This window comes from Nelumbo lutea, chromosome 4 (genome assembly GCF_056320005.1).
Source record: "Nelumbo lutea isolate HS-2025 chromosome 4, American lotus-T2T, whole genome shotgun sequence".
In the NCBI taxonomy this organism is placed as follows: domain Eukaryota; kingdom Viridiplantae; phylum Streptophyta; class Magnoliopsida; order Proteales; family Nelumbonaceae; genus Nelumbo; species Nelumbo lutea.
Window position 1 is genome coordinate 94024147 of NC_142687.1, and position 65039 is coordinate 94089185.

Sequence of the window (65039 nt, forward strand, 5' to 3'; positions counted from 1 at the left end):
GGGCGTCAGCAAAACCATTAGCTGATCTCCTTACCTACTTGAACCAAACACCCACCTCCTTTGTTATGCTAAGAATTTCCCTTATCAGCTGTCTATATTGCCAAATTCCCAGCTGCCCTGATTGCATCCACCCAATTACCAACTTGGAGTCTCCCTCTATCTCAATCTGCTGTAGCTCCAACTGTTTGGCCAGTTTTACACCTTGATGTAGTGCCAAGATTTCCGCTCTTAAGGAATGTCCAACTCCAATTGGACCTGAAAACAAAACCATTATCTTGCCTTCATTATTTTTGAGAACACCTCTTATACCAAATGGGCCTGGTTTACCTATAGAGCTTCCATCAAAGTTCAGTTTCACCCTTTGTTGTGCTGTTGGGGACCAAACTTCCTGTATTATAGCTTTGGAAGTAGTAGATGCCACAATACCCCAACTTCTATAAATGTCTTCAACTGAGAAACCCTTAAAATGATCATAGGATTTCAACCAATGGATAACCTTAGTAGTTATTCCTTCCACAACCTCTTCCTTGGAACTACTTCTGCCTTTAAAGATCCTATTGTTTCTTTCCTCCCACACTGACCACAATTCAGCAGCTCTAGTGGCTCTCCACATAATCCTTCCACGAACCGTTGGTTGCCTGTAAAAAGTTGGATCAAAGAGGTTCACCATGCTTGAGGAGGGAGTCCACCTGTAGCCAAAGAGAGAAGAGAACCAAGACCAAATAAAGAACACAAAGGGACATGAGATTAGTAAATGTGCTCTCTCATCATCCTGGCTTCACCTGGTTTGCTTTTCTATGCACTAACTAAAATAATGCTTTAATAACGAAAAAAAAAACTAAAATGATGCTTTGAAAGTGCTAGGTGTTTGATTGCTTTATGATGAGAAGGTTTTCATGACCCCAACTACTCACCTTTGCTCCTTTCAATGGCATTTGATGAATGATGGATTTGGGGAGATGAAGCTCCTTAGCATTAAAGTCAAATGGGGATAAACAAGCTTTCTCCATATTGGAGTCCATAGTGTCAATAAAAAGTCTTCTGTCTCTGGAACATGTGGCCGACTATTGTTCCTCTGGCTTCTTATCCAACACCTATGAAAATCCAAGGTTTCTTTGCTACCATGCTGTGTTCTTGTAGTTGTAAGAAATCTTAGTGAAAGGAAACCCATCAAAAAGAAAAAAAATCTTAGTGAAAGATATGTGATTTGCTCATTACTAAATATTGGAAAACAATTAACGGTTCAGTTCAAAATATATATTTTCCCTTAAATTTTTCTTTTATTCTTTCTTAAGATTTAGCCAATTTCATAGTTATATTTAGAATGCTTTAAACCAGTGAAAAATAATTGAACTATGGAGCAATTTTTTTGGCATATAGAGTCAAGCAAATCAAACCTTATAATTTATCCATACAATCCATGAATTGATACTCTATGATATGCATGGAATATTAATGAATCAGGAAGGTTTCAAGCCTAAATATGAAACTGGCATGGTTAGTCTTCAACTCATAACCATTCTGTGCACTAGGTTCACATGTATGATTGTAAAATCAATTTGTTCTGTTGGCTATAGTTACTGGTTTGTTGCTCTCAGAAGAGTTTCACCAATTAAACCAACTCATAACCATTCTGTGCACTAGGTTCACATGTATGATTGTAAAATCAATTTGTTCTGTTGGCTATAGTTGCTGGTTTGTTTCTCTCAGAAGAGTTTCACCAATTAAACCAACTTGGGATAATGGGTTTGAGTCAATTTCTGGTCTACAGCATTCTGCAACTTTGACCTCTGTGATCTTGGTACAGTCATTTCTTTTCGTAGAACTCAATAACAATTAGATTCTCAATATTTGTTTTATTATAAATTAGTTCATGAACTAAATTTATAACTTTTTTTTTTTGAAAAAAAGGTAAGGTAAATTTATTCATGATGAAGGAAACATACAATAAAAGGAAAACTCTTGATACAAAAATCCCCGAAGGGACTGATCAAAGCTCCCATAGATTGACAGTATTAAGCATCATAAACATGTTCTGGTTACAAAACACAGGGGTAACAGAAAGCCACGATGCAAGTTTGGCTACAATACATTGGATCAACACCTCTGGCTCTTTCCTCTCATTTCTGAATATTCTGTCAGTTCTCTCGGACTATATAGAGCTGACCACTGCAGCTGGGATGGCGTTCCAAATGTATTTTCCTTTCTTTGATAAACCCGGCAGGCACCAGCCATGTAGCAGACTCTTCAATGTACCTGGCATTACCCAATTAATACCAACAGCTTTGAAAAAATGAGACCAGATTTTCCAGACAATTGTGCAATGCATACAGAGATGCTCAATAGATTCTTCTTCAAGGCCACAGGTTCCACACCAAATATCATTTAAACTAAAACCTCTTTTTGCCAGATTGCTTTTTGTTAGGCATTTCCTTAATGCCGAGGCCAATATCAAGAAGTTGACTTTGGGTGGAACTTGGGGAATCCAGATCTGTTTATGAGGGAAATCAGTAGTTCTTCTAACATTCATTTTATCAACCAAAGATCTCACTGTGAATTTTCCATCAGCAGACCAAATCCAGACCCATTTTTCAGCTGAATGGGGATGGAAAGAAAATGTACTCAGGCGGTTCAGCAGATTTACAACCTCCTCAACTTCCCAATCAGGGAAATCCCTTCTGAATTTAGGTTTCCGTACCACTTTCCCATGGATAATTTCAAAAGAATCAGCCATACTTGCCTCTTTATCAACAGCTGCAGAGAAATGATGAGGAATTTTATCTTCCAAAGATGTCTCATCGAGCCATCTGTCCTTCCAAAACCGAATTCTTTCTCCAACACCTACTTTGAAGCATATTCCTTTTAGGACATGAGGAAGAGTCCTCATTATAGCTTTCCACTAGGAACATCCATAAGAAGGCAACTTGTTGTCAGTTATCCATTCCCCTGGCCGCAGACCATATTTAGATGCAATGAGCTTTCTCCTCCAACCATTTTCTTCTACTCCAAATCTCTAGATCCACTTTCCCAATAAAGCAGTATTGAAACTTTTTATTCTTCTCAAGCCTAAACCACCTGAAAACCTTGGACTGCTGATCTGATCCCAAGCAATCACATGTATATTTTTTTCATCTTCCCACCCTCTCCACAATAAGTCCCTTTGCAGCCTTTCTATTCTCTTAGCTATTGAACTAGGAATAGGGAAGAGAGACAGGTAGTAGGTAGGCAGATTTTCCAGAGTACTTTTGATCAATGTTACCCTTCCACCTTTTGATAGATGCTTTGCTTTCCACGAGGCAAGTTTCTTTTCTAGTCTTTCTAATACTGATTCCCAAATTGTTGAAGAAGAACATTTAACACCCAACGGAAGGCCACGATAGGTGGTGGGGAGCTTATCCATTTTACAACTGACATTTCGGCCCATGTGGCAAGATCCACCACATTTCCCACTGGAATCAGGGATGATTTTCCAAGATTCAATTAATAACCTGTTTTTTTTTTTTTGATAAATAATTTTAGACCTGTTACTTCTAACCAAGCAAAGATTCCCACAAGTCTCTATTTGGGGGAAAGAAGCATCTATGAAGCACAGTGTATCATCTGCGAAATGAAGCACATTGACCTATTCACCCCTTGGAGTTGTTTCAAAACCCTCCCAGAGGTCTGCCTGTGACGCCTGTCCTGCCCGATTGATGATGCATTGGGTTAGAACCTCTGTTACACATAGGAAGAGTAAAGGAGACAGGGGGTCTCCTTGGCGAATGCCTCTGGAGCTTTTAAAGAAGCCAGATGAGTTTCCATTAATTATAACAAAAAATTTTGGTGATGAGAAGCATGCCTTCTTCCAATTTCTCCATTTCTGACTGAAGTTCATCTTTTCCAAAATTAAATTTAGGCATCTCCAGTTAACATGATCATAAGCTTTTTCAAGGTCCACTTTACAAAGGATTCCTGGTTTTCCCGCCCTTATCATTGAGTCGATCACATAATTAGCAATAAGAGCACTGTCCAGGATTTGCCTTCCTCCAATAAAAGCACATTGATTATCTGAAATTACACTTCCTAACTGCTTATTTAATCTCTCGGCCCACACTTAAGCAAGGAGTTTGTAAAAGCTATTCAGCAGGCTTATCGGCCTAAAATCTTTGATATTTGTTGCTCCTTCTACTTTTGGGATTAAGGTAACGAATGTGGCGTTCAAGCTTCTAACCAAAGAGGCGGAAGCATGAAAATCTTGAAATGCCTTTAGAATATCGTTTTTGATAACAATCCAGCACTTCTTATAGAATAGATTGCTTAAGCCATCATGACCCGGAGATTTATGCAACTCTATTTTCTGAACTGCAGCCCAAATTTCTTCTTCTGAGAAAGGTTTAACCAGATCCTCCTTTTGTGATTCACTTGAAGATTTAAAATGCACACCTTTAGGCAGAGGACGGTTCTTCCACGGCTCCAAGAACAGAGATTTATAGAAGTTTGTAGTGATGGCCTGAATCTTAGTTGGTTGCTCCCCAATCCTACCATCACATTCCAGCCTGTCAATATTATTAATTCTGAAGCGTGCATTTGCCATCTTACCGTCTTATGAAAGAATTTGGGTTCTTATCTCCTGCCTTCAACCATTTCACTTTTGCCTTCTGATGCCAACTAATTTCATCTTTGTATGCTATTTTATCAAAGTTGATCCTCGCCTCCTCTCTATTTCTTCTCTCCTCTTTAGGTAGTTGTCTTTGTTCTTCTAATCTGTCCAGTTCCTTAATCAGCTCCAGGCACTTCAACTTCTTTTGCTTGGTTGGAGAAGCTTTACCTTTCTTCCAATTTCTTATGACAGACTTGATTGCCCCTAATTTCTTAGCCAGCACATAATAACTCGTGTCGTGCCCTCCACCTGGATATCATCCCATTTTTCTGCAATTAGAGTCTTCAGCTCCTCTTCAAGCCAGCTATTGTCAAGTCTGAACGGTGCAGGTTTCTTGATTTGTCTACCCACGGCCAACTGAATAGGGCTGGTCTGAAATTGGCTGCGGTAGAGCTTATTGCTTAATGCCTGGAAAACTATCTTCCCAATCAGCTGAAACCAAGAACCTATCCAGCTTCACCAGGATTGGGTCTTCCTGATTATTATACCAATTACCAAGTATACTTGAAGTTACCCCCAATTATCCATGGCAATATCGAATTACCCTCATCTCAACCATCTCCTCCCAGAAAAGATGTCTTTCCCTATTAGTGTTAGGGCTGTAGACGTTCATAACTTGGCAGCAAACACCCCCTTGCAATTCCAGGATTACTGTAACTGAGAATTCTCCCACTTTATGAGAGATCTTTGTAAACTTGAGGGGATCCCACATTGTAATAATTCCTCCAGCACTCCCCATTGCAGGCTTACCCACTCATCTCACTTGCCCCTCCCCCCATACTTGCACTAATTCTTTCAAATTTTGATTCTTGAATAAGCACCACCCCTGCTTTCCATCTTTTCAGGGCCTCACTCACCACCACTTTCCTTCGACATTACCCAGATAGAAGAATACTCTACTCATCTGTTTTTCTCCAATGTAGAAACGCTCTCCTCTCTCTGCTCACTTCTCTCTCTCTACTCTGATCACTCCCCTCCGGTTCCCTTTGGCATAGATCCTGAGTCCTTTTCCGAATGATTCAACGGGCTCTCCCCTCGCCCTTTGCAATCCTCCAACTTTGTTTTGCCCCTTCTTGCTTTAGGTGTCAATATCCTAGGCATTAACATTGACTCCAAAACGATCTCCTTCCTTGGAACAACTGCTGGTTCGTCTGGCAGAGTGTTGGGTTGAGTAACCCAGTTTGGTCCATCCAAAATGTACGGCCTATCCCTTTTTCCTTCGAGGCCCACCTCATGCGACATGCTTGCCATTTGACATGACACACCCGGGCTTGGGTTAGGAGCCCCGATCCGCCTGCCCATCTTATGAGATTTTTGGACATAAATGGAGCCTCGATCGGATAAGTTTTTAGCCTCATCTTCTGGGAAGGTTTTCCTTGGAGAAGGTGTTTTAGTGACATCTGGACCCTGGTTAGGCCCCACACCTAACTTTATTAAGCAATCTTTAATAAGATTCTTCAAAGCCAGCCTTGAGTCACCTTCATCAGTCCCCAGATTCAGAACATTAAAGGATTTCTGTTTTTGAGGCACCCGTTCCTTGTTGGAAGCCACATGGATGTCTGGCGATTATTGCAGGTCTTGGCATGTGCATTCCAACTGAGGTAGTTGTTGGTCAACCTTCTGAGTTGTATCTGATACAGTTCCCTGCAAGTCTTTCTTCCTTTCCTCCGGCCACATTCCATTCCCGGAGACCTCTTTAGCCAGTTTATTAATTTTCTCAATAATATCTATTTTATTTTCTTTTTGCAACAGCTTCTTTTAGGGGTTTCCTTGGGAGGAAGTTGGTTGGGGCATGGTGAAATTTCTTTCCAAAGAGGATTTTGCCCCTCTTTAAGTAGAATTGTTCTTTTTGTTTCCTTAAATGCAGTTAGTGGTTCTTTTTTTTTAGCATTCTATGAGTCCTTGGGTTTTATACAAGGAGTGAATCGGTGAATCCTCTTAAATAGATTTGTGGTGGGGAATTCCATGTCTCCGTCATATATATAATGAATCATAGCAACCTGAGAATTCCTATCAATAGCAAACAAAGCAATGGTAAGTCCATTTTATACACAAATAAATTACAAAACAAATAAAGATAAATAGGGAAAAAGAAGAATAAAAAGGCCTCTAGTGATCAACATAAGGACAAATGAGCTATGTTGATAATTTGGCATTATCATTTTAAAGAGGAGCTTCCGGATTATCGTGAGTACTGAATCCTTGTAAAAATTGATGGACGAAAGGTCCAAATGGAAATTCCACAGATTTTTTTGTGACCATAATGACAGTGGCTTATGAGTTATGGCAATACATTTAGAAGATGTGGTAGTACAAAGGACATCGATTTGGGTTATTCTTCATAGACAGCAAGACATTTCACAAGTTTGCATTAGTCAAGTTCTTTTCTAAAGTTTAGTCATGCCGCTGAATGTTGCTTGTATCGATGCCTCTTCCTCTCTCCCCTGACCCTCTTTACATTGAAGTTTCAAGAATTATCTTTTCTTCCTGACAAAATACATCTCATGTCACAGAAAACTTTGAGTTATGCTTATGATGTTGTGCTTTTGTTCTGATATTCTTGTTTATTGTGGAGTCTGATTGTCTATGATGTTGGTTATTGGTTAATGAAACATAAAGGTTTTCTTACATTGAAGTCTCCTATTTCTGGTTATGGTTACAGAAACCACGTTAGCCTTGCTTCGGCATCCAGATTGTTGCATCTCCGGTTATTCATCTGTAAGTTTAATATGACCTCATTGAACCTTGCTGTTGAGCACTACTTAATATGCTTGTTTATCCAGATATGGAAGATGGTTTTACTTTTCCTTTCTTTGGCATTGGTGTTTGAAAAATTTAATTTCAAAGAGAGAGGAACTTAGCTTGTGATAGGTCAGATTCTTTCTGTCAAATATTTCTAATTTCTTCAAGAAATTGGATCCTCAATCCTCAAATGACTTCCCAAGCTTCAAATATGGCACCCAGTAACACCGCTTAAAGTGGCATTTTTAGTGTGGACTTCGTGTCTAGAGAAACACCTAAAAGTAGATAGACTGTTGAGTAGGGGAATGGTAGGATAGTATCAAGTATAAACTGTACCCTCTTTTTGGCTGAGGTTGAGATGGCAAATCATCTATTTCTGCAATCCTATCTACAAACTAACTTATGGAAAGCAGCCCTAGATACCTTTGGATGGAGAGGTTGCTTTTCAGATTCTTTAACTTTTTTTCTTCAAGGATGGAACCTGGAAAGTTTAAGCAAGGAAAACAAAAGGCTGTATGGGGATTAACACCTTCCTGTATTTAAGAACAAATCAAATGCACAGGCAGGGCTGCAAAAAAGAATTAAAGGCATGTTATGTTTGTGGCTGTCTATCCCAAAGTTTCCAGGGAAATGTCCTGCAACAGATATTTTGACAAGGACATTTTTGTTTCATGTTGAAATTTGAAAATATTCTGACTCATACTTTATGTACAATCCCAGTGTACAGTGCTTGGTGTACATGGGCACTTGATGTAATCATTTTGCTTTATCTTTAATACAAACATTTACCTTTTGCAATAAAAAACTGAATTTTCAGTATCTAAATTACCATAGAATTCTTGTTTCTTTCTCTGTCTAGCTTGGAAAATAAGGAGCAATGAGATGTCGTATATGTCTGTAAAGCGAAGAAGCAAGGAGTTCCTAATTTAACTAAAGACCCTTGAATGTTTATAGTTTGTAGTGTTATTGACTTAGGTAATTCATACGTGTCTTGCCTTCTTACAAGATTATAGGAGGACCCTTAACCTTTTGGTTGGTAGCTTGACTTTTTAGTGATCATTTTTGTTTAGCCCAAACTTTTGTATTGGTTTTACCTTGCCCAACAAGATTATTGCAGTTTTTACCATAAAAGGTGCTGTGCAGAATCTAATGTTAGGCCTTTTTTAGTTTGCACTTGCATTCAAAATTTCTTTATTAGATCTTAAAAGCAATAAAAAGTATTTGTATCTTCCTTTGCAGGTGGATGTGAAGCGAAGCATGGAGGATGGGGAGAAACGGTTCAATCAACTTTCCATTGAAGAAAGGGGGAAATTTGATGAGGAGACCCTTGTTAATGTCAACAACATTAGAAGGCAAAGCACAACCACCCAGAGGGCCAATGGATTCAGCAACGAGTACATAGTGGTAAGATCATCTCTTACATGGCCGGTTCCCAGATTAATATTTTAGTTCTGGTAAATCAATGGGTTGTTGGATGATGAGAAACTGGTTTACTTATGATGATCGACTGCCAGTTTTTTTTTTGTTATTTTTGGTTACTTATTTTACATGCTTTTGTATTCTCTCTCTTTTATATATATTGGTATTTTTTTTGATGAATAATGATGTAATTAACTAACTAAACTGAAAAGAGTACAACATATCAGTCATTCCAGATATTGAGATGACCATGGCCCAAAAGAACTAGAGAGAAATAAAGAAAGGCCATCCCTCCAAACAGTAAGGGCTCCTCTCTGCTTTCCTAACCCATTCCACCTCCATGATCAGCTGGACCAGAAAAGAAGATCAAGGATGCTCCCATGATCCCATCAGCAATTCTGAAAACTTCTCCCATACCGGAAGGTCTGGGATTGCCTCTACTGCAACCATCAAAGTTGAGCTTAATCTGCATGTCTGTAGGGGGTTCTCAACTAGGTTGAACAGGCACTCTGGTAATGGAAGAGGTTGCTATCAGCCCCCAATTCTTAATAATATCGTCAGTGGAGAATGACCTTAAAAGGCTTAAAATCTTCACCCAATTATTTATATATATCATTTGTTTTGATGATTAGGTATATCACTATTGATCATATTTAATCTTTTGAAATTTTCTGCTTGATTTGGTCATCTGGATGTTTTTTGAGTGACATGACCAGGGTTAATACTTGTTTTATTACCTAAAATGCGAAATTTCTTTCATGGGTTTTGTATATAATAAATAATGTATTTACTATTTATCTTATTGTGGCAATTCTGAGTTACTTACTCAACATGTATATATAAGTCCATATGGGGGAGAGAAGTAGCTTTTGCCTTCTAGGGGATTGCTTTGGTTGCCATGTAACCTTTTGCAAGTTTATAGAGATCGTATTTAACTGGTTTGCTAATAGCCATAAGCACTCTTAAGGTAGAAGGATTTGATTATTTAGGTTCCAGTAATGGGAAATAATTAATGTGAAGCAAATGCTTTTTTTTTTTTTTTAATTTTCGATGGGGAAGCTTCAATTATGTGGCAATGTTTTAAAAGGCGTGGGAGGCGTATGCCTGGAGGCACGCCTCCAGGTGAGGCACCCCCAAAACGCCGAGGCATAGGCCAGAGGCGCTGACACCTCTAAGGCATACGCTTCTTATGCTTTTTCATGAGGTGTGCTAGAGGTGTATACCTCGTGTAAAAAGAACAAAAAAAAGAATAAAAAGAAAGGAAAGGAAAAGAAAGGGAAGGGAAAGAAAAAGAAAGAGAAGAAAAAAAACAGAGAAAAAGAAAAGGTAAGGAAGAAAAGATAAGGGAAAAGACACCCTTTCAACTGGTGCTGTGCATCTTCATTCTTCTTAATATAAAAGATTTTTATTAAAAATAGAAAAAAATGAGATCCTCCTTCCTCTTCTTCTTCTTCCCCATCCTCTTTCTTCCTCATCCCCCCCTCTTAAGGAGGTTTATACCTCGTGTTTGGGTGGCTTACGCCTCTTATGTTCTGAACTGTGCCTCATGCCTCTCTGTGGTAGAATGCCTCGCGTCAATGCCTCTGCGTTATAAAACATTGTTATTTAGTTAACTGTAACTTCTAAATTTGTTTGGATAAAGACAAATGATTTTGATCTGCATGAACAAAGTTGGTCTCTACTTTTTTTTGTGGTTTATGTGGATTATGGAAGCTAGAAAATGGTGGTAATTAGGCAAGGTGCCAACCAGCTAGTCGGTAAGGTCTCCTGCTGGTCATAGCAGTGGCTTGGGATTGAATCCCGCCTGCACCTGGGTTGGGGGCTGGGCTACTCCCTGTTGTGTAGCCCTTCAAAAGATATATATATATATATATATATATATATATATATATATATATATATATATATATATATATATAAGAAAATGGTGGTAATTAGCATTTTTATGAACTTGTTAAGATAAAAAAAGTGAAAAGGGAAGATTAAAATCTAAAAAGTTGAAAAGGGAAATTTAAAAACATTTACGCTCCTCTTTTGGTGCTGGGTTCATATTGACAAACAAGGATAAAAGTTAGTAATTTGGAATCTTGTCTCTTGTTTCCAAAACTTTGACTGGAAACTTTAGCTGTTTTCATTAAATGGATTGGAAGCATCTGACAGGGATGATTTAATGTGATGTTATGAGCATGATACCAACACAAGACAAGGGAAATACTCCTCTATCCCCCCCTCTACCAAAAGAACAAGGGAAAAGGAGGATCTAACTTAATTGCACCAGAAAGTAGCATGCTGTGAATCTCCCTTTCTTTGTTGATTTGGTAAGATCTTAACTTTGCAATTGAAATTGTTCCTTAATACACCTCTTTTCCTTTTCAGATTACAATCTTGGTTGCAGCTGAAGGAGTACACAAATTACCTGCCATCAATGGGAGTGCAGACTTAAAGGAGGCCTTACAAAAGCTGGGTTCTATCCCTTCCCGCAAAACTCTGGTAATATTATAATTAAATATGTAAATTATAAACATCATGCTTTTTCTAGGCCTTTTTCTGAAACTTATTTCGATTTCTATGCAGGCAGTTGAGGTATTATGGACTCCTCAGAACGAAAATGATACATTATCAGAGAGGGAACTGCTTGAAGATTATCCACTTTTGAGGCCCCTGTAACATTGAAGAACTGGTTTAAAAATATGAACTGATGTAGGATCTGACCGGTATATTTAGAAAGTAGATGTCTATAAAATTAGACAAATTATTTCCATACACGATTAATTACAGGACCAAGCTGTTGTACAGGATATCTAAAATTATCAAGGATGCATTCTATCAAAAAAAAAAAAAAAAACGAGGGCTAGTTTCTAGTGCCTCGCCACCTCAGTCTTTCCTCTGGAGATCAATCGTTAGTTGCAACCTTCAATCTTCTTGCTTGATATCCAATGCCAGTTACATATGCTACCTGCTTGCAGGAACGATATGACCACCCGGTACCAGCAGCTCAAGAATTAGCAATTTGCAGCTGCAGGAATTAATTAGCTTTTATAGAGAGGTCAGATCCAATGGTTTAGTGTAACACTATATGTCTTCTGTGGTTTTGTTGATTGTTGTCTTTGCAGGGTTGCAGCCTATTTGCAGTGTTAAAATCACTCTCACTAGAGCTATAAGAACTTAAGAAGTCTCGTTTCATTTCGCACCCTGTAAATTGATTAAAGTGTTCCTGAATTGTTGCTACACTGGAACATAGTAATGAGCGGATCACTTGAAGCTTGGCTGGTAATTATTTGCGGTTTCATATGGTAAGCAGGTAGGGAAACTTGGTTGGGCGGAAGTGGTAACACTGATTATTGTTTTAAGGTATCATGGTTCCAGTCTCTAATCTTCATTTTGGGTCTGGTTAGTAATCATATTGCATGTGGATTTAACCCCGTTTGAACATATTTATTCATGTAGTTATATGCAAGTTAAAAGTAATTATTCTTAAAAAATAGTTCATCTTAATGAAATATAGCGTGGACTCTGGTAAAATCCAAATCCATGAAGGTTTGAATCCAAGATCTGGGTGTTACTGGGTCCCATCTGAACCTGACCTGATTACAGCCATACCAAGATGTAGGTTTCCCCAAATTTGTGCCAGATTTTATTGTTTTTTTATCGAAGGCTCAGTTTGGAAAGAGTACGCAATTACGCATACAAATATGTGCGGTACATACAAATACATAAAAAATACAAAATTTTACCTTCTACATAGTTATTTGTATTCCTTTCAAATCGAGAATAATGTTTTGGGGTTGAATACAAATTGCTGTTTGCATTTCTAGTCGAAGTGAGTCTGAATGTATGATGTCATGACACATTTTTCATCAATTTGTATGGATAAATTGAAAACGTTTCAGTTAAAAGCAACAATTCTACCAAACACAAATTACACAACCTTAACAATCTTACAGAGCGTGCTTATAACCAAACGAAAATTCAAAATTGATGTGAATGATTAAAGAGTATTTGTCTTTTTTATTATTTATTTTTATATTATATAATAAAATAAGGTGTATAATTCACAGCCAAGGTTTTAAATTGCCACAGTCACCCTTTGTGATGAATATTTATTTATGGTTTCAGGTGATTTTTTTGATAAATTTTAATTATACTATTAATAATTCTAGTGGTGTATAGTACATTTGTTTATGTTACTTTTTAATAATATTCTGAAATTTCATGTGAAATAAATGATACAAATTCCAAATCCCAAGTAAAGTCATGAAATTTTGGCCTAAATAGATCTGCCTAGACTATGTCATGTATCATGTTAGTGGCTAAGAAAACCTAGTGGGAGTGCAATGGTCGGTTAGGGAGTGGGAGTGCGAGAGGAGATCCGACAGTGTTATCATCCAAGACCAGAGATCCATATTCTTGATAGATGGAGAAGGAAAGACTAAGAAGATGAACATCTTGAGAAAATCTGAATCGCTGCAAACCTAGCTACTTGTAAACTATACGGGAATATTTTGTCTAATAAACCACTCAATATCGAAGGGATTTTACAATAGATACACAGGATGTGGTGGTGGACTGCGGAGGATTATAAAGTCGAATTGGTAGGAGACGCCCTATGGATCAAGGAAGCTGAGAAGTGGTAGATGAGATGGCGCTAAGGAGAAGAGAAAGAAATAGGTTGGAAGGGAAGCAAAGTTTTTGTGTTTGGATGCGAGTGGATGTTAGTGAACCTCTAGCAAAGGGGGGCTTAGGGCCTATTGGATGGTGAAAAGGAGGAATGGTTTGCATTCAAATATGAAAACTCCCCATTTTTTGCTTTAGCTGTGGATGACTTAGACATAGTGAAAAATACAAAATAAAGAAGACTAGCAGAAAGAAGTACATGAAATATCACATCAACTAGGTATGAATCTAATGAAAGACTACAGATGACCCATTGGCTATTGTCCCTGGTTAATGGATGAGGAAGATAAGGATGAGGGTTGTTTCCTGAACAAAAAGAGGGTTGATGCCAAACTGGTGGAAAAGGAACCTACCCGGCAAGGATTACGTATGAAGCCAAATATTGAAAAATCTCAGTTGGTGGTGGCAAAGCATTCTGAGCTAAAAGAAGGAGAAAAGCTAGGAGGGGAGAACACTCTAGAGGAGAAGAAAAGCCATGTGATAATCGAAGGAAGCTGTAGCGAAACGAAGGAGGATGGAAGCACTAGAAGATTTGTTGGTGGTATCAACATCAAACTATCATCGGTGAAGGGCTGCCGATGACACTCGAGCTTTCTCTCCAATGGGCACTGTCTCCAAAGAGGGGTAAGCCTGACTGAAACAAATTAACATTACCTTTCCGGTGAAAGGGAACAAGCTTGACCAAGTACAAATAGAGTTTCATCACCAAAATAAGAAGCAACCGAGCTTGCGCTTGAAGAAATCCCTGAGTCTAGCAGTGCTGTGCTCAGCCCTGTGTTCCTTAAGCTAAATAAGGAAAAAGGCCATGCACCCAGCCGCCTATAAACAAAAATAGAAGAACTGTTAATATTGAGCCCAGATTTAAGCCACCTAGTTGGGTTGAACAAGTCTCCTCTTGGTTCGGAATAGAGTGTAGAGGAGGACCCAAACCTAGAAAGGACGGATGAGTTAAATTCGGAAAAAAAAGCCCATCGAAACTGCATGAGGATAAATTAAAGAAAAGGGTGAGACATGCAAATTTCTGGAGTGAAGCTAGAGAGGAACCAAGAAGTCTGGGAGAAGCTCCCTAAAAAAAGCTGTGTTTTGTCAAAGTGTTCAGGAAGGAAGCTTTGAGATTGTTCAATAGTGGCCTTGACACTCTAGTGGGGAGTGGAAAAGAAACTAGAGAACACCAATCGATCCTAATAGAGGTGCATACGCCTTGTGAAATTTTACTTGTAAATCTAGACTTTGTTAAATTTGATCAATTTAATCTTTGTCAAATCTGCAAAAATCACTTTAGCTCTTGCTATTTGTGTTATTGTTTATGCTCAAGAGTTAGTGATAAGGTGGATAATCTTTCTTTAAGGTTCCTCTATAAATTTAAGAAAAGGAAAAAAGGGAAAAAAAACCCTGGACTTTGTCTAAGAATCATTGCAGGAGGATTGGAGATCCCTCAAAGCCCAAATCCTTGAAGCACTGGTCAGGGTGGTCAAGCCAAACAAATTAAAAAAAAAAAACAAGTAATCGGCGAGATTATTCCTTCTTCATAGAAGGAAGAAGTTTTGGGTTTCCTCAAGAAAGTCGAATTTGAATGATTAAGAGGATTAAGAGTTTATATTTTATTGCGTTAACAAAGCACATATCCCTTCTGAATGACATAATCCCTTTGAGATCTCTTCTCAAAAAGATTAGTCTCTTCTTGAATCACAAAAAAAGACTGATCAGGATAGACAAAAAAGGAATACAAAGAGACCTAGGTTCCAATGATGATACAAACCAATTTGATTGATGGTAGTTGCAAACAAGGGCTTGTGGGAGTTGACCCAAGACAACTCCCTCTTGTGAGATGAAACTCTAGTGTTGGTAATGTTAATGTATGGGATCCTCCATGACAATTCGAGCAGTGAAAAAAACCCTGTGGTTGGAAAGACCAAATATTTTGTTTTGTAATGAAACAAAGTGCTCCTTGGTTAAATGTCCGAAGAAGTTAAAGAATCTAGCTCAGTTGGATTGTTGGGGTGTGGATGCCATTTGTCTATTAGGTGGTTGAACTCCTTTTTCGGGAAAAAAGATCTTCATCTTAAAATAGAGCATGCAAATAAGAATGTGATCCATACAAGAATAGTTGGGAATGATGGTTTAATCTAGTGGTGCTCCTTTATTTATGGAGATGCTCAGAAAAGAAGGCCTATCTTTTATGAGAAGCTTTCAAATCTTGCAAATCATGTAAATGGCCCATGGTGCTATGTGGGAGATTTCAATATGGATTTCAATTTTGATGAAAAAGAAGGGGGGAAGAGATATAAATGGAGCTATATCAAACAAACAAGGGATCTGCTTATAAATTAGGGGTTAATGGAAATCCCTTTCTATGGTCCTAGGTTCACCTAGAATAGTAAGAGGGATGGAACGAAAAACATTAAAGTCAAATTAGATAAGGGACTTTGCAATTTGGAATGACAAGAATCTTTCAAAAAATGCCAAAGTTTGTTCCTTAGAAGTACATTGCTCAGACCATATTCCCATTTGCCTAGACATAAATCCAAAGAGTAAAAGGAGAAGAAGATCCTTCAGATTTGAGGAAAAGTGGTTAACACATGAAATGTGTGAAAATGTAATCAATGAGTCCTTGGGGAGAGTGGGCTAAGCAGAAATTCTCTCTCTAGTAAATGTTCTTCTCTAATTGTTACTCTCAAGAAATGGAACAAAGAGGTTTTTGGTAAGGTTCATGAGGAAAAACTCAAATTAAAGGAAGCTCTGAGTATTGAACCGGGAAAAAAAGGCTAAAGAGGAAGGGAATCATGTGGGCTAAAAAATCTAAGATTAATTGAATGAAGGAGGGGGATAGAAATACTAGTATATGACAACCATAAGAAAAAGAGCAAGAAATGGAATACAAAAAAATTAGAAATGAAGTTGGTACTTGGGTTTAAGGGAATGTGAAGATTGAACAATTCTTTATCAAGCATTTTAACGATATTTTCTCTTCCTTAGACCATTCTCATTTTGATAATGCTTTTAGAGAAATAGTTCTAGTGATAAATTAGAAGGAAAACTTAGAAATCCAAAAACCAGTTTCAGAAGAGAAAATTAAATTAGTCCTTTTTCAAATGCCCCTAGAAAATCCCCAGGTCTAGATGGATTCTCAAACTTTTTCTTCCAAAAATTTTGGGAAATGATTGATGAAGACCTTTGTAGAGAGGTAACAAATTTCTTTCACAATGAAATTTTAAGGCTATGTTTGGTTTGAAGGAAAATGTAGGGAAAGAAATGGAAATATAGGGAAATCTATACAATGTTTGTAAAGGTTTCCTTACATTTCCCTTCCTTTCCCTACTTTTTCCATCAAACCAAATACAACCTAAGGGAAAAGCTAAATCACACATTTATAGCCTTAATTCCCAAGGTTAAAAATCCAGAATCTGCATCAAACTTTAGACCTATAAGCCTTTGCAACGCATAATATAAAATAATAGAAAAAATCATGGGTAATAGACTATAGCTAATTCTACAAAGAATTATTTCCCCTAATTAGAGTGCCTTTCTTTCAAGAAGGCAAATAACTGATACCATTCTTCTAGCCCATGAAGTGATACATTTTGTGAAACATACAAAGGGAAATAAGGGTGTAATGGCAATTAAATTGGACATGAACAAAGCTTATGATAGGATGGAATGGCCCTTTCTACAAGTTGTTCTCAAGAAGATGGGGTTTGGACCCATATGGGTGGGGCTGGGTAATGAAATGTGTAATCACGGTTTTGTATCAGATTCTCCTTAATGATTCTCCCTTAAGAAAGTTCTACCCCCAAAGAGGGCTCAAACAAGGGGTTCCCTTGTCTCCTTACCTATTCCTTATTTGTTCTGATGTAGTTTTTTATTATTGAATGAGCAAGTCTAAAATTCTTCTCGTAGGTCTAAAGGTGTGCAAGCAAGATCTAGTGGTTTTTCACCTTTTTCTTTTTCTTTTTTGCATATGATAGCTTCATATTCACATCTTCCAACCTTAAGGAAGGAGGGAAGTTGTTGGAAGCAATCTCTATTTATGAAGAAGCTTATGGGCAAAAGGTGAATTATGATAAATTAGAGATTTTTTTAGCTTAAATGTGCATGAAAAGTTTAAGAAGATAATCTCCAAAGACCTCAACTTCAAAAAAAGTGGGCAATCCTTCCATCTATCTAGGGACTTACCCTTTGATAGGTAGAAAGAAATGTCAACTGTTTAATCACCTAAAAGAAATAGTGGCTTCTAAATCTACAGGGTGGAAAGAGGCACTTCTATCCTAAGCATGCAAAGAGGTTATGATAAAATTAGTCCTTACTATTATTCCATGTTATTGCATGTATAGTTTCTTGATTCCAAAAAACGTTTGTTAGGACTTGTCCAAACTTTAGAGGGGATTTTGGTGGACGGAAAGTAAGGGGAGAAAGAAAATAAGTTGGGTATCTGGGACATCATTTGTAGGAACAGACTAAATGGTGGGTTGGGATTCGGGGATCATCATCTATTTAATTTAGCCCTCATAGCCAAACACGCTTGGAGATTGTGTTACGACTCTTAATGTCTTTGGCCAAAGGTAATGAAAGCAAAATACTTTCCAAACATGCACTTCCTAAGAGTTGAGGAAAAAACAAACCAGTCTTGAGGTTGGACATGCATCATGAGAGGGAGAGAAATCCTTCAAAAAGCCTTGCAGTGGAAGGTTGGGTCCGGGTGCCAAGTAATGATATGGTCTGACCCTCGGATTCTTGAGTTGGAATCTTTAAGACCAAGATCGAGTTAGAACCAATCTGCTTCTAATCTCATAAACAGTGAAACTGGATCTTGGAATGGGTAAAATGGAATTGGTTGCTTGAACAGTTCTCGAGCCGGATGGTCCGACTGTCCGAGTCAAGGTGGTTCAAAAACAGTGGGTAGAACTATTCAAGACCAAACATTCAATGGATCTACCACTTACCTTTAGGCCCCGTTCGCTTTTCAGTAAGTTACTTACCCAGGTAAATGCAGCTACCTGGGTAAGTTTTTCCTGGGAAACATTTACCCAGGTAAGTGCATTTATCCATGTTCTTTTATTTCTCATATAAATAAGGCAATGACCATTTTAGCCATAAAAATCAATTATTAAAAATGGCATTTTTGTCCCATTAAAGTGTTGGCAACTTCCCCCTAGGTGGGAAAGTTATTTACCCACCTAAAAGATGGGTATCACCCAGGAAAATAAACTTTCCCTGGTCCCCACATAAATCTTAAAAAAAGAAACATGGGATTCTTGGTCAATGGGAACCAAAATCCCATTGACCAACTTTCCCCCTCTCAAATTCTGAAAAAAGAACACCCCCTTAGTGTTAGTAGCAAAACTTGAATTGTTAAGAAACAATGGTGGTACTCTAAAAGAAAGAAAAATAAAAGCCAACACAACTTTTAACTGCTCCATCTTTCTTTGAAAGAGAGACAAAACCCACAGCCTCTTTAATTGTAAAAGGGCATGTCGAAATATGTAGTTCATTACACACTTGCCAAGAAAAACAAGGGAATAAAAGGAGTGGATGCATGTATTCTTATTTGAGGAATTGATTTGGGAGGAGTTGAAGCAGTTTTGTAGATAAACATGGAACTTATTAGAGCTAAGATGGAGAGCTAAACATGTACTCTAATAAAGTTTCTCCCTTCAAAAAGATCCACCCCTAATGATAGAGCCGATCCAAACCAAACATTCCTCATTGCATGAACAATTGAAAAAACAATGTTCCATGTCTTCAGCCCGTTCGTTACACTTACACACCAAGCATTATCAAACTTCACACTTCGCTTGGAGAGCTCCGCTAATAAGGGAATGGCTCGTGTAAGGCTCTACCAAAGGAAACACTATAGTTCTGTAAGCAGAGGCCCATGTGAACAAATCTGATGAGTTTAGGGTCCACACAAGTCGATCCCTGGCTCCGACAATCTGAGACTCTAATGGAATCATGTATATGGTGGTCATGGTGTGAGGGTCAAAGAGGCGGTTTAGTTCATCAGTTTTCCAACTACCTGAACTAACATTAATGAGGGAGTCCACCATGGTTTGAGAGTCTAACTCCACCACTTGTTGTAGTTCTACGAGATGAGGTAGCCAAGGTTCATGGAGGATTCTCACCTCACTTCCATCCCCAATTAGAAAATGGACTCTTAAGCATAGCAAACCTTTGCAACTAGCCATGTTACACCAAATCCAAAAATGAGAACTCCAGGCATGTTCCCCCCTCTTTCACTCTTGACCTCAACATCTGTTTACCTCCTAACTTCAATGCCTACTTACCTCAAAGTTTGTTTACCTCTTAACTCCTTCCAAGCTTGCAACAATGCTTTCAACCTATAATATCTACAGGCTTGTGTGACTGCTCTCATAATATTAAAGTACTTTGTAACTTCTTCCTCCCCGTTACAAAATAGCTTCTTGTTCCTTTCTTTTGACGGTTAGTCCCTGTTCCTTTCTTAACTAGATTCCCTGTTTCTTTTTCTAGTTAGATTCCTTTGCACCGTCCAACTTTATCTTCCCCATACCACTTCTCCTTCCTAGGTCCCCATAGTGTATCTATTGGGAAGTAGCTACCTCTTATCTTCTCTCGTGAATATCGAATATCCACTCGGCCAGGATGACTTAAAAAGGTAAAGAGATCATCTACACCATTGATTCCATGCATGCAACGGAGGGTTTCGAGACACTCCTCTCACATGCAGTTAATATGGGTAGAGAAGATCAATCGCCCAACTTTGAACCAATCGAGCAAGCTATTAATGTAATAGCACTTACCTTAAAAGGACGCATTTTCCCGCGTCAACAAGTTAGTGAAGATGCCCTCGCCAATCATGTTAGTGTTCAATGGAAAGTTATAGCTCCTGTAACTATTCACTTTATTGAAGGAGGATGTCTCGGGTTTTCTTTTTCTGATCAAAATAATAGAAGAACAACACTAGAAGAAGGTCCATGATTTTATTGTTCTATCTGGATTCTTCTCGATGAGTGGAGAGATTCATGCATAGGTATGACAGAAAAGGTCTGGATTCAAAGGGTATGGATGCAAATACATATGATACCCAGAGGCATAGTAGAGGACATTAGAGTTTGATCTCTAGCGCAAGCAGCAGGCTCCATTATTCCCAACCAGGAGAAAATTCCAACAAGTCGTTTAACTTGAGGTTTGTATGTTCGGAAAAAAAATATTATTGATCTTTACAAACCTCTCTGTACTAGTCGCTTCATCTTTTATCAAGGAAAGCCGGTTTGGCTTCGATTTTGCTACGAGCAACTTCCCAGAGTTTGTGCCAACTACGGTCTCATAGGACACATTTGGTCAAACTACAAGAGATTGATCCCTTCCATTACCAGCTATAGACAAATGCTTGAAGAGAGAACCATCAATAATCCCGGAGAATGGTTGAGAACAGAGTTTCGTCCTGAAAAATCCTTCAACATTCCAGTTTCCAATCCCACCAAAACAAAGCCAAATTCTTACAAGGTTCGTCATAGTGAACATGAGTCTGATGAAGACTCGGAGGATGGTTCAGGTGTTCGGAAAAGGAGATGCATCAATACTTCTTACAATCTACTAGCAGTTGTCTCCGACAACTTGCCCACTTCCATGCATGTTGATCCTGCCGAGTACCTTCTCCCCGAATTGCCCCTACACAAACACGTGGCCTCCATGCAACTTTAGGGAACTTACATGCAAATTCAAGCCACGCCAAATGGCAAGGAGATCCGAAACCAAAGTTAACAGCCCACTACTTCACTAAAATTGGGGGCTTAGGCACAATAAACCTCCTCAGTGGAAAGAGAAAACATGGCTGGTTGATGAGCTATTACATGGATATTCCTTTCAATACCCTCTTGGCAGTGTGAAATGGGCAGGTGGCAGAATTTTTCACTGGACAAGTGGTCTCCCCAGAATATCTTCTAACAAAAACCACATTGCTTATTCCCTCCATATTCGTGCTCTTACCTAACCCAACAAGCTCACCCATTCCAACCATTGATATTCCAAGTCACCTTCACATTCACGAGCCTTTTTCTAACCTTGAATATGAGGCAGCTACTATCCCAGTCGACCACCGCTTGGAGGATTGCTACCAAACTGTGGATTACAACAATTTGTTTCTCCCCATCTCAGACCCATAACAACTTCAGGTACATTCTACTGTTCTTGTTATATATTATTTTCTTGGTTTAACAGAGTTATCCATTTTTATTTTTTCTGCATCGGTTTTTTTCATACTACTCATCATGAAAATGCTAGCCTGAAACATAAGGGGAACCAATGACAACAAGAAAATAAGAGAGTTATCCAAATTATGTAAAAAAGAAAAACCTGATATTTTATTTCTTTCTGAGACCAAACTCTCATCCTCCAAAAGTTCATCACTAGTGAAGAAATTAGGCTTCACAAACCATGCATTCTAGGAATCTTCTGGACAATCCGAAGGTCTACTTCACAAATCATGCATTCTAGGAATCTTCTGGACAATTCGGAGGTCTACTCTATTGCTGCTCATGCCCCTTAGACATTAAGTCCTCCTAACACAATCTCATTTGATCCACCTACAAATACACAACCTCCCCCCAAATTACTCTTAGCAGTTAATCCTCTTCTATGGCCACCCTGTTCGGCACATGCGTAAACCATTGTAGAGTTACCTAACTCAACTACAAGAAAACACCAATTTGCCTTGGGTACTTCTAGGAGATTTAAATGACATTTACCAGTAGGAGGACCATAAAGCTTTCAGGAACACTAGTCCCACACTTTCTAAGGCCCTACAAAGCTTCATCAATACCTACAATCTGATTGACTTGGATTTTATTGGTCCACCATTTACATGGACTAGTGGTCAACACGGTAATGCTAAAGTTCTGGAAAGACTCTGATGGATCTTGCACATCTAGTCGGGAAACCATAACTCTCAACTTCAAGAATGTAGTATTAAACACAGGGGAATAGCCATAAACCTTTAAGCTCAACATGTTAAGTGATGTCCCATTACCCATGTTATCCACCTCACAAAAAGAAGCACTGCACCTTCCCCCAACTTTAGACGAGCTGTCCATGGTATTAAAGGGGATGGACCCTCACAAAGCATTGGGTCTGGATGGTTTCACAACCTTTTCTTATCAACATTTCTGTGAAGTGTTTAGTCATGATATCCTCTCCATGCTTCAAAATTTCTTCAACTCCGAACACTTACCCAAAGAAATTAACAATACAAATCTAGTTTTTATCCCCAAAAATAATAAACCAGAGGACACCTCCAGCTATCATCCAATCATCTTGTGCAATGTTCTCTACAAGATCATATCAAAATGGATGGTGCACCAACTCCAATCCATTCTACAAGAGTTGATATCCCCTTTCCAATTGGGTTTCCTTATAGTCAAAGAGATCCTTCGCAAACTGAGAACCCAAAAAAGAGGAAATGGCTATATTGCTCTTAAACTAGATATGTCAAAGGCATTTGATAGGATGGGATGGTTCTACCTGTACCATGTGCTAAGTAAAATGGACTTTCCATCGAAGTGGTACAACATGATTCATCAATGCATCTCCACAGCCATGTTCTCAATCCAAATTGCAAGTGAAACCTATGATCATTTTCACTTAAACTGCGAGTTACAACAAGGTGACCCGATCTCCCCATACCTTTTTATCATTGTTATGGAATTATTCTCACAACTACTGCTTCAAGCTTTTAAGGTCAAATTGAAGGTGTCAAACTGTATACAAGTGGAACTCCCATCACTCATCTACTATTTGCTGATAATTGCATTCTCTTCTGCCAAGCCGACATGTCACAAGTTAGAGCACTAGTAAACATTATTAAATTGTTTGAATCCTTGTTTGGCCAGCAAGTCAATTGTGCGAAATCAAGCATATTCTTTAGTAAAAATGTCCCCTACCAGCATAGGAAATTTCTCTCTCATATTCTCAAAGTTAACAAGCCTCTCACAGGAACAAAGTATTTGGGCTCTCTAGTAGGAGTGGACACTTGCCTTCAGGCTTCCCGCAAAGATGTCACTAACTGGGTATCTTCTAAGGTGAATACATGGAGCTTTAAACTTATATCACAAGTGGGTAGAACAACCCTTATCAAATCGGTTTTGCAGTTAATCCTTACATATGCAATGTCAACCACTATCTTCCCAAGTTCAGTTAGCTCAAAATTGGATAAAGTAGCTCGAACATTCTGGTGGACCAACCCAAGTCGCCCCACTCAACATACCATTTCCTAAGAGAAGCTCTATCATCCAAAAACTCTGGGAGGGTTGGGATTTAGAACAAGTGACGATATGAACAGAGCCATGTTTGGTAAACAAATAGGGCGTCTACTCAATAAGGATTATGGAGCAAATTGATAAAGGAGAGATACTTCCCTACTATATCACTATTTACAGCGAAAAAAGGACACAAGAGTTCATGTTGGTGGCAACAAGCTCACCGTCTGTCTAAAATCTTGAAGTCTAATCTGCTCTGGCCAATAAATGATGGCTCAAATATTTCAACAATAGTTGATCCTTGGATCCCATCCATACCTGGTTATATCCCACATACAACTACCCCACCGAGTAGAAACAACAACTTGGACATCAAAGTAGAAGAATTATTAAATTTTGACTGTAGTTGGAACCTTACAAAGCTCCATGGAATTTTTTATGAATTTATCATTGCTCATATCCAATCCATCACACCTCAGCCCAACTTACTGGAAAATCTACTCACTTCGAAACATAACACTTGCGGAATTTATTTAGTAAAGTCAACTTATCACTTCTTTAGCCGTGCAAAATGCTCAAGTTCAAGTACACACTTCAATTGGAGTATGCTATGGAAACTTAGAGTGCCCTATTGGTTTCAACTATTTCTTTGGAAACTAATATGGGAGGGGTTACTCACGAAAGATAAATGCCACAAATGGCTTAACCTTTCATATAAGCTATGTAGCTTCTACAAGGAGTAAAAAGAAACAACTTTTCATTTATTCTTTCAATGCCCATTCGCAAGAACTGTTTGGTGTGGTTCACGGATTGGTTTAAATCCAGCATCATTTACACCCCAACCAATACATATCATCCTATCAACTTGGTACGAGACAGTGCGAACCCATTTCGGCAAAGATCAAGCTCAGTCAAGCCAAAGCAAATTCTGCTTGCTCAGTTATTTCATATGGAAAGCATGCAACAAGATGCTTTTTGAAAATATCATCTCAGATCCATTACCAGTCATGCATATAGCTTCCCAACACTGCTTTCAAGAATCAGTGCCCTTCACAAGATCTCAACTTCATCCCCCAATCCCATTGCACTCACTTACTCCCACTTTGCATATTGATGGATCATTTAATCCAGTTATAGGGAATGCAGGACAAGGATTCATCATCAAACACCTCAATGCCAAGTTACATATTGCAAAGGGAGGTCCATGCTGGGCCATCATAAGTTATGATGCCGAAATATGAGCGCTCTTAATGGGCCTCCAAGCAACAGTATCCAGTGGCATTAGGCAACGTTTTGTATTTTCTGATAGCTCCAACTTGGTGGATCTTGTAAATGCAAATCGACAAGCTAAGCAATGGGTTGAACAACTACATCACAGCAGGCTAAGGCACCTCATTGCAGTCTTTTCGTTTATACATTTTGTACATATTAATAGACAACATCACCAAACTGCCCACCTTTTTGCTTATATGTCTTGCATGGGGCAGCTATGTATACACTATAAATCTAGATGATCTTCGCATGTAATATTTTCAATGATCAAATGAAGAAGGTCTCATCTTTTTGACGAAAAAAAGGCATGTGAATTCCAATAATTAATATTTCTCTTAAGATACTTCCCTCTCAAAAGCAAATCAGATTTCCTGCTCACCTCTTCCTCATCTCCTCACCACTAACCCATTTAAATCAGGCCACTTGTCCCTATCCATCTCTCAATACATTTAACCTATCCAACCTCCCAATAAAGGTCCAACGGAGGTTAATCCTTCGTTAATTATTAGTTTTTTAAAATTAAATTATTTTTTATGCTTTAATCTTTTGGGAACATAGATCTCTACTTTTTAGTTACCCATGACACAAGACATTCTTCTTCCCTGTTGGAAATCAATATACCAAATCCGACGAATAAAGCTTAACAGGGGCCCCATTGTGAAAACAATCACCATGTATAGAGTTGTCAACTTTGTTGTCATGAATATAGTTGCTCTGTATAGAGTTGTTGGCTCTGTTGCCGTGAAATTGTCATTGTGGAAACAAGACTCTACCCCATCGTGAAAATAGTCGTTGCATCCATAGATGTTGACTCTGTTGTCGTGAAAACAAAGTCTCAGCCCCATCTTGAAAACAATCACCATGTACAGAGTTATTGACTATATGGCCTTGAAAGCATCCATCATGATAATAGGGGCTCTGCCTCATTGTGAAAATAGCCTTTGCGTATAGATCTCTATTGCCGTGAAAATGGCCATTGTTAAAACAATCACTGTATGCAGAGTTGCATATCCACAACAACTTTCACAGCAACAGAGCCAGCAACTCTATACACAACAACTGTATTCACAATAACAAAGTCAATAGCTCTATACACGGTTGATATTTTCACAATGGAATGAGCGTCATTTCTGCATCTTATATCTACAGAACTGACTTGGGGTTAATTAATTGTAGATCATATTAGCCAGCCATGAGTATCATGGAAAGCAGAGAAAAAGAAATGTCTTTTCTTTTGAAGCTGGCAGCCATGAGGAAGTAATGCAAACTCTAGTTCTCTCATGCAAACTGCAAACTGCAATGTCTTGTAAATGAGTAAATCAAAGTTTTCTTCTATGAATTATTCTTATTAATCCTTTTTTAGTGGAAACTGACAAACTACAATGCGAGAAGAATCAACGGTTTCACTCTTTTTCATATATAATAGTATTGTTTATTGATTGAAGAAATCAAATATGAGAATCAGGAACTTTGTTGTTATTTTTTTGTTGGATGCTCTGTCTTGTAAGTGTTAATTAGTAGAGATGAGAGGGAATTTATTTATGGAATTAAACGTGTGGTCCATCCTACTAGGCGGCTTCGTCGTGTAATTAATGGAAGGTTACTCGCTGTGTAATGGGGCCCCTTTTAAGCCTTATTCGTCGGATTTGGTATACTGGTTTCCAACAGGGAACAAGAATGTCTGGTGTCATGGGTAACTAAAAAAGTATGGATCTATTTTCCCAAAAGATTAAAGCATAAAAATGATTTAATTTTAAAAAACTAATAATTAACGGAGGGTTAACCTCTATTGGACCTTTATTGGGAGGTTAGACAAGTTAAATGTATTAAGAGATGGACAGGGACAAGTGGCCTGATTTAAAAAGGGTTAGTAAAGAGGAGAGGAGGAAGAGGTGAGCAGGATTTGAAGGATTCGAAATGAAGGACCATGCTAATTTCATTACCAAAGATTTATTTTTGAATTCCATACCATGCTAATTTCATTACCAACTAGAAATCTTGTGCAGTAGTATCAATTTTATGACAACTTCCTTTTGGGGATTTGTTTTTGAAAATAAAAACATTGGCCACATCAAACCTCACCAAACACATTGGTGAACATCCCTTAAGACTGTGTTTAGATATGATGCAAACGTTGAATCAACATAAATATGTATATTGGTTTGCTATCGTTTGTTTAATAAGGATGAAAATACATCAAGAATCAATGTAAAACTATATTTCAAATTGATGTTTGAACTGATAACAAATACAAAGTTTACTTGAAAAAATTCAAAGTAAACTTTGCTCTCATTGACCATCAAGATATAAATAGTGATCGTTCTTTGGTATTTCACTATCTTAAATGTCCACTCTACGCTTTAGAGCCCATTTAGGAGGGCTTTGTAGGAATGACAATGGGTAGGTACCCGTGCAAATTGCCCTATCCATTCCCAAACCCGCCTATGTATCCCTGATTCTAAACCCATCTAACTTTTCCTCTCAATTTCCCAAACCCGTCCCGACCCATTCCACCCGTTAAACCCCTTGACTAAACGTTTTATACTAAAAAAAAGTTTCTTAATGCTTATAGTGTGACTTGAACCCAAATCAATTAATGATAGCATCAAATCACTTAACACTACATTAAACCACTAAATCATCTCACCTTTTATATTATTTAATGAAATAAAATAGATTTTATTAACTTTTGTGTTCATCAAAACAATCAATACATGTATATGATTACCAATTCCAACTAAAAATTAAAAGAAATAATTTTTAAAACTAGCATTTTATAACTAAATGAAATAAACAATCTATCAAGTCCAAATTTACATAAAATGATATTTTTAATCCCAATAAATTTATACAAATAAAATATTAATAATAGAATAATTATCTTAGTACTTAAAATTTATAAATTTGTGCATGATATATAATATAATAGGTTCATATTTGTGCATCTTAGGTATCGGGTATCGGATACCCTAAAGTCAAAACCTAAACCCGTCCCAAACCCTATAGGGTTTTAATCTAAAATCTCAAACCCATACCCAACTCTATAGGGTTTTGATAAACAGGTCCTATTAGGGTTGGGACGGGTCAGATACCTGAAAATTCCTACGAAATTGCCATCCCTAGGCTTGTTTGTTGAGTTGAATTACGGTGATTGAGCTATGGTCGCGAATAACTTGTGTTTTGTGCAAACTATTAGTAGTAACTTCACTTTATAGTTGTGTTTATTGTGTTTGGAACTCCAATACTAGCTTTGTGCGTTTTCGCCAAACACAACTTATATCAAATCTATGTATGATTGAGCTTGGAATGTGAACAACCGTGTCCTGAAAGCTCTCCCAAATGGTCACTCAATGGTTGTCTCCAAATGAAGGCAACTGTGATAATCGTTTGGTTTTCTTTGGTATTCTACAAACCAAAGTAACCATGATTGTCTTCTTTTGGCGATTTGCTCATGTTAATCTCCCATCTACTTTTGGTTGTCTTGAAGTACATTTTTCAGTGATTTGCTCATGTAAGTTTGCCTCAATGATGGTTGTTGTTTTCTACAACTCTGATTGATGATGTTGGTATTGCAAAAGATTTAAACCAAATCCACCTCTCTCATAGTCACTGATTGTATATTTGCGTTTGCATCAACCATAACTGAACAAGATGAATACATTCAACCTACAAAATTGTTAAAATTTCTGTTTGCTTGAACTTGTGAGTTTTTGCATTTGTACCACCATGCACTTTTGTATTTGCATCCTAAACAAATGTAGTCTACACGACAAAGCAATGAGTTTTCCAACTTAGAAACTTTAGTGGTTATCAAACATCCTCTTAGAATTTGTCAGTAAATATGACTCAATTACAACTTATGATTTGCTTTGAAAAATTATAACTCTTAATGTTAGTGTAGCCAACCCAAATGATTGAGGTTTTTTTTTTTGTTTCTTTTTTTTTTTTTTATTTTGGGGGGGGGGGATTCCAAATTAGTACATTGTACCTTAGTGGTGTTTTCATTTTAGTACATGAACTTCAAAACATGCCACTACAGTACTTGGCCTCCTAAAAACTACCAGTTTAGTCCAAGAGGGTGTTTGGTTCCGTTTACGTTTATTGAGTAAACGTTTTATACTTGTGTGTTTGCAAAACCGAGAAAAGCAATTAATCGGGGTGTTTATGACACATACGCGCCATTAGGCACCACATCAGCAAAGTGTCAATAAACACCTACCCGTTTCATGAAACTCCAAATTGAAGCTTCCTGAAACAGGAGTGGCGCACATAAACATATAGATGTGCATAATGAGGGCTTTGCTGATGGGGTGCCTATGTGGTAGCGTTTACTCAATAAACGTAAACAAAACCAAACACATACCAAATCGTCAACCGACATTAAGTGGCATGTGAAATGACAAAAATACCCTCAATGCCTCATCTAATTTTCATTATTTACCACTCCCCCATAACCCAACTTAAACAAAATTGATCATTTCAATGTACAGATAAGGAAAGCCTTTAATGCACTAAGGTGATTGATTCTTAAGTTTGAAACAAAGTGGGCTTATGCTTAGAGCATTAACATACCTCATGTATTTGGTTGGTCCTGGAAGTTGATAATAGAGTTGTGCTAGAAGAAACTCTTGGCTAGTTGATCCAGAGCATCTTATTTCAGTTCTTGTGGATGACATGATGATGAAGATTTCCAAGAAGCCCTTAGTGTCTACCTGAGACTTGGATCCTCTATTGAGGGATTTCAACAAGAAGAAAAAGAGTTTCATAAAGAACTTTGTTTCATTACCTACAAAGTTGAAGGATGTGTGTAGTCAGCTTGCTTTACAAGAAGAATTGTTCACACAAGAATTCCTATCAAGACGGATACATAAGTGGTGGCTTCATAGCACTAGATTCAGTTTTTTTTTTTTTTTTTTTTTAAGTGTTTATGAGTTCGTTTGGCTTTTCTAGACTCATGGCAGAGACAAGGGCAAAGATTGTGGAAGAGGAGATAGCCAATGAATCAGTGTCTATTATGGTTTAGTCATAAGGTGGAAGCCAATGCACAATGTCTTCTTTTAAATGATAGTTTTGACATCTTTAAAAGTATTAAGTTGCACATGTCATCACATAATACATATAACTGATCGATTGCTAACGACATGGACTAAATTGATAGTTTTTGAGGATTTAGGTACTATAGTGACATTGAAGTTTGGGTACTAAACTGAGATAACCCCTAAAGCATAGGATACTAATTTGGAATGTCCCCCACCAAAGTTGTTGGTTTGAAAATGTTAAAATCAATGAGACAAAATGCCCATTAAACATGTTTAAAAACAAAAGGTACAATGCTAGAAAAGGGTATATTAGAGAAAACTTAACTGAGTAAAAAATAATACAAGTAAATGCACTTAAATGGATATCTTACTTGACAACGAACAAGGCTTAATAATGATCATATGTTCATGAAAAAATCTATCATGCACAATGAAGCTAAATAATGATCATATGTTCATGGAAAAATATATGATACATAGGGCGCATTGTGCAATAAAAGATGTGATTGATTGAATATAATGGCAAATACAGTTCATTAAATGATAATGTACACCTTATTAAAAATTGAACCAATGAAAAATAAACAAACTTTAAGGTGATTAGTTGAGATATATAATTTAACATGCAACCAATATTAATTAATGCACCATAGTTGAACTCAATGAAGAAGATAAACTGGTTAAAAGCCATGGATTAAATTGACTTGGGTTTCACCATTAATTTTATGATGCGTTTGGTACCATTGCTGTTTTTACCTGAAATGTTTTGGGTTAATCAATACAAATTGGTGTGAGATATGTGTTATCATACCACATTTGAGAGTTACTTTAGTTAGAATAATTAGGCTTTGCCCTTGGAGTAAGAAACTTCAATTTCCTATTTCTCAGAACATCTCACACAGTGCATTTTTAAGATATGCCCATTTCATCCATAACTAGGTAAGTCAATGATGCCCGTAAGGCCCGATCGAACATTTGATTTGATTATTTTAGATTCAAATTATGTGTTTACGTAAATGGATCATATTTGGATTTTGCTATTTGTATTTGATTTATAATCATATCAAATTTGGATTTGACTCCATTCATTCCAATTAAAATCCAAATCCAATTATATTACAATATTTTATTGATTCTAATATACAAATTTTCTAAATTTATATTTAAAGTTATAAAAATATATTATATACATTTATATATAATAAGTTTGACATGTTATATTAATTTATTATAAAGTTAAAGATTTAAACATACCCCGAGTTTTTATTAATTGACTTAAACATACCCTCAATTTTTCAAATAGACTTAAATATACGTTATGAGCTGACCCCGTACTTAAACATACCCTCATTGATTTTCCCTTTTATGGACCTCTTTTACCTTTTGAAGGGAATAAAAGCTAATTTCTCAACATTTGATCTATTGCTTCAAGCTTTATAGTTTTCAAACTTTTACCTTTTTGATTAAGTGATGCCCATTTACTTCAAATTGTTCTGAATTGTCTTAATACCATTTTGCAAGCATGAGCTTTTGCTCTCTCTTCCTAATTTATAGCTAAAGAGGAATCTTGTTACTTTGAATGTTTGTAGTTACTTTGACTATGTAATGTGTCTCTTTGGCTCTAATACACTACTGTTCTTTTGGTGATTGGTTAATGTGCATAACCTTCTTTTATAGTTGAAAACATGGTGGTAATGGATTAGAGGTTTGTCAAAGCCATCCGTTATTTGAGTCCCTGGCTTTTAAATCGGATTCAGGTACAATTTTTCAATAATTGGATCAAAATTCGGATCAGATTAGATCCCTAACCATAAATGGCCTCAAGTAACAATTATATGTCAACTTATATTAAACAGCTCAAGACGTTTCAGTAGAAACAATAGTAAAACCAAACACAACCTTTGTGGGGATTGAGGAGTGGGAACCCATCTTTATTGGAAAAATTATACTTTAGTACTTGAACTTCGGGGTAGTGTCAACTTAGTACCCAAATTTCAAAAGGTGTCTAACTTATGCCCTTCACTACCTGCGGTTCCCCTATTCATCTAATATATACGGTGTACCAATCACTACACCTTGCCCGATGGCCCCACCTAGCTATTTCTAGCTAGGTTTCTACCACTGCACATGGAGCGCCAACAAACGTTCATCAGATGGATAGAGTCATGTATTTTCCCAGTTCAATATTGAATCAATAGATTCATAGGAAAGACTTGGACTTGGACTCTCCACCATGATCCGGAGGACAATCAAAGTATTAATTTGTCCATTCAACTCCTCAACCTCCTTCATCACCACCTCCACTTTAGCCTTGTAAAACTTAATCACCTTGTTAAACTGCTCATCAAGTCTCCTGAAGAAGATGAGCTCGAATTCACCTCCATCGTCCAACGCCATGAGGTCTTGTAGCTCTCATCCGAACCCTCCCCATGCACTGCATCCACCAATATCACTTGGTCATCATCGTCACCAAAAGCATTAGACCCTTTTTGATTCAAAGACCCTTTTCAGTGGGTTTAACCCACTGAATGCCAAGTTCAAATCAGCCCCCACAAGAGTGCCCTCCACAACGTCTCACAGTACATCCTTGTCGTGTATTAAGAATATCTCTCAGTGATGACATCACCATTTTTTATATTATCATTAGGAGATATTCCCAATACATGACAGGGATATGCTATATGGGACGCTGTAGGGAGCAATCTTGTGAGGGGGTTGATTTGATCTCCTGAATGTACTGTACAAAAACCCTTTTTGATTCAAAGTACTCTTATCTTTCTTCCTCTTAGTAGTAGTAGTAGTCTCCCGTTGCTATCTGAAATGAAGAATATCCTTCAATATGGTTTTGATAATATCACGTGATAACTCAGTGTGATTATGATTTAGTCTTAAGGTAGAAGATAATTAACACTGTTTTGTTTTCAAGAGTAGTTTTGACATTTTGAAAAATTTTAAGTTGTACATGTGATCATGTGATAAGATAAATGGCATACCATTTACTCTAGAAATTAAATTGACATTTTCCCTTTTTTATTCTTGAAATTGAGCATAAATGGCCCCAATTACACTATATACTAAATATGAGCATGGGGCTCGAACTGTATATGGTGATAGGGTTATGTTGTTTCCAGCCCCACAACTCAAGTGCCCATAGAGGTGTAAATTGGGCCATACCGCTTGTGACCCGACACAAATTTGGACCGGCCTAGCATGGACAGACATAATGGACTGTGGGCTATGCCAAGCCCGACACGATCATGTGGGCCATGCTAAGCCTGGGGTTTTAGGTCCATGGGCCAGGCCGACATGGCACGACCGAGCGGGCTATGCCACCCATAGCCTGCATGCCAGCATAGTCCAACTCGTGGTCCGGCCTATAGTATGCCCCATATATATTATTTATATATATAATATACTTATATATTTATATATTATATAATAGTATATTAGTAAAATAAACAATTATTTTCAATTTTATTATACTAACTTATTTAATTATTGTATATATAAGCAATTATATACATCGAAATTCATATAAAATTAAAAATTTAAGGTTTTTTTTTTATTTTTTAAATAAATAGCTTTGGCCCCATTTCATGACCTGGGGGCGACCCCCTAAGTTATCCCAGGGGAGAGCACACGGCCCGAGGGCCGGTCATTTGTGCGGACTATCAACCCAGCATGATCCATTTGCATTACAATCGAATTGAGACCAGATATGCTCCTCACACACACATCCTATCATGCATTGGGAACATCTTCCGTCACAATCGAATTTGCTCCTCAGTCAGTCATTCCTCACAAAATGTACATCCTACTAACCTAACATTCCATCGCAGCTGTGCATTTGGAGCATCTTCTCGGAATGACATTAAGTACAAGAGATATTCTCAATGCACGACTGAAGGCGCTGTAAGGTTGGTGTGAGACGCACACTGTGAGGAGAAATCCTGATATGCCTTTTCCAACGTTCTTCTTCACTCTTGCCCTAATGTAACCAACCTTCCGCTTCAAAGCCACGCCGAACGTATCTCGCTGCTTCAACTCATCTTCGATTTTCTTTTGTTTTCTTTTTCTCCTGATCCCTCAGTACTCCACAATCCTGTACCTGTGTACCATAGTTCTCACGGCATGAAAGACAACCAGAAGATGGCGGGAAATAACCCCAAGGGTTCCTCCCACAAGTCATCTTCATCCTCGTCTAACCGGAAATCCAGGTGGGAATCTGGCAATACTACTAACTCTGATCGCAATCCTGGTGCCGCCGGCAATACCAAATCAGCAAAACCCTCATCAGTTACTAAGGAGGACGCCATACCAGGCCCGTCTAAGTCCCCTCTCGATCCTATCCCTCCGTCCGGACTGGGTCCCTTTCCGTCGGCGGGGCCTGCCACCGGAGCTCCATTATCGTTTTCGGACCCCGCTACCATCGGTCCTCCGCCGCCAGCTTATGGGTTTCACATGCTCGAGCGGCGAACAATAGTCTTGGCTGATGGGAGCGTTCGGTCTTACTTTGCCTTGCCACCGGATTATCAAGACTTTCCTACTCCTATTCGGCCATTGGATATACCTGATAGGTTTTTACCGTTAGGACCTGGTGGACATGGCCCTGAGCCTGGCGGTTTAGGGTTAGGATTTGATAAGCATTTCCCTCCAGTCGGGCCGATGAGTCCAGAGGGACTCCGTCGTGATCGCAATGAGTTGTACGGGCGTGGTGGGCAGCAGGATTACTGGAATCACCTAGGATTGGATGACCGGGGGCCGTCACCACTGGAAGGTTCGTTGAAGAGAAAGTACACAGATGAGGATGAAAGGGGTGATTTTGCACGGCAACGACAGCATCTATCCCTGTACGGGAACCCCAATTCTAATTCCGACTTCTTGGCTGGAACAAGTAGTCCTTTCCGTCGGGTTCCATCGGACTCTGGCAGGGGAATGGATGATTTAAGGTCATCAAAACATATGAGAGCTGGAGGAGATTTTGAGGATATACATTCACGACGTGGTGCTGCGGCTGACGATGGGGATCTGAATCATCCTGACGTGGACGAAAATGCTCTGAAGAAGGCATTTCTTCGGTTTGCAAAATCTCTAAATGAGAATGCTTCTCAGAGAAAAAATTATTTGGAGGACGGGAAGCAAGGGCCTCTTCAGTGCCTTGCCTGTGGCAGGTTTGGTAAAATAGGGTTCGATATGTTTATCTGTTTCTCTCTTTCTTTGGCATGTGTTTGATGACTTTGGTAGGGAATTTCTAGTTCATTTAGTTGCATTAATTAAAGAGACCAAACTTCAGGGTTTTAGGTTTAGGTGTTCTGATTATTTTTAGATCAGTGCAGAAAGCCTTCTAGGTTATCCTGGCTTTGATATTGGTAGAACAGATAGTCATCCAGTTTTAGGTTTCCGGGTTGATCTAAAGAACAGTTTGATAGAAGGAATACTGATAAACAATTCAATTCAGCCATTTCAGCTATTACCCAAATAGCCCCTGAGACCTCTTTGGGATTTCGGCCATAATGCTCATCTTCTGTAGACACCACAAATATTGTAGACATCATTTTGAGTTTTACAAAGAGTGCACTGGACAGGATTGTAAGGAAGTCAAACTAGCTGCTATTGTTCACTAGGAGTTATATCTTAGATGCTAATTAAGCTAGCTCAAGTTATTGATTAATTGAAATTGTCCAACGTTTTTGACATAGTCAGAACTTTGTTTGTGTTGTCTGGTTATTAAGTGACAATGGATCGCAGTTCTTGGTGAAAATTAAGTTCTGAACAGTAAAATGGCAGTATATTGTTGGAAATAGAGATTTGTTTCTATAAGTTATGGGCCCTTGTTTTTTGTCTTAATACATCAATTGATGCTTCTTTTTCCCCTTTCTACATCTTTTATTACCCTAAACCAATGTTGTCAGGCATAGACCAGTCAGAATCATTTTGGTGGCTGGGCCATGGGTTGAATGGTTCCATTGTCCACTTCAAATCTCTGATATGTTGAAGACAAAAGGTGGTTTACATCAAATTAAGCTTAAGATAATAAACATTAGAGGGTGTAACAATTATTACCCCATGTAAATGGTAGAAGTTTGACCAAGTCAACATTTCTAAGAACCAAGCAACTGAAAAACTGTTTTGGCTGGTCGTTCCCACTTCTGTTGTGCTGTTCCAACTGTCTAGTTCAGTCAGAATCAGACAACATTACTGTAAACTTGAAACATATGAATCTTTATTATTGGTGCAGTTAGTTGTAAAGGTGCTGCCCTAGATGACAGCACCTTGGTTATAAGGCATTTTCCTATTTTGAGAGTTGCCTTGTTCCTCATGTTGCTTGTGTTGTATTCTACTTTTAGTGTTTGGTATTTGCTACATCATCAAGGAAGACGAACTACCCATAAAAAACTAGAGAAGCAAGCTAAGTTAGCAAGGCTATTTTATATAAAAAATCATAATGTAGGTGAAAAAGTGCTTTCCTGTCATGTAGCGTCACCTTAGCACCTTGACAACTGCAGTAGGTGGCATGTGGCCTTCTGTGTATCAGTGTTGCATGGACTCTCATAAATTGGTAAAGTGTTTATATTGGGCGTTTTTTTTTGACCAGTAACTCAGAATTTTTTTACTAAAATTATAAGAAAGCAGAACAACAAGAAGTTGTGATAGATACAAGTAGATGCCAGGTGTCTAAAGCCCCCAAAGTATTGCAACTGAGACCAAAACTCAGTCTGTCTCTATACCCCTTGCTTAGCTAGACCATGTGCCTTGGTGGATATTATACCCAATTAACTTGAATAGACATGTCCCTAGAGAGCTATTTGAATCGCCTGAGAACATTCCTTAGGTGCTGAGATACTCCTTCCCCCTTCTTTAGCTAGTCCACAACTATTTTGAAGTCACCTTCTATAATTAATCTTTTTAAAAACCCAACTCTTTGGCTCTCTCAACTTCAAAAACAGCTGTCAAGACTTCTGTTGTTGCCACATCACCTTGCTCAAATGGACCTGAGAAGAAAGCACACATATTTCCATCCTCATCCTTGATTATCCCTCCAATTCTAGAGGGCTCTGGATTTCCCACACAACTCCTATTGAAATTCAGTTTCAACCAGCCACTAGATGGAGTTGACCAGTCCACTATTGCTATTTGTCTTCTAGAGACTGAGTTAGCTATAGCCCCCCAAGATCTGAAAAAATCATCAACCTTAAAATCTGAGAAAAGATCCAAGGTCTCGACCCAATGTGCTACTCTTAGGGTTATAACCTCTATCAAGGCTTCCTTATTCCTCTCCTTTTCACCAAATATTCTTGAATTTCTTTACTCCAAAACTGTCCAAACCACCGCTGCCCTGGTACATCAATCTGCCCCTCCTATTCGTACAGCTGCAATTATAAGGGCTAAACAACCCCTCCAAGCTAACTGGAAGGAGCCAACTATAACCAAAAAGTGAAGCAAATCAATCCTAAATGAAGCCAGCAAAGGGACAGGAGATTAAGAGATGAAATGCAGTTTCACTGCTAATGCAACCCTGAAACACTTCCCAACAGAAAGCACTGACTCTAGGAGGAATGGGGGACACCAGATTTCTTTAACAAGGAAAGAAGGAGAAAGGGAAGGTAAGGAGGCTACAAGGAGTTAAACGAAGACTTACAAGTGAATATCCCAATAGGATTAAGGGTCCACACCCTAATCTCCTAGAACCACAGAATTCAACAAGATAGGCAAAACAAACACAATGGGGATTTCAGATTCTCTAAGATTCCTAGAGAAGCCCAAGTTCTAGTTCAACCCAGAAGGGGAAAGAGTGGGATAGATAAACTTAGACATTGGTCTACCTTTAAGATTGGATAGAGCATAAAAGGAGGGAAATCTCCATCAAAGGGGACTCCCCAATCCAAATATCTTCCCAAAACCTAATTTTTTTGGCTCGAGACCAAGTCATACCTGATGTGGCCTAGGAAAACAGGAAGAAGATCATGGAAGGCTTTCCAAGGAGTAGCTAAAGCAGCTCTATGAAGAGGGCCAGCATCCCAACCATTGTTTGACAACCCATGAACACTTGTTACCACTTTGTGCGGAAGTCTTTCACTTTCCTTTGGGAATCTCCACAACCATTTACTCAATAAGGCCAGAATATTCATTCTAACATTTCCAATCCCCAACCCCCCTTTTGCCTTCAGTTTCATCACCTTATCCCATCTAAGCAAATGATCTTTCCTCCCTTCCCAGGTTCCCATAAAAAGTCTCTCATAATCTTTTCAATTTTTCTCACCACAACTTGGGGTATCTTGAAAACCGACATATAATAGACAAGAAGGTTAGCTAAGGTGGATTTGATCAAAGTTATTCTCCCTCCAGAGAAATATAATTTCACTTCCACCCAACTAACCTCTTCTCAAACCTTTTCCACCACTGGGTTCCAAAAGTTAAGTGATCTAGGGTTGTCATTCTAGAGGTAACCCTAAATATTTAAGTGGCCAATCCCCTTTCTCACAACCCAAAGAACCTGCCATTATCCCCAACTTATCTTCCTGAACATTGATGCCAACTGGTATTAAAATTGGAGACCCTCTCAAAAAGATTCACTACCAACTTCAAGTTTCCCACTCCATCTCTAAAGTTCCCATCACAGAAAACTAAGATGCAAATTACAGGTGAGTTACCAGAATTCTATCCCTCCCAACTGACCAGCCTTTAATCAACTGCAAGCTATTGGCTCTTGAGATCAACTTACTAAGAACCTCAACTACTAAGGTAAAAAGGAACGGTGACAATGTATCACCTAGTCTAAGACCTCAAATCCCTTCAAAAAAAGTCAACAACTGAACCATTGACAAGTGTTGAGTACTGACTAGATTTTTTTTTTTTTCGGATATCTATTGAATAATGACTTTGCAAACAACCTTTGATCCATTTACACCACAACTCGTTAAAGCCACAAATTCTCATGATATTAATTAAAAATTCTCAATCCACTAGATCATAGGCTTTCTCCAAATCCAACTTAACCACAATTCCTTTCTTCCTTAATCTTTTCTGGGCCTTGACACACTCATTAGCAATTAAAATCTGATCCAAAATTTGCCTATCCTGAATGAAAGCCCCTTGAAAATGAGAAATAAGTGAGGGGAGTACCTTCTTCACCCTAAGGGATAAAACCTAGGCAATTATTTTGTAAATGCTAGTTACTTGACCGATAGGTTGGGAATCCCTAGGATGAACAGCTCTAGTTTTCTTAGGGACCAAAGCTATGAAAGTTGAGTTCATTCCTAAGCTAATTATACCCCTTCTATGCAATTACCTGAAAACTTGATGAAATCAACCTTGATTATCTCCCAACAGTCCTGGTAAAACACCATTGTAAAACTGTCAGGGCCCAGAGCTTAGATCTGTCCATTGAGAAAATTCCTTCCTTAATTTCCCCCTCAAACCTTCCTTTTTCTGAAATCTGAAGTTATTGTTAAAAAAAGACCAGGAGCTTCACTTGATCATCTCTCAACACCTCCCAACCAAGACCTTTAATTGACCATCTTTCATTAAGTGGCCTTCAAAAGGTTGCTCTAAAGTGATCCACAAAGGTCATGGCTATCTCATTTGGATATCTGATCTCAGTCTCCCTCAAACATAATGAAATAATTAGACTCTTCCTCAAAAAAATCTCGTATTACCATCTCCTTCGTTGGTCCATTTCTCTCTAGATTTCTGTTTATAGCAATTTTCCTCTCTTAAAAGGGTACCTTCTAAATCTTTTGTTTTTTTTTGATAAGTGGTAACCTCTAAATCCTTCTTCAAAAACCACCTTAAATCTGTATCACTATGTGATAAGGTCCATAAGGAACCATCCACCTCCTTCCTTTCAATCTCCTCAATTTGAGAAATCAACTCAGCCTTCTTTTCCTCTAGCCTTCCAAATTTCACTTTATTCCACTCTTTTATTCTCTATAAGCAACCACAACTTTTGTAAAAACTTTTGGCCTCCCAAAGTTGTAGCTGAATCTGAGTATCCCACCACTCCTTGACCTTATCTTGAACTCCAAATGGGTAAGCCACATGTTTTCAAATCTGAAAGGTGTCGAGCCCCCATCAGTTCTCTGAAACAAGAAAATCAACCAATGATCTGAGGTAATTCTAGGCAAAGTTCTTCCTAGCAAGCCTGTCCAGTGCTCTTCCCAATCTAGTGACACTAAAAAATCTATCAAGCTTAGAACAAATCAGGTTATCGTGAAGCTTAGACCTGTTAAAACTCCATTGCTGATTGCCCTAGAGGGAAATCTTTCAATTAAAAGGCCTCTATGAACTCATTAAATTTTCTCATGCGTGTAGTGACCCTTCTCCTACCCCCATTTGATTCATCCACAAACCTGGTTATATTGAAATCTCCCCCTAAACACCATGGTCCTTCGCATAGTCCTCTAATGTCTGCCAAGTCTTCCCAAAATAAGTTTCTATCTATATATAAGTTTGGCACACATTCGTGAGAATCCATTCAAACCCATCCTGTACATTCCTCAATTGTATAGAAATTGAAAATTTACCTACCAACTCTTCAATGCACTGCACTGTTCCTTCGCTCCAGGTGTTATAATGCCCCCCGAAGCTCCCCAAGATGGGACAAAACTCCCACCTAATGTTCCTTTCTCCCCAAAAACCTCTAACCCATTTGCTATCAACCTCCTGGGTTTTGGATTCCTGAATAAGCACTAAGTCAGTTTGTTCTTTCCTCACCCTTGATTGCTCCTCTTTGTGGTACTCCCTAGTCTCCAAAATTCCAACTAATAACCTTCTTGGTCTCAATTGATGTTTATCCCCAACCTCTGGCTACCTACATGCCTCCCTTCCTTCTCCCCCCTAGCACTGAATTTCTTATCCCCTTCTACTTCATTTATGAGTATTTCTACTTCATTCAGCTTGCTCCTTCTCTTAACCCCCCTTCCCTTTACCTTTCTTAGGCATGGGTTCTAGTTCCTTGGCATTATCCACCTTAAGCCCCATTCTAACTGGTAACTGCCAGATCAATCACAGGGTCCTCTCCAGCCTAAAATTCCCTCCTCGTCTTATTTGATTCAGGACAAAGTTCTTTTCCTTTATCTGAGCCATTTGATTCCATCTCCACGTCAACACCCCCCTGAAGCTGTGATTTGAATGGGTTTGATTCTTCCCTACCCTTTCCTAAAGTTTTCAGGACATCCTTTATTTTCCGCACTAGTTCCTTGCTTTTCCTTTAAAAGCTCTGATTCATGGATCTCACCCCATACAGATTTATTCCCTACACCCTCCTCTCCCTTTCAGGCACTGCTGCGGGCATGCCAGAAACAGGGACAAGAGCTGGTAAGTCTGCAGTGAGAAAGGAAAAACAATTAGTACTCAAAACTAAGCCACCAGAGTTACAGAGGTTACCTGAAGGGTGTGAAGAGACTCGCACGACAGGGGAAATGACTTTGGCTCCTTTGTTTCCCTTTCCAACGCAGGGTTCCCCACTCTAGTAGAGTCGCCCTATCAAATTGGGAATGCAGCAGGCTGATAAAAAAATTGGGGATGCAGCAGGTTTGCTCCAGGTTGTTCCAGGACTGGATTTGCTAATGAAGTTCAGTGGTTCTCATGCAGATCCATCATCTGGACAACCTTTATTTGCAGCTTTACTAAGACTGGTTGCTTTTCTTCTTGATTACTAGAAGACTCCTTCTGGTGGTTGGGACTGTTTAAACCACTCCTAGATCGAAGCGACACCTCTGTATCCTTCTCTGTCAATTTGAGTGGTTCCATGCACCCTCCTAGATTGGACATTATGACACTCAAATACTTTCCTAAAAGTGATTGTTGCACTTCCGAAACATGATTCAGGCTCAACCAAACCATGGGTGCTATCTTCTGTTTCACTTGCATGGATTTCCAAGCTTTCTTTCCCTTACCTCTTTGGTTGTAGAAGAGAATTCCACCAGTGCTATTAGATTGAGTGAAAAGATTGGGACGGGGGCTGTGGAGAATATAGTTTATTTCCTAGGGAAAGTCTTACATTTTTCTCATTACAAGTTAGATGGGTTCCAGATGGTATGGAAGCTTATTTCTGTGGAGAATATTGTTTCTCATTTTTCTCATTGCAAATTAATTGTGAAGTGGATGGGGCATTTTTGTATGGTGAAAGCTCAATGCTTATGTGTTTCTGTTAGTGGTTTGGGCTGTTATTGTAATATAAGCTATTCAAGGTCCATTGATATGCATTCTCTTCTTCTAGCTTCAAGGAAAAATAAAAATATTTGGCATTATTCTATTCACCATCATGGCCAGCAAAGAATGGACTTTAGTGGTTATTGTGCATTGTCTTTCTATAGTTAGCCTTTTATGCATGGTATGTAACTTTTACATAGATTTGCTTGATAGATAGATGACTTTTGATTTAAACACTTTTGCATCAGAAACGTTAGTTGTGCATCAGTCATAATTTCTTGAAGGAGAACCCAAGCAATTCATCATTGGCTATACTTTTACTTACATTTCAGTTATGAACATTCAGGAATGAAAATTTTGAACTTGTCATTACATTTTTATTTAGTAGATCATTTTCGAACAATTGACACTTGTCAATCTTGTGCAAAAAAATTTGATAAAGTTTTGGCATTGGAATTAGAAGGTTTCATGCCCAACTTGTTTGAGTCTGGCTTTCATCTCAAGTTGGATTTGTTAATTCAGGAAATACACATTCAATTGTTGATTTATTTGGGTGTGGATTGATATAAAGGTTGTTATTTACCTCTGGAATTTACTTTTTTACCAGAAAAGGCTCCATCTTAGTCTACTTTTTTTAACCATATAAAAATTTTAATAAAGCTCTTTGTTTTTTTAACCACAACCACCAGCTATATGGGGTTGGCTACATGAATCCTGTTTTACCATTACATTCTGTTTAATGCCATATCTGTTGTTAAATTATTAGTGCTTAATCATTTCTTACCACTAAAACCCGTCCTTTTTTATCTGCTCCTAGCCCTTCTAGCCCCTTCAACTTGCAATAAATCAATTATTCTTACAAGTGCTGCAGATGGTTTTCTGTGCATGTGAATAAACCATCTTAGTCTACTTTTTCTCATTGTATCACCTATTGGTGCTACTCCTAGGTTCCTTTGTATGACTTCATTTTTGACCCTATCCTTTCTGCTTTTTCCGCTCATCCATCTCAGCGTACTTATTTCTGCCACTCATTTTCTGGACATGTTGTTTCTTGACTGCCCAACACTCTTCTCCATGCAGCATTGCTGGTATTACAACCGTTTTATAGAATATTCCTTTTAACCTGAGTGGCTAATTTTTTAACTATATTAAAATTAATAGAAAATCAGGGCTGCGGCTGCTATCTCGTGGAGCATTTGTAATGAGCGCAACAATAGAATCTTCAATGAAAAGGAGACATAGGTACACATGTTCATAGAACACATAACAGTAAAGCATTGGCTAATGGCTAGGGAATAATTCTAGGGGATTCAGTTGGACTACATCCTTGGAAGCTGGAGCAATAGCAAGTTATGTTCCTAAAGGCAACCAACACTAGCAAACTGGGGGGAGACCAGCTCATGGCAAGCTAAAGATCAATTTTGATGGTATGTGCCCAGGCAATCCAGGTCCATCATCAATAGGGGCACTGTAAGAAACCATGAAGGGGGAGCTTGAACTAAGCTACAATGGCCCAACTGGGATGGGTAACTCCTTGAGAGATGAAACTCATGGATGGACTGATATCAGCATTGAAGGTGACTGCAAAACAGTGATTGGATTGCTCACTATAGACAATGAAGGCCCTCAGAATCTTTGAAATGTCCTGAGGGAAATTAATTTACTTCCATCCAACATGACTTATTCATGTGGATGTCTAGGTCTGCAAACAGTCTTGGTGATTTTCTAGCTAGTGAAGGGATGCACAAAAATGATTTGGATTGGGGTCTCTCAGGTCCTGGGGGGGGGATTTGTGCCAAAATCATCTTCACTTATAACATAACAATGGTTAGCAGTTAGCTCTTAGATGTTTGTAATTTGGACAGCTGATTCTTCATGAACTGCATGGTTGTTGTCATTTTAAATGAATGTATTACTTGTTACAAATAAAAAAAAATAAGAATTGTAAAAAAAGAGGTAGCAGGGCATTGCATTGAATGATAGTCATCTCTCATTCCTTTCATCATTTGGACGTATTGTAGCTGATAGTGTTTTAAAAAATTAACATCTAAGAATTCAGTGCTTACATATTGCTGATCATGGTATTTAGCATATTTATTGCTGAAAGTAAATTCTTGTTAATCATGGGATCCAGTGCTTAAGCCATTGTTGGGAGGTGTTTGGTTGCATTCTTTGACAATATCCTAGTGGATAGATAGTCAGGCATTTAGACTGTGTGTATCACCAATCTCAATGAGGTTCCTGCTGTTATTTTTGTGGATTACTTGTGCTAACCATAGTTTGATGTCTACTTAAGTTATATGAACTGATTCTGCTCTAACATTTGGGGAACTTTCTAATGGTAATGGATTAATTGGATGAGTCAAGTTCCTGAATCCTCTAACTGCAATTAAAGTCATTTACCCCAATAACTCCTTTTTCTTTTTGAGAAAGGGTAAAATAATTTTATTAAACATTGATAAAGAGATTACCGCAATAACTCTTTTTGCTGTGCTCAATTCTCTTGGCTCATTAGAATCTGAGTGACTACCTCTTTTTAGCCATGTCAATCCATGGTAGGCATCTCCACAAGTTGATCTATAGGTGAGTTGACTCCACTTCTTGGTTTCTCAAGTTGGGCCAGCTAGCAAGCTGCCTATTTTGATGCTAAATTGGGTATGGGGAATGCCTTTATCACATTATGTGGTGCTTTCTGTTGGTTTAAGAATTTGCACAGGCATGGTTGTTAAAGCATTTTTGATATTGGCAACACTTCCAGTACAGTAGGAACCCATCTTGAATTCTACTCTTTCTATGATGCATCCAGCACCTAAATTAACTTTTTTATGTCAACTGATAATGTGCCAAATGGGTGGTCTACTTATGGTAGGCTAGTTATATGTTGAAGCTTTATGCAGAAACCCATAGTAGTGGCCCTGATGCACTTAAATGGAAAGCTGCTTTATTAAGTACACAAAAGGATCTAAATAAAGGTTTTGACAGTTGGCAGTTTTAAGGACCTTTATTCTTGCTTGTATTTGGGTCAGTATGGGAATGTTAATGGGTGACAACAAGGTGATTAATCCATTTCTTCAAGTGTCGTACATGTTATAGTGTTAGACTGTCATTTTTGTCATGAAAAGGCACTGACTTTGAAATTTTTTTCTCAACATTGGCTGACATATTTAGCTGCATAATGAATGGTCGAGTGCATTACATGGGGCCTGTTCAGAGAATGTCAATATTGTACTTGTATTTTAAATCTTCCATGCTAAGTTGGTGAAAGAAGTATCTTAGATGTATTAAGACGTTTATGGTAGCATACTTCATTTCTTGCATGACACATATTGGTTTATCATAGTGTGGTCATAACTGATTGTGTTCCCAAAGGCATCACATTTAATTATGATCTTTAGTTTGCTGATTTCCTTGGGTGCATTTTATGGACAAAGGTTGGAAATGATTTATGTTAGTGATGCATGCCATCCTTGGTGATCAGCTGAGGTTAGAATCCGTCTTCTAGAGGTAGAAGGGAAAATGATCTGTAAGCTTAACTGATTGTGTGGTCATAACTGATTGTGTTCCCAAAGGCATCACATTTAATTATGATCTTTAGTTTGCTGATTTCCTTGGGTGCATTTTATGGACAAAGGTTGGAAATGATTTATGTTAGTGATGCATGCCATCCTTGGTGATCAGCTGAGGTTAGAATCTGTCTTCTAGAGGTAGAAGGGAACATGAGCAGTAAGCTTAACTTTTATGCTGTTGCATTGCCTGCCCTGTTTTTCTTGAAACCTTTTTGTTTCTGTACTCTTAAGTTCTTGTTACCATTTCAAGGAGTTCTTTTTCATTAAGTGGGGTGTCTCTGGTAGACACTCTTTATTAGAACTGGAACAGCAGCTTGCTAGACTTTAATAGTTTGTGGTTTTACGTCCCTTTGTTTTTAGGTTTCTTGCTTCAGCTAGATTGTCAAGGTAATTAGGAAAGTTAACTTTTAGTTATGTTTGGTGACTCACATCTTCACTTAATTTAGGTAATTGATGGATAGGAGTACAAGTAATTCTTCCCCGAAGTTTTCATTATAATTATTTCTCTACTGGTTAGCAGCCATATTTTTTTTGGCTTGTTGGAATACCATTTACAGTAGGCCTCCATTCTTCTTCCTGTTTACACATAAACAGGATTCTGAATGCTAATTTTTTTCTTTAAATCTACCATAGGCCATGTAATTTTCATACTGGAATAAAATTTGGGGAGGTTTGAGAACCTTGTTTTTCTAATTGATGTACTGTACAATATGGCATTTTCTTTTTGATTGGTGACACCATAGAAAATTTTGTTTGATGAGCTAATGCCAAAATTGCCTGTTGCATGATGAGCTAAACCTTATAATACACCTTGGGTGGACTCAGGTGTGTCTTCACAGTTGCCCAAGTGCCTGTTGCTCATGGGCTATTTGGTGTTGTATGAAATACTTTTCATTAGGACTCCGTTGATATAATAGAAATGTTTTCTATAATATATTTCTTAACTGCAAGTTCTGAGTCTCTTAATTTACAATTAAGAGTTTAACAAAAGCATTCATATCTACTTTGTTAATTGTTTTAGTTAGGTGGTTTTAATTTCTACATGTGATGGTGCGGTGAGTTGCTTTTGTTTCTTTTGTTGAATATTGGTTTTGTTGGTTGTTTACTAGTATTTTAGTTTGAGGATGAAGTACTCTTTCTCTTGTATCTGTATTTGATTCTTCTAGAAGAACTAAGGGGCCATTTGATAATGGTCGAAATGGTGGAATTTTTTGGTATTACAATAGATACATTAGTGGGGACTCAGGTGTGGGATCTTGAAGTGGTTGAATTGAGTGACAGTGTTTTGTCTTTTAGTGGATAACTTCAGCCCAATTACAGCTTCAGCTATTAATGAGTTCACAACCTCTTTAGTAACTTTTTCACTAATAGATAAATCAATACATCATTCGGTTCATCAATTGTCTTCCATCTAAGTAAACAATCAATTGACAGTCCTGAAGTTTATACATGTTGTTGGGACATCAATTGTCTCCTTAACTTGCATTGGGTTGCCTCAATGCTAGAAATTATTACAACTTTATATGAAGTTCTGTGGTCCGTTTATGACCATCTTTGGGAATTGTACCTCTTCTTAATCTTCTCTGCTCTCATTTGAGTTTCCTTGTTTCAGATTTTAATTGTGACGAACCTTTCTCAAGCGATTTATTTTTGTGGCTAACATCTGAATTAGTTTATTTTTTGTAGAATCTATGTTATGCTTGTGCTTCTTTAAGAAGAAAGGCAACCTTTGCAAATGCAAATAGTCTATTGAATGTGTTTGCGCATGACATTCTGGTATTGCATTGACTAGAGAAGGGACATTTTTGGTTACTACTTGATGGCTCTTGACCAAATGTAGTTGTGTACCCCGCCTAGTGGGTGCAAAAACCTTAGTGCACTAAGAATGATTGTGGCTACAAAAAAAGTGTCAAGAATGGGTAAAGTGATCCAATTAGTCTTTGTATCCACTTTTATTTGCTTGTGTGAGGATGACATACTCATCTCTATCTCTCTCTCTCTCTGTTGCCAATTAAAAGTACTTATCTTTCATACCTTTTGCTTTATGTATGTGAAATGTTGCTGTTTGTGCAACATATTATCATTGTGTGGCAATTTCTTTATTAATCTAATCCCCAAGTGAAGTTGGGATGATGACACATGGATGATTGTTCTTCATAGTTATACTAATTTTAAGGGTCAATTCCTTTGATGGCTTGGCCTACTGGGGGGTGATTTTAGGTGCATTGGTAATTATCTCTACCCATTGTATGGACACTGATAGTATTTTTTTTTATTTTTTTATTTTTTTTTTCAATTGGCAACTGTGGGTAGTATTGAAGATTGTGTTTTTTGTGGTATCAGGAACAGTTAGGCAAGTCCACCTGACTGGTTTCAGATATTTGTGTAAAACTTTTTTGGCCAGGCTGCTGTGATTTTCATATCCTGTAAACTTGGCATTTGCTGTTTAAATATCTGATGTTACAGAATATATACTTTAGGACGCAGGCATTATATTAATAGTTATTGAAATTCATAAAAAAAAGTTATTGAACAGATGCAGATTAGAAACATCTTTCATATTGTAAAATATCAGCATCTCTAAACTTATATTTTATAAATACTGTTTCTAACATTTATTGGATTGGCTAAGAGTGGATGCATGTTGACTCCATGGCGTTCATTCATAGTAAGGCTGGGTAGCAGTTAATATGCACATATGCATATACAATTACTTATATCAGCTTATGCATTTCTTTGTATGTTTTAATTGTCTTGGTCCACTTGCTACTGAAGCTCTGACTGTAGAGCCATAGCATGTCCGTGATGAAAAACAGTGATAAAGTTAAAAGTGGGCTCCTGTATGAAAATCTTAGTTACTATCATCTAACTACTTGATGCCATGGCAAGGCAATAAAAGGCCAGTACCCACTGTTGGTCCTAGCAATCTGGGAGGGTTAAAGTGGATTCAGTCTTAAACTTTGGCATTTTTTTTCCTTGCCACAAAGTGACCACTCTCATACTTGAATCCGGCTTCTTATGCTGGTTAGCCTGATACTCCAGTCCTGTGATAATCGCTTTTGCTTTTGATATTTGTTGGTAATATGGTCTTCTCTGTGATAAGGTATCTCTTAGGGAAAACCTAATCATTAAGGAGTGTAAGCCCCAATTGGATCTTACACCTCCCTTAGAACATCTAGTTCTCTATATATTTGATATGTAGAGGGCATAAATAGTAAAGTTTGTGTAACCTAAAAGATAACAGTTTGATCTCTACTTCCTGGTGCCTAGCAAATCCAGATTTGAGTGTTCAGAAGCAGTAGATAAAGGGAGCAGAGCAGTTGACTTACATTTAAAGCATTATTTTGACATATTGTATTATAAGTTTTCTGATTTAATATCCTTTATTGAATGTGTGGATTAGGTCTCGGGTTTATAGTGAAATTGATTGATTTTTCTTGCTTGTTTTTCATTTTCCCAGCCCAACTCAGCTAATACCCTAGTCAATATTCTTGCAAGAAAAGGAGTAACCAGGAACCAACTTCTTTTGGAAACACCGGGGCTGGGGATTGATGTATATTCAACATAGTTGTATTTGAAAATATTGAATGCTTTTGGCAGCTGAGCTGTCTGTAATCTATACTGCCTTCCCTCTGTCCTTTTCGATGTTGAGAAGCTTTATTATTTTTCACATCAATACATTTCCATCTTGGTGATGAAAAAGCAGGTACCAAATTATACAGTGACAGTCTTCTTTATCCTTGAAAATAATGTCTTTGAGGTATACTTATACTGGCTCTTAGTGCTTACCTATGGTGTTTTTGGTTTAAACAAAAGTTCTGCTAGTGCTGTATATACTGCAGGAATGGTAATTTTATTGTAATAATCGAATTTTGATTAAGATTCTATGATTTCAATTATCATTTCTGAATTTGTGGATCCTAGTGGTTTCTATAGTCAGTTGCTATTTTTATATTTGTTAAGGTAGTTGTGAGTTTGTTGTCTTAGGCCAGCACAGGTACTTGTCAACAAATTATATGGATATATCTGTTTGTTATCTATTAACTACAATTTGATGTTTTTTGTTAGATAACCTTGTAGGCTTCCCTTTCCTTTTAGGTTTTCGCAGATTTATGGGGTTGGCACGCAAAGGTTCTTTTGGACCGCATATCCATAATATGCCCTTTATTTTGATTGGCAACACTCCGTTAATGTGTCTTTATCATGAGCTTCGTGCTATCACCTAAGATCTATGATACCTGGATATCTATAAATAACTGTTGCATCATGTTGAATACTTCAATTTTTTAGTGTAGATTTTGTTTCTGTGATCATTCTATCTGGGTCTTTGCCACATCTGGGTAATGTTGCTTGAACTAGATTCAAATTTTCTGGATGATATAACAGTCCAATTTGCATGCTGAGCACAATAAGAATGCAGTCTTGAGTGATTAATGTGTGCCTACGTATTGCTTGTGGAATCAAATGAGTGGTTTAGCCTTTAATTGTAACATTTAGTTTTATATACTGCATATCTGCATTCTAGGCTTCTAGCTGTTGGATGATTATGATAGTCATGTTGGAGTGCGAAAGTTAAATTTTCTGTTACTTGATGCATTTGGTTTGCAAAATTACAGGGTATCCATAGACTATCCAGTTCTGCATGAATCATGATAATGTACATTCTAGCTGTTGGATTATTATAGTAGTGATGTTCGAAAACAAAAGCTGAATTCTTTGTTACTGGATGCTCTTTGTGTGTAAAATTACAGGATATCTAAAGATTTTCCAGATATGCATGCTCTTATCATGCACACGTACAACTCACAGAGTGCTGACTTGCGTGTGGATCACCTTGGCCTACACAAGGCATTGTGTGTTCTGATGGGGTGGAACTACAAGAAACCACCCGAAAACTCAAAGGTTTATCAGTCATTATCTGCTGATGAAGCAGCAGCAAATAAGGATGATCTGATTATGTGGCCACCTTTGGTTATCATTCACAATACAAATACAGGGAAGGGAAAAGAAGGTCGCATGGAGGGTATGGGAAACAAATCGATGGACAATAAACTTAGAGGTATAATGTTTTTTTACATCCTTTGTTTTATATGTCACTACTTGCTATTACAGTGTCCCCTTGAAAGATGGGTGGGGAGTGGTCATTGAAATTTCCACATGTATATCATCATCATCATCATCATTATCATCATTATCGTCCAAGCCTTATTCCAACTATATGGGGTCAGCATCATGAATCCTGTTTCACCTTTCTGTTCACATGTATATTAGGATAATTTATCCCTGGTATTACAGTTGTCTTAGGGTATTGTTCAATTATATCTTTGCCCCTTGCATGTTGCCTACTTGATACTAAACTTTTTTCTAGTATGTGAAACAAATTATTTGTCTACTTTTGCATCTTAAATTGAAGTGTTCTTGAGTGTCAGATAGTGAGTCTTCAAGATGGTTAGCACCCTGTTGATTAGTTAATTGACATGACATTTAAGATAGCAGCTAATTGTCCAACTAGGTGCTTTAGGATCAGTAATTTGGTGCCACAGAAGTGAGAAGGAAATTAATACGTAAAACTCCTTTTCCTAATTGTTCACTCTTCGGGCCAAGTCTGGAAGATTGTTGCACTCCTAGCAAGGGACATAGCTAAATGGTGCAACCTTTCACACTAGGTTGGTACTGAAAATTGTGAACTCATCCATAGTGCAAACTTTGTTTGCAACCTTTATAGTGATTACATCTACCAATGTATCGACTTTTTGGTTCTTAACTGGGATACCCTAGTATTCCTTTCTTCCCAAATAGACAGAAAATTGACTGTATAACACATCTTTACATGGTCTTCTTCCCCCTTTCCCCATGTTTTTGTTTTTGTTTCTTGTCAGGGGTAAAGAAAGAAGGATGGATATTCAGTGGGTGATGAATAGAATCTTAACTTGGTTACAAAGCATGCACATGTTTGAGACAGTGTTATCAGAACACCTCAACTGAGGGCCGACTGGCTTCATCACTAACTAGTCAGTTGCTACTCATGATGTGATCATCTAGGATGCCTAAGCACCATTTAAGTTGACTAGTCAATTGAATTATGTCAACCACAATGTTATTTCACAACTTTCACTTGTGTTTATCTCTGACTATTTAAAATAATATAATATATGTTTTTATTATTTAAGGGCCAGTACTTGTTATAGTAAAATCTCTGGCTGGCAAGCATGATAGTGTGGGTTTGAGCCTTAGAATGGCCACCTTGTTCAATAAAAATGCCAGAGGTTAGGACCATTATCCAGTCTACCCCCCTCCCAAGATCCCAAACAGATGCAACCAACATTGGGTAATAGGTTAATGGCCTTTCTTTGATAGGACACAGTTGGCTGATGGTTTGTTAAATAGAAGCAAGGCATAAAGATGAAAGCGGACTTTAGGTTCTTTCTGTGATAGGACATGGTTGGCTGGTGGTTTGTTAAATAGAAACAAGGCATAAAGATGAAAGTGGAGTTTAGGTTATTTGAAGTATTCCTCCAATCAGTGGTTTACTGGTCAAAAGTTGCCTTTTTATTTGTTTTATTGAAACAGGCCATGGAATTCATATGCTAACATTTCCAACCTACCTTTTTTATTTACACTAAACATTTGACTGAGTTAGATGATTTGTATCATTATATGGTATAACATCAATATCTTAAATTTACAACATATATTTTCTCCTCTAGTCAATTAGTCAGTGTCTGTTTGCTTGAGGGGCCAAAAGAACTAGTCATTGCTTCACTTCATTGATAACATTGGTTTGAGAAAGGTGACAATGATGTTCCTTGTAGCATGTTCTAAGTACTGAAATTTCAAGTGACAAACACCCTAATTTGGGAGATCAAGTGAAGAAAAAGCACTTATTTTGAAGGAATAACCAACTCCCAATAGGTACCAGTAGGTTTTAAATGTGGAAAACAGTTATTATCATCATTAACAGTCCTTTAAATACATGGTGTTTAGGGATGAGAAGGGTAAGGTAATTGCTTTATTTTCAGGTTCGGCTGGAAGGGGTTCAAAGGGTTGGAAGTATGGGTATAAGGAAGGTTCTTATAGAAGGGACTCAAGATTGGTAGTGGCATGGCTTCAAACTCGACCAACGTTTAGATGGATTACAAGGGTTATGGAAGTGAGGATACAATGGGTGAAGAGAATTCCAAACTCGACCAACGTTTAGATGATTCTGCAATGACCACGTAGATGGGAACCCTAGTGAACGCCATTGATCCCCCTAGGGATCCAGTCACCACCAACCTATGCATCCTTGCCCAAATCTACTAAACTTTAGACTCTGGTTGTCCCTGAAAAGATTGTGATTGCTGAGAAAGCCCCAACTCTTAGGACTGACTGTTCATAACAAGACCCAAACCAACCAACCTGGTCCGGTCCAACCCGAGTTGACTGGTTTTTCTTCAGCACCAGTCGGTTTTGGTTTTCATGTGTGAAAACCGAAACCGAACCGAACCAAACCAACTATATATATATAATATTTCAGATTTTATATATATATATCTGATATATTTCAGTTTTACTATATATATATTTCAGTTTTAATATATATTTCTGATATATAAAATATCAGTTTTAATCCATCAAATCATTTTTAATTTCCAGGCATCCAGCATTTGCTTTCTTAGACTTGAATCCTTTACCGTTCACATTGAGAGAATCATTCACAAAACCGACCCAAACCGATTCAAACCGACCAGGTCAGTTTTACTTAGTACTGGGTCGGTTTCGGTTTCATTTCTAGGTAGACCGACCAGGTCGGGTCAGTTGGAAAAACGCCAGTAAACCGACCCAACCCGACCCGTGAACAGCCCTACCAACTCTACATTGGGGTGAACCTGCTTTCGTATTTACATAAGGAGATCCAGAAATCATTGGATCCATTCAAGTTTGCCCTTATTGGTAAATGTGTTCACGGGAGGTCACTCTTCCTTGAGATTAAAGAGTTCCTACTAAAGTTTTCACCTAAAGAAGAATTTGGTTATTACTACTTTGGATTCATGCAAAATTCTCATTAGATTTGTTAATGAAGAAGAGTTTTTAAGAGCCTGGTTAAGTGAGTTCTTTTATATTAAGGGTTATCACTTTCGGCTATTTAATTGGACTCTTGCTTTCAATCTTGGGATCGAACCCTCTATAGTAGGGGTGCAAATGGATTGGATCATGGCCCGATCCGTTCCGGTTTTGTTGGATTCAGATATCCCCATTTTGGATCTATGGATCGGTTTATTGGACCCAATCAGAAAACGGATCGGATTCAGATTATATATGTTATTTATATTGCATTTTTGTAAATAATGTTATATTATTTTTTTATAAAACATGTATATATATGATGCAAATAGTTGAAAAGGTACTTGTATTTTTGTTTTTCTTTATTTAAATTGTAATATTTTATTTTTCTTTTAATAATTCATTAATTCTTTTAATAAATTAATCCAGACCGGATTAGATCTGAATATCCGACTTCCTCATCGGATTCAAATTCAAATCAATGTTTGTGAGATCCAATTGGATCTTCAGATTGGGTTGGATCTGATGTTCATAGTATTGGATCGGATTCGGATACACCTTGATTCGAATCCGATCCGTTTGCGTCCCTACTCTATAGTGCCAATTTGTATTTCATTCTCCAAGCTTCCTGTCAATCTTTATAATGAATGCTTAATACGTGCCATAACACAAGTTGCTGACCAAGTGCTCAATATTCATTTTGCTACTTTGAATCTTACCCAAACAATTGAAGCAAGGGGTTTGTGTAGAACTTGACCTTTTGAAGGAGAACCCTAAAAGGCTTTGGATAGGCACTGGACGGGATAGATTTTGGCAACTGATTATTAATGAAAATCTCCCAGATTACTGTAAGTTTGTAACTTTTGTAGCAAGATCGGTGACACAGAAAACCTGTAGCTTGAAGAAAAAGCATGATGAGAAACAGGATGACAAGGAGGATGCGAGAAAGGAAGTAGATACTGGTGCTCCTTCTAATCCAGCTCTCCAAAAAGTAAAACCCAATCCACCCAACAAGATGAAAATGATTTTCAAGCCAACAGGGGGGTGTAACTAAAACTACTATACCCAAGGAGACAAATGGCTGAAATCAAGATTGGATCATAGTCAAAAAGCAAGAAACAGAATTCTAAACCCAAGAAGACCTAGGAGACGTCTCACTCAGGAAATGTTCGTAGATCCTCTAAGAGTAAACAAAGGCTACAACGCCTGTTATTCTCAAGTTACTTTTATTATTTTGTTTTTAGCTTTTTCTTTATATCGAGCTTTGGTTCTTAGTTTTTATTTCGAGGGTAAGGTCTCATGCCCCCTCCTTTCCTTCTTTTAATTATTAATAAATTCTTCTTGCATGAAAAAATAAAATATACATATTATGATATTAATTTGCAAGAAAAGAAAAACAGAGAATTGCAAATTCCATGGCTGATGTTCTAGCCAAACAAGGGGTGGGGGGATCAAATCTTTTGGGCACAGTTGTCACATTTATGATAATGCCTTGAGGGGAGGGATAAGAGGGCTTTCTCTCATTGACTTTTAAATGTTTTTATCTTTAATGAAATTCTGTGGTTATTCACAACTGTTGGAAGCTACTTTGCCTTCTTAAACTTCCCTGTCTTGACTGAAATAGCCACAAAGAAAAGAAGAGATGTAGTGAAGATATAAACGGTATTTAAAAGGGGTACAAAGAGCTAAAGAGCTGAATATTAGTTTGTTGGCGTAGAAGAAGATTTTGAGGTGGTAGTGGGCTGGTTAAAGGAAGACAAGAATGGGCTTCAGAAGTACGGCTATGAAAAGTTCAAATGACTGACAAAGGAAATTGGTGTAAAATGTATTTGGGTAAAGAGAAGTACAGATTCTTTTGCTGATGGGTCATAGCTAAACAAGTGGTGAATAGGGAATCTTTATTCTGGGCTAATTTGTCAATGTATTTTTCCTTTCTTTTTGGGGTGGCTTTCAGTTTTCCTTGGCGGAGTTAAGATAGTTTATCTCCCTCCTTTTGTACTTAAAGCCTAATGAATGAAAAGCTATTTGTTTTTTTGTTTTTTTTGTTTTGATAAATGGAATGAAAAGTTATTTGTTATTGATAAAAAAGGAATAACCAATCTTCCAATAGGTGCCAGTAAGTTTTTAATGTGGAAAACATTGTTATCATCATCATTTACACCCTTCAATTACATCTCACCTTATAACAGTTGGAAGCTATAAAATAAGAAACTTGCCAAGGCATTGACCCACTAACAATGTAATCCGAAAGATTAGGCAATTAACCTAGACCAACTAGTCTTACTTGAATTAATACTACTTACTGGTATGTGTGCTCAAACCTTCTATTAGCCTCAACCCTCTACTTGAATTACTACTTCCAGATGTCTCAATATGACTCAAGTTATAACCAACCTGGTTGCACGGCAATCTCCACACAGCTTACAATTATATCATTCTTCAAGATGCTTCCATGTGTGCAGGAGATAGTGTCAGTTATATCCTATGAAGACATGGGAGACTGGGTGGATGTGGGAGCATCTTGAAGAAATGATCTTGAATGGTCCATAGTAGTGGAGAGAGCTTGAGATCCTGCTTCAATAGGGTTGAAGCCTTGGGTAGAATCTTTAGCCTTATCCAAGCAGTCCTTGTTGATCTGCAAACTTCTTCATACATTCTTTTTTTTTTCTGCAGGCTTTCCATGCATTCTTGTGCCTTGACTATTTTTTCCCTATATTTGCTTGGGAATTACAGCTTGAGATTTGAGTTCCTTATCTGGAGCTTCCACCTTGCTGTTTTCTGGCACACTAGAGAGTAGTGTTTGTTTGGCCTCTCATACACTGCTTCAAAAGTTGTTTTAATTGATGAATGTGAGCTGGTTTTATGGAAAAACTTAGTCCATTACAGCACCTGGCTCAATCCCTTGGCTCTGTACTAGTGATACATGTGAGGTACATCTTGAGAGTGCAGTTAGCTACCTGTCTGGCCATTGTACTGGATCTGATGCTTCTTCTTGGCCTTCTTAAACATACCTATCTTGACCATAATTGTCAAGACAACATCTAGGCGACGAAGTGCCATGGAAGGTCGTCACACTTAAGCACCTAGCTATTTTGTACATGGCACTACGAAATATTTTTACATTCTTATTTTTTTGAGATTATAATAATAAAATAGACATTATTAAACTAAGTTATTCATTTTGTGGCTTTATACACTAGTTTCATTTATTATTTTCTTATTCTTATTTGTTAGGGTTCAATCTATACACATGTTGGTGTATGCTGTATTGAATCCTTCAAGACCGCAAATCCTTCACTGCTTGACAAGGAAGAACTTAAAATTTTATCCAATCAACATCTACTTGTTCTTCTTCCATCCATTATTTTCTTTTTTTTTTTTTTTGGTTCAAAATGGTGGCTCATCCCCTAATATTTTCTGATTTTTTCTTTTTTCCTACTCATGAATATGTTGTTTTTCTATCTTTTAATATGAAGTTTATACTCTCACAAGATTGTAGATAAATTACTAGTAAAAGATGTTTGGTGTTGCTTTTAAACCTAGGGAATTACTGCAGGCTTCATGTTTTTTTATTAAAAAAATCTTTCACCTAGGCAAGAAGGAACGTACCTGTTGCCTAACCTAGCCTCAGTGCCTTGAAAACGTTGATCTTGATTAAAAATAGCCACAATGAAGAGACGAGATCAAGTAAAATGAGGAAATAACCATTATTCTCGGGAAATAACTAACAAGACTATTTCAACCACTACTAATCACTGATATGTGTACTTGTACTCACATTACTAACCCCAACCCACAAAATTTTAAGTTTTTCATGTGGTTCACAACTGTCCTGGTTGCATGGAAATATCCGTGTGACATGCAATTTGATTTGGCATGTTTTCATGCAAATTTACATATACAACCATATCATATGATGAGCAATGACAATTTCCTAATGTTAGAATAGTATAAACTGCTAGATGTTTCAACATAAAAATGGGTATATTCCTCCAACAAAATTCTTCCCAAGACTTTTATTCTTTCACACAATAATTGGGTACCTGATAAGGTTGACTGGAGAAAGCAAGAATAACCCAATGGAATGTTGGGTGCTTGCAAACGTTATTAGGATCCACCAGAAATCACCTTAACAAGTTACTCAGCAGGGTCCAGGGATGGGCTCTTTTTTGACCTTTGGTCCCAACATTGAAACATTCTTAGTTTTGCACCACATTGGTAAATTGATCAGATTGCCCCTCTATGTTTCTCCAGGTTTCCTAAGTTCCTTATAACACGTTCAAGTCTCTTCAAAATAGACACGAGGGATTTAAACACCACAAGGTAGTAGACTGGGAAGTTGGAAATAGACATGTGGTATTTCTTATCTGTGCTGCTCAAAATTAAATAGGTGGTCTTTTATTTGCTGTATATAAATGCAAAGCATGTACTTTTTTCTACATCCTTTTAGTCTTAGTAGTCACTGCCCACCCCCTGCCCCTCCTCTTTCTTCTCTTCCCAAGAAGTGAAAAAGAAATTGCATTCCTGAATCCTGATGTTCAGTGGTATTCTGGTAGAGGTAGTCCAGTTTCTTAGCCCTGTTTGATTTGCTTGGTTTTGCTTTCCCTAATTGTAGTGCAAATATGTGTTCAATGATGTCCTTGTTTGATGCTTGCGTGCACTGTAGACTTGTAATGAGATATCCTTTCTACCCTCTGTTCATTTATTTTGCCCTTATTCTTAAAGGGTTCCGAGATCAGAGGAAATACACGTGAATTACACAGCAGAATACAGTGAGTGAGACATATTTAGCGAAATCTTAACTAAATTTTTACCTTTTGGATTTGCTCATGTAGAAAGTAGAGACAGTTCATGAGCTTTGGCTCCTTGTGTCTTTATTGGGGGTCTTTCTTGATATGGCTGGCTGCACTGCTTGCTGTACCCTGTGGAATTCCCTGGATTTGTTTCTTCTCCTTGCTGTGTTTTATGATTATGAAGGCCGGTAGTTCTGTACAGATAGAAATCCATCTAATTAAATCATGGCTCAGAGTGGAGATTCATGGGGCACTTGGTGCCTGAGACATTGGCTCTTTTTTAACGAATCCTTTGCTTTTGCTTTGTTCTTATGGCTTTTAGATCTTGGCTTTGGAGGTGGCAAATCAAAGTCATTGTATGGTAAAGATGGTCACCTGGGCATTACATTGGTAAAATTTGTTGCTGACCAGTCAGGTCTTAAGGAAGCTGTGCGCCTTGCAGAATACTTTGAGAAGGAAGGCCATGGCCGTAAGGGATGGACCCGTGTTCAATCCTCACAGATGGGCAAGGATGATGAGAACAATCCAAACCTGGTGAAGGTTGATGAGAAGAGTGGAGAGAAGAAAAGGATCTTTTATGGGTATTTAGGAACTGCGTCAGATCTGGACAAGGTTGACTTCGATACAAGAAAGAGGGCTGTTATAGAGAGCAGAAGGGAATTTAAGCCATTCTAATATTTAATCTTGGGCCTCTTGGCGACAATGCAGGGTACTTTTGTAGTACTTAAGTATTGTCATGTAAACCGTAGACTTTCTGTCATTGTATTTTCTTTCCCTTGCGCTAATACGTTGCAGCTAAGTTATGAGGTAAACCATTTACTGGATAATTATTACAAAAGAAAAAAACCATTTACTGGCTAGATTAGAGGATTGAAGTCCATTTGATGTGCATGTTTGGGTAAGTCAAATCTCATTTGCATTAGTGCAACTCTGCGAGTTGCATTTGTCTAAGTTGAGTTAATTTGTTGAACATCCTGATGTGGTGGTGCTGCTTGAAGATCAGATGATCCTAAGTGGTCAATCATAGATGGTGGCCAATCAGCTGTCCAAGAAAAAAAAAAAGAAAAAACAACTATTGGGCTTTTTTAAATATACAGCAGCAGTGCTTCCTGCCGACTTTTGAGTTATTCTCATTTACGTATCAACAGATAACTCTTCCAAGGTAAATTATCTTGAGACCTGTTAACGAACGTAAGTGAAAATGGTTGTTTGCTGCTCCTACAATTGAACGAGGTAAATTGTGCTGCACCTACCCTGAGTAATAATCTCTTAACGTGGGTCCTCAACTTTTTTTTTTGGGAAAGCACTATCATTATGATGAATTTGGGTTGGGCTTCCAATTTGATTTAGGAATTAGGAGACGGGTTTTTGTATGCTGTAGGACTTAAACAATAAACAATGTATTGAAATCTTATGTATTGGGTTTTGTATCGACTGTTGAGTGCTTCACAACGCACTGTTTCGTACTGTAGTTTTTTAGTCTTTATAGGGCGTTTGCCTTGTTTTTTTGTAAGGGCAGTGTTAATCATGGAATATTAGAAAATTTCATATTATGGGCCTTCTCCAGAATAGAAGAATAAGGGGTCTTGTAGCCCTGTAGCCTGGCGGTTAGCTTCTGTAGTCACGGCAGAAAATAATATTATGATTTTGTATCTTCTTTATCATATCTCCAAAGGACACACACAAACAGTCAAACACCATTAAAAATATCCACCATCACCTTGTTGCCACTTTCAGGGATAACGTTATTGAGAGAGAATTCAAAACAGAGATTTAAATTATCACTAAGAGGAGCCTTGATTATAGCATGTAGAGGTGCGAATTTTGAAAATCTAGCCATGAAAGCATCACCAGTTCTGTCCCTTATGATGCCACTGCCTTCCTGGACCCAGGTTGAGCTAAAGTACCTTTCATTTGGAGGGATCCACCTCGCCCGAATAGTTCGCTTAGGAATTAACTAATTTACAGGAGCTTGAATGACCAATCTCCAGTTTCGCCACTTGTGTTGTAAAATCAACCCTGGTTCTTCGCAGCCTAGGGGGGGTGTTGGCTTCGTAGCCTCACAGGATTTACGACCTTTTCAGCCTAGCCCCAGTTTTCAGTCTTACCAACTCTGACTTCTTGTTCCTTGGACCTCGCTAGTTGTTTGGGCCAAGGTTTTTAAAATCGGACCAGACTGGGAACCATTCTGGGGATTGGTTCCTGGATTGACTGGTCCGGCTGTTCAACTGTTTGAATCATTGTCTGAATCAACAGTTTGACGGTTCAACTGCCCAAGTCAATTGATCACTGGCCAAATTAATGGTTTATGGCTAAAAATGGTTTTAAGGTGAAACAGAACCAATTGGCTTCTGAATTTTCTGGTCCAGTTTTGGAAATCATGATTTGGCCTCGCATGGCATCAGGCTTGCATCTCTTCTTTGATCTTGCAAGTCAATTCTCTTGGCATTCTGTGGGCCTACGATCTTTGGTATTCCTGGGACCTCGCGACTCTGCATTGGTATTCCTGGGCCTACATCTCTTCTTTGAACTCTGTCGTGGTCTGGCCTTGTTTTCCCTGGTGGATTCAAGAAACATTTAACAGTTGCAAAACTCTTCTTCCTTGCTTTTCTGGTTGTGAGATTCTCCATGTTCACATGACAACAAATTCTGTGGCTCATCTGATGTCCTTGTAACGATAACATAGAACTTCTCATTTTTTATAATACATCCTTAATCAAAATGATATCATATACATTTCTAGACTTAAGATATAACAATAATTATTAACTATATAATCCGTTTGGGCCATAGCATATTTTAAGGATTTACTTAAGGTTTTTAAAACCAATCCAGACAATGAACCGGTCGGGGGTCCGGTTCCTGAGTCGAACGGTTTGACTGTTAGAACCGAATGGATGGCCCATGCTAGCAAAACAAATAAAAAATTTTAAAAGAATAAAAAAGGCCAAACTGTTGAACAGATCGAACGGTTCGATCGCCCGGGTCAGCAGTTTGTTGACCAAATCAACGGTTTTGGGGGAAATAATGGTTCTGGGGTAAAACGGAACTGGTCACTTGATCGATTCCTAGTTTTTTTGGTCCAACTGTCCAGCCCGATCTGGTTTTGAAAACCATGGATTTAACTCCTTTTTTCTGTTAAAATGCCCCCATGAATACTGAATTTTTAACTGCAAAAAGGAGATAAGTCCTTAAAATATGAAATGCCAAATGCAACCTTAATTGGTTTGAAACAACATGAATTTGTCCAAAGCAATTATTAATTGAGACACAAAAATTGATCTATCATTTGGTTCTATAGGCTCAGTTTGGAAGGAGTACAACTGCAAATATGTAGAGTGCAAAACCTTATGTTTTGTATTATTTTGCAATGTTTTTGAACCGTTGTTGATTTGGACGGCCGGACCGTTTGGCCCAGAAACTGTCCAAGCAACCGGTTTTGTTTCACCCTTGACCTGTTCTTGGGTCAAAAACTGCTGACTCGGGCCGTCAAAACGTCGATTCGTTTGACCTGGACAATGGTTTGCAGTTTAATAAATTGTAGAGAGGGGAGAAATTGAGAGTCTGAGTCTGAGATATGAACTCAGATTTGATATCCAGAGAGAGAAGAAGTTGCAGAGAAATCGATCTCAAATCCGAGAACTCTTACCTCATATCTTAGATCTGTCATCTGCGTTGTTACTGTTGCTGTCATCTCGCCGTCATCGTCGTCGGTGAACGTTGAATCATTCTCCTCCTCTTCCTTCTTCTTCCCTCCTTCCCTCTTTGTTTCCTTCCTTTCCTTTCTCTCCTTTTCCTTTTTTTTTCCTTTCTCCTTCCTTTCTTTCTTTCCTTCTTTTCTTCTTTCTCATCCGACAACAGTTTCTTGACTCTCTTCTCTAGTTCTCCTTTCTCATATATAAGTATATAACTATTTGCTATTTTGCCCTAATGCAAACTGTTCGAACCGTTCAATCTAGATGATTGAACCACTAACCTAGAAACTGATAGCTAGAACAGTTCCATTTTCGGATTGATTTTTAAAACCTTGTTTATTTTGCATTTGTACTCTTTCCAAATTGAGCAATAAACTTAATTTGAAAAGAGTACAATTATAAATATGTAGAGTGCAAAACCTTATATTCTATATTATTGTGTCAATTTATATTATACATGATGAAGGAAGATTTGGCCCAACCTCTCCATTATGTGACACGTGGTAGAAACAACAGCTTGGCAAAAGGGGCCAAGCCTAGACGGGAACAAGGGGACACACTTCGCCGAACTGACCCTTGTAACAGCTCGGGATACACTTCGCCGAACCGACCCACCTTGTAACAGCTCGGGACACACATTGCCGAACTGACCCTTGTAACAGCTCGGGATACACTTCGCTGAACTGACCCACCTTGTGACAGCTCGGGATACACTTCGTCGAACTGACCCACCCTGTAACAGCTCGGGATACACTTCGCCGAACTGACCCACCTTGTAACAGTTCGGGATACACCTCGCCGAACTGACCTGTAGACACCTCCGAGCTCAAGACCGCCTCGCTCAGCACTTCGCATCACCTTCTGGGCACCAAAACCAAACAAGTCGTACCACGCCTGACACTAAGGAAGTTCGTGCCCAAGGGCGCCGCGCCTGACTGACTTGGGATCTGACGTTTTGGCGGTAGCACCCTAAACGGCCACTTGCCACCGCCACTGACACCGCCATCTCCAGTTAGATGACGGTTAGGCAGTGACGGTTCTGTCTCAGCAGAAAGGACGACGGCCGAATTGACAAGCACAAGGGTAATCATACTTGACCTGACAAGGGCCCCAAGACGAGTGCACGAAGTGACTATAAGAGCCACCTGCCCCCCGACAACGGAGGTATGCAAACTTTGCGCTATCTGGTATTACCTTGCTTTTGAAGGATTCTAACTTGAGCTTCGGAGCCTCTACATCGGGTTCCCCCCGGAGCTTTCCCATCTCCTCCGTTTCAGGTTCCCTGCTACCCCGTTCGGAAGCAAGGCAACGGACAGCTAAGACCAGCCGGATCGCGCTCCATCAATTGGCGCCGTCTGCGGGAACTGCTTCAAAAAGCCTCCCTTCAAACTTCGATAACCCCTTTTTCTTCAAAAAAACCCAACACTCATGGCCTCCTCCAGCAACACCGGACGTGGCATGGAGACAAACGCCACCGGGGAGCAACTTCAGGTCCCCGTAGTGTGCGTTGGACAGTTCACCATCCCCCTTTCGGCGGATGGGATCCCCATCTTGAATCCGCCACAAGCAGTGGCACCCGTAAACCCTCCTACCACAAGCGTCCCCTTTCCTCTCCCCATTGAGACAACCTTCACTGAACCAACTGCCGTCCCCCTGGCAGCTAGCCAAAACCGATTGGAGGACCTGATGCGGTGCATGCGGGCAATGCAAGCCCAAATGCAACAGTTCCAGCAACACCAGCTTCACCAGCACCAAGTGCTGCACAACATCTCCCAGTATCACTATCAACAGCAGTTCCCCCAACTGCCACTGAACCAACCACTACTTCCACCTCCGAGGTCGGTCAAGGCCTCCCCGCAAGATGGGCGCCCCCGCCAGGCGAAGGCCTCCCGGCCCCAGAACCACCCCAACAGCCAGGCCTCGTCCCCACGCCGAAGAGAGAAAAATGTCATCCCCGCCTCGCAACCCGCAGGCGGGTCGGGAACCTCGCCCGCGAGGTCGGCACCCCGGCGCTCCAAGCCCGAGCTCCCGCTCACCGAAAACCGATTCAACGCCCTGGCGGAAGACTACCAGCATTCCGGGCCCATCGAGCTCGGTAACACGGAGGCCAGCAGCGCCAGCACAAGGCCCGCTCAATGGCGAAGGCGCTGGCGAAGTCGCCGAACCGCCACCCGCGCCTTGTCGGAATTCAGAGGCAAAGACACGAGCTCGGACGAGGTAGGGGCTGCCCCGGCTCTCTCCGTTCCTTCCCCCCTCGCATCGGAACTCCTGGCGGTCCCCTTACCCAGAGACTTCAAGCTCCCACCTCTGGACAAGTACGACGGGTCCTTCGACCCCAACGACCACGTTGACGCCTTTCAGTCGCAAATGCACCTCACGAGGGCCAGCGAATCGTGCATGTGCGTGGCCTTTACCACCACCCTCAGGGGGGTAGCCCGCACTTGGTACAGGAACCTGGCCCCCGGGTTGATAAAGTGCTGGGCCCAGTTCATGCAAGTCTTCACCACACACTTCGTCACCAGCCGACGGTGCCCCAGAACAGAGGAAAGCATCTTCGGAGTGGTCCAAAGAGAAGGAGAATCTATTCGGGGCTACATCAAGGGGTTCAGCGAAGCATACTTGCAGATACCACGGTTGGACCCCGCCGTGCAACTCGCGGTGGCCAAAAGAGGGGTGACGCACAAAGAATTCAAATGGCACATGGTGGCCAACCAGCCCGCGACCGTGGCCGAATTCCTCAAACTCGTGGATAAGTTCATGAGGACAGAGGAAGAA

General features: G+C 38.6%; 2 protein-coding genes and 1 non-coding gene across 4 annotated transcripts in view; 2 read left to right on the forward strand and 1 right to left on the reverse strand.

Moving 5' to 3' along the window:
* Positions 1-11677, forward strand: part of LOC148861897 (myelin-associated oligodendrocyte basic protein) — a 13989-nt gene extending 2312 nt beyond the window's left edge. Inside the window, exons 3-6 of the mRNA XM_088982761.1 lie at positions 7302-7357; positions 8621-8785; positions 11177-11290; positions 11375-11677. Coding sequence (XP_088838887.1) covers positions 7302-7357; positions 8621-8785; positions 11177-11290; positions 11375-11467 — 428 coding nt within the window. The 3' untranslated portion in view covers positions 11468-11677. The remainder of the gene's footprint in view (positions 1-7301; positions 7358-8620; positions 8786-11176; positions 11291-11374) is intronic.
* A 22110-nt stretch (positions 11678-33787) lies between these two features.
* LOC148861898 (RNA recognition motif XS domain protein) lies at positions 33788-59429 on the forward strand. 2 transcript variants are annotated; one of them, XM_088982764.1, is made up of 3 exons: positions 33788-35185; positions 50485-50792; positions 58892-59429. In XM_088982764.1, exons 1-3 carry the CDS (start codon positions 34146-34148, stop codon positions 59242-59244), a joined length of 1701 nt encoding a protein of 566 aa, XP_088838890.1. In that variant the 5' UTR covers positions 33788-34145; the 3' UTR covers positions 59245-59429. The 2 variants fall into 2 exon arrangements, with proteins under 2 accessions (XP_088838890.1, XP_088838888.1); XM_088982762.1 differs by having other exon boundaries at positions 33924-35200.
* LOC148861899 (small nucleolar RNA snoR60) lies at positions 42408-42479 on the reverse strand. Its single transcript, XR_016095369.1, has one exon. It is a non-coding gene; the product is annotated as a small nucleolar RNA snoR60 (small nucleolar RNA).
* Positions 59430-65039: the final 5610 nt, after the last annotated feature.

Excerpts from the sequence above, each read along its gene's own strand:
- LOC148861898 (XM_088982762.1), top strand. The coding sequence starts at position 34,146 with ATGAAAGACAACCAGAAGATGGCGGGAAATAACCCCAAGGGTTCCTCC. Across the intron at positions 35,201-50,484 it reads GGCAGGTTTGGTAAAATAGG|GATATCTAAAGATTTTCCAG; the intron begins GTTCGATATGTT and ends GTAAAATTACAG. Across the intron at positions 50,793-58,891 it reads GATGGACAATAAACTTAGAG|ATCTTGGCTTTGGAGGTGGC; the intron begins GTATAATGTTTT and ends TATGGCTTTTAG.